The sequence below is a fragment of the Salvia miltiorrhiza genome, chromosome 5 (genome assembly GCF_028751815.1).
Source record: "Salvia miltiorrhiza cultivar Shanhuang (shh) chromosome 5, IMPLAD_Smil_shh, whole genome shotgun sequence".
Lineage (NCBI taxonomy): Eukaryota > Viridiplantae > Streptophyta > Magnoliopsida > Lamiales > Lamiaceae > Salvia > Salvia miltiorrhiza.
This window is the reverse complement of record NC_080391.1, coordinates 49,814,186-49,886,274: the sequence shown is the minus strand read 5'-3', so window position 1 is coordinate 49,886,274 and position 72,089 is coordinate 49,814,186. Positions and strand designations below refer to the sequence as shown.

At 40.4% G+C, this 72,089-nt stretch overlaps 3 protein-coding genes across 3 annotated transcripts; 2 read left to right on the top strand and 1 right to left on the bottom strand.

Annotated features, from left to right (window-relative positions):
- Nucleotides 1-20,360: 20,360 nt before the first annotated feature.
- On the bottom strand, nucleotides 20,361-27,646 carry LOC130987156 (cytochrome P450 85A1-like). The gene is made up of 11 exons (XM_057910797.1): nucleotides 26,342-27,646; nucleotides 23,949-24,026; nucleotides 22,818-23,087; nucleotides 22,117-22,438; nucleotides 21,880-22,029; nucleotides 21,579-21,821; nucleotides 21,403-21,489; nucleotides 21,240-21,318; nucleotides 21,052-21,158; nucleotides 20,821-20,945; nucleotides 20,361-20,618 (listed from the first exon to the last, which is right to left on the bottom strand). The coding sequence occupies exons 3-11, from the start codon at nucleotides 23,006-23,008 to the stop codon at nucleotides 20,531-20,533; spliced, it is 1,392 nt and encodes a 463-aa protein (XP_057766780.1). The 5' UTR covers nucleotides 23,009-23,087; nucleotides 23,949-24,026; nucleotides 26,342-27,646; the 3' UTR covers nucleotides 20,361-20,530.
- A 27,803-nt stretch (nucleotides 27,647-55,449) lies between these two features.
- Nucleotides 55,450-56,495, top strand: LOC131026078 (uncharacterized). Its single transcript, XM_057955853.1, has 3 exons — nucleotides 55,450-55,796; nucleotides 55,841-55,963; nucleotides 56,159-56,495. The coding sequence occupies exons 1-3, from the start codon at nucleotides 55,450-55,452 to the stop codon at nucleotides 56,493-56,495; spliced, it is 807 nt and encodes a 268-aa protein (XP_057811836.1).
- Nucleotides 56,496-57,123: 628 nt separating this feature from the next.
- On the top strand, nucleotides 57,124-57,774 carry LOC131026077 (uncharacterized). Its single transcript, XM_057955852.1, has one exon. It carries the CDS (start codon nucleotides 57,124-57,126, stop codon nucleotides 57,772-57,774), a length of 651 nt encoding a protein of 216 aa, XP_057811835.1.
- The last annotated feature ends 14,315 nt before the right edge of the window (nucleotides 57,775-72,089 follow it).

Here is a 72,089-nt window from a genome sequence, read left to right as displayed (position 1 = left end):
AATTGTGTAGTTTCCTTTGGGCTTGAACTCGACAGTTCCCATGAACTCCTCCATTAACTTCTGGTATGCTTTAGGGTTCCACTCCAATACCTTCTTCCAACCAATCCCTTCAAAATAACCCTCTACTTTCTCCTTGATTCCCAAATCCTCCAAGGCTTCAGTAACTAGAAAGTACCAAGGGGTAATTTCTCTGTTTTGTAGTACGGCATACCGCTGGCTGTCTTTCGGTATGACCGCTCCTGAAGCAGCGGTGCGTATCAGCCCTTTTTGCTTTGCAAGCTTCGGCCTTGCAGTAGTGGTTGTACTGGAGGTTGGTTTCTTTGGCGCCAAAACCTCCTCAGACCTGGAGCTATCCACGGTCTCAGTCCTCTCCGGATCTTCCTCAACTTGCTTGCTCTTTCCTTTCTCAGCAGGGGTTGCTCTCCTAGTCCTGCTCTGAACCTCCTTTCCCTTCGTCTTACTTCCGGCCGCCGCCGGTCTGGTCTTCGTGGGCAGAGGGGGCTTGGTGACGTCCAACTTCCTTTTTGCTCCAACCCTCGCCACCTTGCTCTGAGGTGTGGAGGCCTCCATCTCGATCTCTTGCGTGGCCTCCTCTCCTTCTTCTTCTCCCTCTTCGGATGCTGTTGCCGTCTTCCCTTCTTCGAGAGATGGCACTTGTGGTTCAGGGGGAATAGGAGTAGGTTCCCGCTCTTTGGCAGTTCGAGCGGGAGTTCCTTTCTTCAGAGCCTTCCTAGGCTTTTTCACCGGCGGGGTAGGTGCGACTTGTTCTTCCTCAATGGCCTTTTCTGGTTCCTCGACCACTTCCTCCGCCGCCTCTTTTTCTGCCTCGCGCTCCTCTTCCACAGGAACGTCTTCTGGCTCTATCTCCTCCGCCTGACTGATCGCAACCGGATCTTCTGGAGCTCTGGTGGATGTTTCCTCAGATACGGTCCGTCTGATGGTCCGTTTAGTCGGAGGTCGGGGCTTGGCAGCCTTTTTCTTTGCCGGAATTTGAGTGCTTCCGGAACCAGTCTCGCCTTTTGTTTTCGCCATTGCGGGTGCTTAGGATTTAGAAGGTGCTTGAGAGGTTAGGGTTTTGGGTAAGAAATTATGGAACTGGGTGGTTTTTAAATTGGTATGAGCAGTTACTGAAATTGAAGGCGGTGGGAAGTGGTGTAGATCGTGTGTAGCGGTTATGGAAATTTAGGGTTTTTGGGAGAAGTGGGGGTAGTGTTTAAGGGAAGTGGGGGTGACGGTTATGGCAGATTTTTGAATTAAGGAAAGAATAATCTCCCCAAAATTTGAAATTCAAATTTTCCTTCGGAAACCCAAACGTTTCCGTCACATCGTGTCAGACTGCTGCCTCCGCCTCTCTGACGTCATCCTCCCTCGGTTAGCCCCCTTCTACTTGCAAAACTCCAAATCCTCCACCTACACACTTTGCAACGCAAAGTGGGTTTGAAATCACCACTGGGCCTCCGCCTATGTGTTTTCTCCGGCCCATCTCTCCTGCAAGTTAGTGCATCCAAACAAACAAAACAACTTAAAAGAAAAGAAAAGAAAATTTGGTATAGACCATACCAAAGTAACCACGCTGGGTTGCCTCCCAGCAAGCGCTCTTGTTTCACGTCTTGAGCTCGACCTTCCTTCACTCTTCACTCGTACTCAGGGTCGAGAAGGTGGCATTCCTCCTTCTCTTTTCCCACTTCAGCAAGCTCATGATAGGGCTTTAAGCGATGCCCATTCACCACGAACGTATCAACTCCATTGTGATCATATACCTCAATGCTTCCATTTGAAAAGATTCCTTTGATCACGAATGGTCCTGACCACTTTGAACGAAGCTTCCCAGCCATCATCTTGAACCGTGAGTTGAAAAGTAGGACTTTTTGTCCCACCAAGAATTCCTTCTTCCTGATCTTGGCATCATGGATCCTTCTGGTTCGCTCTTTATAGAGCACCGCATTATCGTAAGCCTCCAACCGAAGTTCTTCCAACTCACTCAGCTGCAACTTTCTTGCTTCTCCAGCTAGGGTCATACTGAGATTGATTTGCTTGATTGCCCAGTACGCCTTATGTTCGATCTCCACAGGCAAATGACATCTTTTCCCATAGAGTAGACGGAACGGGGACATCCCAATCGGTGTCTTAAAAGCAGTTCTGTATGCCCATAACGCATCCCCCAAATGGTCACTCCAGTCCCTACGGTTGGGGTGCACCACCTTTTCCAGGATGCTCTTTATCTCCCTATTTGAAATCTCAGCTTGTCCATTTGCTTGGGGGTGATATGCAGTGGTGACCTTATGTGTCACCCCCATCTTCTTGGTTAGTGCTCTGATAATGGCATTACAGAAATGAGACCCTTGGTCACTGATCAGAATTTTGGGTATACCATATCTCCCGAACACTTGTTCCTTCAGGAAACTTGCCACGGTATGGGCATCATTGCTTGCGGTTGCCTTGGCTTCAACCCACTTTGATACGTAATCCACTGCCACCAGAATGTATTCGTAGTTCTTTGACTTTGGGAAGGGCCCCATAAAGTCGATCCCCCATACGTCGAAAATTTCGACCGGCATGATTGGTACTTGCGGCATTTCATCCTTCACGGTAATTCCTCCAGTCATCTGGCATTTCGGGCAGCTCTGTACCCATTTCCTTGCATCCGCAAATATAGTAGGCCAGTAGAGTCCACTCTCCAAAATTCTGTGGGCCGTGCGCTTTCCTCCAAAATGTCCGCTGTTTGCTGTTCCATGACACATATCCAAAATTTGGGCATGCTCATCCTCAGGTATGCATCTCCGTATGACTTGATCTGCTCCAGTCTTCCAGAGGTATGGGTCCTCCCAGTAATAGTATCGCGCTTGCGCCAGTAACTTCCATTGTTCGAACCTTGTCAACCCTGATGGCAACTCTTTGGTAATCAGATAGTTAGCTATATCCGCATACCAGGGCTCCTGTTTGGTTAGGGCGTACAGTTCTTCTTCCTCTTCTAGGATGCTCATGGAATATAGCTTCTCGTCCGAAAACGTATCGGTAATGGGCATACCGTCATCCTCTTCCAGTTGCAACCTGCTCAGATGATCTGCTACGAGGTTTGCAGCCCCTTTCTTGTCCCTTATCTCTATGTTGAACTCTTGCAATAGCAAGATCCACCTGATGAGTCGAGGTTTGGATTCCTTTATGGCCATCAAATACTTCAACGCGGCATGATCCGTGTAGACCACCGCCTTTGTTCCCAAAAGGTAGGAACGAAACTTTTCTATGGCAAACACCACCGCCAAAAGTTCTTTCTCAGTAATGGTATAGCTGGATTGTGCCGGATTCAGTGTTTTGGATGCGTAATAGATCACGCAACTCTCCTTGCCTTTCTTCTGTCCTAGTACTGCTCCAACTGCGTGGTTGCTGGCATCACACATGATCTCGAACGGTAAATCCCATACTGGAGGTTGAATAATGGGGGCCGACACCAGCTTGCTTCTCAGAATCGTGAAGGCCTCCTTACAATCATCATCAAACTCAAACGGCACGTCTTGTTGGAGAAGTCTGGTCATGGGCTGGGCAATCTTGGCGAAGTCCTTGATAAATCGCCGGTGGAAGCCTGCATGGCCGAGGAATGCCCGTATGTGTTTTACGGTTGTCGGGTAGGGTAATTTGGCGATGGAATCAACTTTCGCCTTGTCTACTTCAATTCCCCTTTTTGAAATCACGTGCCCGAGCACTATTCCTTCTCTCACCATAAAATGGCATTTTTCATAATTGAGGACCAAGCTCTTCTCCACACATCTTTTCAAGACGAGTTCTAGGTGTTTTAAACATGTGTCGAAAGAGCTACCATACACGGTGAAATCGTCCATGAAGACTTCAATGCAATTCTCCAATAGGTCGGAGAAGATGCTCATCATACACCGTTGAAAAGTTCCTGGTGCGTTGCAGAGTCCGAACGGCATTCTCCGGTATGCAAATGTCCCAAATACGCAGGTGAAAGTGGTTTTCTCCTGGTCCTCATGTGCCACAAAAATTTGCATGTATCCGGAGTATCCGTCTAGAAAACAGTAATAGGCATTACCGGCCAACCTTTCTAACATCTGGTCGATAAAGGGCAGTGGGAAGTGGTCCTTCCTGGTTGTATCATTCAGCTTCCTGTAGTCAATGCAAACTCTCCATCCAGTTTGCAAACGGGTGGGCACAAGCTCGCCTTGATCATTCTCTTCAACCTGTATCCCTGACTTCTTCGGTACGACATGGACTGGACTCACCCATTGGCTATCGGATATGGGGTAGATGATTCCCAACTCCAACAGCTTGAGAATTTCTTTCAGCACTACCTCTTTCATGACTGGGTTCATCTTCCTTTGAGAGTCCCGAACGGGTTTGGCTCCCTCCTCAAGGTAAATGTGATGCATGCACTCCGTAGGACTGATGCCTTTTATATCAGCTAAGGTCCAACCGATGGCTTCCTTGTTCTCTCGTAATACTCTGACCAACCGCTCTTGCTGCACGACAGTTAGATCAGAACTGATGATGACTGGGAGCGTCTCTTCTGGTCCCAGATAAGCATATTGTAAATGCTTAGGTAATTGCTTGAGCTCCAAAATGGGTGCTTTCTGGATGGAAGGTAGCAGCTTCTCGTTCTGCCCATACTGAGCCAACAACTCCGGTTTGCTTATCTCTGCTCCCCCAGCTAGATAGACTCCCTGGATTAATTCCTTGATCTTCTGGTCTACCTCCACCTCGGCTTCTAAGGTGCTTTCTCGGAGGGAGTAGAGCTCCATGATAGCTTCTTTCATTTCATCGTCCTCCATATGTTCAGCATCCCGATCAGTCAGACCATATTGAATCACCTTCTCTGTGGTATCCCTGGAACCGAAAGTAATTCCTTGTTCTTGCACCAAGGGTTCAAATACATCGACCATGTCCACCGTCTCCATTGCTTGTTTCCTCTTCATGGTCTCATAGATATTGAATTCCACTTGAACTCCGTCGAACTCACATGTCAAGATTCCGGTTTTCATATCAATCTTGGTTCCGGCGGTCATCATGAACGGCCTTCCCAATAGTATGGCATTCTCTCCAGTTTCAGGTCCGGTATCTAGAACATAGAAGTCTGCTGGGAAAATCAAATCTCCAACCTTGATCAGCACGTCTTCCACTACTCCTTCAGGGTAAGCGTTGGACCTGTCAGCCAACTGTATGACCACACGGGTGTTCCTCATCTCGCCAACATTCAATCTCTTGTACACAGCCAATGGCATTACATTAATGGAGGCCCCTAGATCCATCATTGCCTTATCCATGTTGGTTCCTCCTATGTTGCATGGAATGGTAAACATCCCTGGATCCTTTCGCTTAGTGGGAAGCTTCCGTTGGATTACTGCCGACACACTTTCTCCCATTACGTAGCGGACCTCTTCCTCCATTTTGACTTTTCTTGAACAAAGGTCTTTCAAGAATTTGGCATATTTGGGGATTTGCCTGATGGCATCGAGTAGAGGTATGCTCAACTCAACCTTTTGAAACATCTTCATCATTTCACTTGCTTCCTTCTCTCTAGCTTTCTGTTTCAGGCGTCCCGGGTAGGGTGCTTCGGTTGGATTGCTACCTCCAACTTGTTCGTCAGTTTCCCGTTCTTATTCCAGTCTCCTCGAAGCAATTCAGCCTCTGCTAGCAGTTCTTCCTCCTTTTCCTCTTCCTCTGGAAACTCGGTTAGCACCACTTGGGCATGCTCTCTGGGGTTGATTCCCATGGCTGGGAGTTTACCAGCGTTCTCCTCTAGTTTGGCCACTGCCTTAGTCAAATGACTGATTTGCTGGTTAGTTTGGTTCATGCCGGCACGAATTTCATTGCGAAACTTCTCGCTCTCCTTAGCCATGCTTTCAATTGCTTCTTCCCAAGGTGCTCTCCGATGTGGAGGTTGGTAGGGAGGTTGTTGCTGATTCTGGTTGTGGTGTTGAGGTGGTCCTAACTGGTACTGTTGTTGATGCTGGTTCTGATGATACGGAGGACGTTGCACTGGTGCGCCCATATTGTTTTGCTGTTGAGGTTGACCATCTTGCTTCCACCGAAAGTTGGGGTGATCTCTCCACCCAGGGTTGTAAGTATTTGCATAAGGATCGTACTTCCGTGGATTCCCATCATGTCCTCCAATAGCATTGACATCAACAATATCCTCGCCAAAATTTGGACAGTTTTCAGATTGATGTCCGGTGGCATCGCAAAGGCCACACTGGCGGATCTTCTTCGGTATAGTCAAGCCCGACAGAAGTTCCTTGAGTTCATTCATGCTCTTCTCCATCGTTTTCTCCAAATTAGACATCTCCCCTTTTTCTTCAGCTTTCCTTGGCTTGTCCAGATTCCTTTCATGCCCTTCATCACGCGATTCTTCTGCCATGGTGCCCAACAGTTGGAAGACTTCCAACGGGGTTTTGCTCATCAATGACCCATTACAGGCTGCTAGTACCAGACTGCGATCATTCCTCCGCATGCCTTTTACAAAACTCTCCACCTGATCTTTTGGAGAGATCTGGTGATGGGGGCAATTGCTTAACATTCTCTTGAATCTCGTCCAGTATTCGTAGAAGGATTCTAGCCCATCTTGCCTGATGCTGCGGATATCCCATCGCATCCGCTCCACTCGTGCTGCTGGGAAGAATTCTTCCAAGAAGGCTTGTTGCAGTTGTGCCCATGTAGTGACACTGCCCTCGGGTAGGTCATACAGCCATCTTCTTGCATTGTCCACCAGGGTAAAAGGGAAGAGTATCAACTCGACATACTCTTGCTGTTCGTCATTTGATTGGTGCATGATTGTCATCTCAAAATCTTGGAGATGAGTATGAGGGTCATCTCCTTGATATCCATTGAACTTCGGTAAGATTTGAAGCAATGATGGCTTCACGTCATACCGACGAGGTGCGAACGGATTGGCAGGTAAAGTGATTCCGTTCGGCCTCAAGTTGAGGTTAGTTGGATATGCCAACTGTCTGAGGGTCTGCTCCGGTACGGCTTCTGCATGCTCTGCTTCTTCTGCCATAGCTTCGCGTCTCGCTATCCGTGCTCCTGCGCGTAGTCGTCTTTCGGTGCGATCAATATCAGGGTCAAACACCAATGCTCTTACAGCTCTACGAGTTCCACGCATACACCAGTAGCGGAAGATGGAATGAGGAGAGAACAAAATTGCTGCACGTCACTCCCCGGCAACGGCGCCAATTTTGACACGCACCCGTCGTGCGGTGCGGATAAAATACTTGTGTATGCCCAGTACAGACAATACACGCTCCTACTTCTCACAACAAGAACTTAGTCTTAATGGCAAGCGTAGGGTCGAATCCCACAGGGAGTGAGGAACCACTTTGTTCTCTTACGACAAACTGAGGTGTCACAATTCTCAATCTGTATACGCTGCACAAGAAATAAACAAGATCAATAATAACAAGGGGTGAGGTTATTCGGTTAGGTCATAACTGTTGTTAACATTCATTTCGGTCATAGGCACACTGATGATCCGTCTATGATCCATACAATTCCAAGGCGTGGCCCAAAGACATTGGGGCGTTTCAAGCAGTTGTACTTCTCATATAGGATGGTTGATCTCATTATGGTCACTTGGTCCGAAGGTCACACAATCCCCGGTCACAAGGCAGTGCTTCACTCCTCCTTAGATAGTAGCCATACCCGTTACTCACCAAGTATGGCCCTCACCAACCTTCTCTCCCGAGGTCCCCAACTTTGCGCTTTTGGTGACACATGCCTCCTGGACTCAACTATTTCCGGCTTTGTCAGCCGACCAGTCATAGACATGCTACGGCGCCGATATTGCTTTCCTCGTTTGATAACCATGGCTTTATGCCTCGTCACAGTTGATGGATAGTCTCTAGAGAAGCCCAAGACTGAGGAGGGACAGTGTATCCCATCAATCCTCTCCCCACCTTCCGGATCTGCAACTCCTTTTGTTGACGCTGCTCAGCTACTCGGTCTTAGGCATACCGATTGTTGTATCTTGGTATACCCTGGCCATTGCTTGACATGGGCAGCGTTTTACCGAACGGAGATCACCCGTTAGGCCCCTACTGCTCATGGTTTCGAACAGATCCTTCCGGAACCACGAGATTCAACCGAAAGAAAAAAGTGCCTCACGAATGTTTACATGTTAACAACAATTACTTCCACCCCCTAAAACCTCACCAAGGGAATTACTCACACATAACACAATTCATAAATGCAAAATAAAATGAACACATGATAGAACGAAATGAAATGCTGAAATAGATAAAATAGTACCTAGGCTTCAAGCCTTCGAACTTGTCTAAAAGTAATAACACAACGGAAAAGGGAAAATACGAAATTGTAAAAATGTTTTGGATGCCACACACGGCGATCTTAAAATGATAACTAAAGTAACAAAAGTTTCAAGGGGTCCAAGAAGTTTTGCACGCTGCACACTGTTTTGCTTTTATACTGCCGGATGGTAAAGGCCTAACCCTAGCTGCGCCGGTTCCAAATCTTCGCTGGGATCTTCCCTCCTTAATTAACTCGATCTTTGATTGATCCTGATTGAAGATGGCGTCCAGCTGCAAGCTTAGTCAACCCTTCCCATTCTTTCGATCCTTCCAGTTTCTTCTTCAACCTTCTGCTTGTTCCATGAGATCTCCGAGATTGACCTTCCTTTTATGGCTCTGGCTGTCTGCTTCTTCTGGTAACGATCAGACTGACTGCTCTTATCGGTGTGGCTCATACCAGGTGGTTGCTCCAGGTTCCCATGCCCCAAGTTGAATTGGAGAGGTACTTGTTGGCCGAAGCTCTATGCTGGTAAACATGACTTAGCAATCTGGGCTCGGTAGTGCCCATTCTGATCGTATTTCTTCCGTTTCCGCTCTACTGACCTTCCTTCCTTCACAACTTCGTTTTTCCCCCGGACAGACCTGAACTGACACAAATAAAGGAAAAAAGAGGGCCAAATGGCCCAAAAGTCGAAGACGCATCACATACCAAGCCCAATGGGAAGCTGCATTAGATGAAATGAAAGTTGAGAATGCGGCAGCATATGAAGACTTCAAAAATAGAGAGTATGCAAGGTTTTGCAAGGTATATACGTTTGCTGAATTTCAAAGTGACATGATAGGCAACAATATATCCAAAATATTTAATGGATATATAGTTAAAGCTAGAAGCAAACACATTGTGAATATGCTAGAGGATATTAGGATTGCATTGATGGAGAGGCAAGTTAAAAAAATTCAAGTGATGGAGAAGTGTGAAGATAGGATATGTCCAGCCATTAAAAAGAAGATTGAGAAGTTGATGGTTGCTGCTAGGTTGTGTATTGCTCATCTAGGATTAGGTGAAAAATTTGAAGTGCAGAGGCTAGAGGATAAATTTGTGGTATCATTGGGTGATAGGTCATGCACATGTAGGGTATGGAATATAACTGGAATTCCTTGTGCACATGCCATTGCAGCCATAAACTACATGAAACATGACCCCCTAGATTATGTACATGAAGCTTATACAGTTGAGAAGTATTTGAAAGCCTATTCCTACGCACTTGAACCTATAAATGGTGAGAAATTGTGGCCCAAAGCCACTGGAAATCCAGTGTTGCCCCCCTTGGTTAGAGTCATGCCAGGAAGACCTAAGAAGAAAAGAAGAAGAGAGCATGATGAGGTAGATCCAAAGAGGTCCAGTCGATTGAGGAGGATTGTTGTTCGGATTACTTGTCAAAATTGCTTGCAAGTAGGGCATAATTCCAGGGGATGCAAAAATGAGAAGGTCACCAAGCTACAAAAGCAGCAGGTATATCCTTATTCATTATCAATCATCATTTTCAGTTTACTTTCAAATATAACCAATGTCATTATTGTGTAGGGCACGAGGGGGAGGCCTCGAAAGACAGGGGCTAGAACAAATGATGGGAATCAAGGTGTACTACCTGATGGTTTAAGGAAGAGAGCAAAGAGATGATCAAAGGGAGGAAGAAAAGATGCATGCCAACAATAAGGCACACAAGTTGGACAGGATGCAAGCAAAGAACCAAGCTCCCAAGGAGAAATTCTAACCCAACATAGTCAAGTGACTGAATGAAGCTTATGTTGGATTGTAATTTTGGTGGGAGTAGATAGGGGATTACTTCTACTTTTTTAGGAAACAAAAATGATATTGTGCAGGCAAACATTTGAAAGCCAAACACTTTTTTGCTTCTGTTTATTAATATCTCCTCCAACTTTGGTTATTTAGTGAATTTTTTGAAGGTCATTACAGTTTGCTATCATATAATGCATCTTATTAATTGAGCATGATCCATTGAGAATGATCTAAAGTGTTGGATTGAGCAAGAGGTGTATCAAAATAGGGCATTCATTTCATATCATGAACATCATAAGGCTTACAAAATGTTGGCAATTAACAAGAACTAACACTAGAACTAACAAGATTACTAACATTAGAACTAACAAGATTACAATAGCAATATCATGATCACAGTCATAAGGATTACAATCAACCAACGCATGCAAAATAGCTTCTTCCCCCAAGAAATCTTCATATCCTCCAAGTCCTCTATCTTCTTCTCCAATTCACCAAATTTCCCTTCAAGCTCTGTCACCTTAGTTAAACAATTCTCAGCAAATTCACCAAAATGAGAACTTGAAACTACATTCAATTGCTTCTGTGCCGTGTCCACCCAGATGAAGAAATTACACTGACAATGAAGCAAAATAAAAAATATTAGGGTTTCAAAATTTTTCAAATTAAAAAGGGGAAATTGAAAATTTCATGGGGAAATCAAATTTTTCATGTGGAAATCGAATTGAAGGGGATTCTTACGTTTCCATACTGACAGCAATAGAACTTTCGACCGAGATTTCTCGAAGTTCTAGACATCTCCACCTTCGCCGGTCTTTTGCACCGGCATGTGATCACTATTTTTATAGCAACAATAACTGCAACTAAACAGTGTAATTGTAGTACTAAAACAGTAAGCAGAGTATCGTATCCACAGAGACTGTAAAACAAAATCACTCTATATACTTCCTAAACAGACTCTCACAGTATGCAAGTGAAACGAAATTGAAGGTGAAATATGAACTAAGATTAACTAAATTAAAACTAAAGAGCATATAAATAACGATTACTTAACTCAAATATAAGGAAAACTCTGACCCTAGGGATGTACTTTCACTAATCAACTACATGCATTTAACCTATTGATTCAATTACCAATTTTAATCCAACCCTGATGAAAGATCACTATATTATTCACAAGCGTCTCTAACGACCACCTATGAACGTAGATTAATTAATCTCTTTTCGCATTCAAGACTCCAAGGAATAAATTAACTTCAAATAGCACATAAAGAATAGCTTCCTATAGCTTCACCTATCACATTCAAGACTCAAGGCTAACACTATATCATGCATTCCTGAATCGGCTGAACAATTATCGCATTCAAGACTCAAACTGAACAGCTAGACATGTAAATCATTGATCAGATAATTCACAAGAGAACAGGCACCAGGAATCATGAATCACAAGTTGGAAGGCAAATTGATATCAATAAATCAAAAACACATAATCAATCAGCTATGTACAAACCCTAGGTTCAGATTAAAAGACTAGCCAGACATAATAAAATCAAACATAAACATAATTAAATTGAACGCAATTGTAAAAACAAATTGTATAAAAACCGAATTAAAACGATTGTAGCGGCTTGAATCTTCAATCTTGATCCATGCCTTGAAAACTGGAAAGCTAAAAAGTTCTAAAGCTATAAAACTGAAATATGAAAGTTGGGAACTGAAAAACTAAAGCTGGGAACCCTAGATAGGTCAAAAGAGGACCTATTATAGTCTTAGGGTGAAAAACCAAGTTCTAAACCGAAAATAACTTGAAAAATCGTAAAAACGCGGAAAAAACAAAAACACGCCTAAAAACGGCGACCCGTTCGGCGGTCGCCGAACTGGTCGCCGAATTTGGCCTGAAAACAGCTAAAATTCGGCGATCTCCGTTTTTTCTCCACCAAGCCAATATCTGAACAGGGATTTCGGCGACCAACTCGGCGGTCGCCGTTTAGGTCGCCGAATTTCTTCTTTAAAATGCCAATTTTCGGCGGTCGCCGTTTAGGTCGCCGAATTTTGACTACTGCGCGCGATGTTTTTGTTTCGGCCATAACGTTCTCGTCCGAACTCCAATTTATGATCCGTTTGCGCTCACGAACTCGTATCGAGACGATCTACAACTTCTATTTCAGAACATTGTTCCAAATTCGAACTCAATAAATATGCAAATTCCTTCAAAGTTCGAGTAAGAATCATGTTTCACAAGATAAAGCAAATTAAGCACAAAACAATCATCCAACACTCAATTTCCTATAAAATTAACATCATATGAATATTAAAAACCATGGAAATATGAGTGTTATCAGCATGTAATCACAGCATCCTCTGAACCAGTTGTCCACGACGAAGAGGCTGGCATGATTATCCCACTCCAATTCTTCGATGCAAAGATTCAATCAAACGTGCTTGAAGATGAAGTTTCGCGGGGATCGCATTTGAAATTGGATGAGAAATTTTAATAAGTTTCAGAAAATTGGGGTTAAGTAACGAAGAGGGTCAAACGACGTCGTTTTATTTAACAAAAATCAGTGTCATTTTGTGTTTAGTTCGGGGAATGGAATGGCGTGTGCCGGCGAGACACGTAGGCGCCACATCAGATTTTAAATTGGGGGTAATGAAAATTGTGTTAAAATTGAACAACTTATTAAATTGGTGTATTAAAATGTAAAATCCTAAGTTTGCGTTAAATTTGAATTTTTGGCAAAGTTTGTGTATTTTGGTGCAATTTTCCATACTTTTAACTACATTTACATGTGTGGCTGAAAATCTAAATTCTTGTAGTGCGATTTATGGATGCATGCTAATCTGTATTAATTTATGAAAGTGATGGTTTTCGATGTGATTTTCGGGTTTGTGCCGATTGGTGGTTATTCTGGTTTTTCTTTTTATGCATGTCTCTTGTTGGTAGAACAAATTATGAGTTTTGTTGCAACACATTTGTAAGCAATTGAGACGTGATTTGTCCGGTAAATGCTAGAGAGAGTGTTGTCAGTGTGATTGCCTACGATCTTATCTTTATATGTGAAGTTGTATGAATTTTGAAATATTTAACAGCTCTGAGTCTCTGCTCCTCTAGTATTTCTATCAACATGGGAAACCACGTGAGAAGACTTTGGATTACCTTCAAAAGACTTTATCTCATGAATTGTGGCTTAACTGTTGAAAATAAAAGAATAACTTCTAAAGATAACAGAAGATTGTGAAAAGAAAACAGTGAAAACGTAAGATAATGATTATAAAGGCGATCACAATAGGGAATTCACTTCTAGCGGAGAATTGGGTCTGATCGAATCATTTGTATTATAATAGTGTTGCTTCTTTAAACTTTAAGTTACATACACCATTTGAGAGATATGTATTGAGTGAAAAACTTGAATTGGTTTGTGAATGTTTGGTTGGAATTGAACATTGTTGAACCATCTCTTTGTTTGATTCTTATAGATTTTGCTTGAGGACAAACAAAAGACTAAGTGGGGGGGGGGGTTGGTTAATCCTATTTTGTGATGGTTCTATGGGTGTTTATGTGCGTTATGGGTTTATATTTTTGGTTTAGTTCACCCAGTAGTTGATTGATTAGAGTGTTAAGGTTTATTTTCTATTATATGTGTGCAACACAAGAGAACACCCTGCTTAGCCTTCCTTGAGAGACGACTTGGGTTAGCTTACCCACTGCAATTGACCTCGTACGATTGTGAGTCAATTTAATAGTGTTTTGAGTATCCATTTAGGGTTTAGATTATCATTTAGGGTTTAGATTTCCCATTTACGGTGCTGCACGAATGGTACTTATGGCCATATTAATGTCATATACTCTCTCTCTTATTTAGTGTTGGTACTTATGACATTATTAGTGCCATTAGTGCCATATACTTGAATTTTTTTTCCCCGGTTGGCACATATGGCATAGTGCCTAACCCACTCGCAACCCCAAATTCGGTCTGCCCTAATTAAGGGCAAAACAGTCTTAACACATAATAAATGGGCATATTTTGTGTTTTTTCAATTAGTGGCCAAATATTGTGTTTCCTTCTTCAAAATGACTATTTCAAAAGTCCTCTCTTTTATTATTATGTCAAAGCAAATGATGTATAAAATGTTTGAATAAGTTAATAAACTTGATTTGTATAGATATTTTGTAAAGAATATTCTAGAATTAAAAGAAAAGAAAAGAAAAAAAGGAAAAAAATTGTAGAAAAGTTTAGACTAGTTGAGAATGAGTTAGAATGAAGTATAATTAATTAGTAAAATAACCTAGAAATAGAATTATGTACAAGGTGGCTAAATACTACTGCCTCCGTCCCATTACAAATGTCCCATTACTTTTGGGCACGGAGAATTAGAAATGTGTAATTAGTAGATAAAGTGAGTATGTTGCCAAAAAAGAAATGAGAGACATTTGTAATTGGACATATCTCATTATGGAAAGTGTGACATTTGTAATGGGACGGAGGGAATACTATATATATGTGTACCTTAGCTTGAGTTGTGTAAGTGATTTGAAAAATAAATTGTTGAGAAATATTAAATAGTTCTCCCATTTTTTTTCTCTGCACTAGACACATACACGTCATTTATACACTGTAACACCCGCATTTTTCCTCTTTATAAATATTTTGAGTTTTTTTTTTTAAGAGCACTTTGATATAAAAATAAGTTTATGATGGGATGAGATATCCCAATAGTTTGAGCTATTATATTTTCAATGATGGGACTAGAGAATGAAATACTCTGAGGAAAAAAGGATGTATGGAGATGTTGGTTGAACATTGATGAAGTTAAAATTTTCTTTTCTTTCGATAGTTTGTAGCAGCTCTGGCGTATCCGGGCTCTGCTCTGGCAGCAGAGCTGAAAACCGAGCTCTGCTCTGGAAGCAGAGCTGAAGTTGAGCTCTGCTCTCGAAAAAGTTGATGAGTTTTCGAGTTTGCTCTTGTCTGTACTGTTCTGCCTTGAGTCTTGCTCTACCTTGCCGAGTTGTGATTCCTCTGCTCTGGCGAGCATTCCTCTGCTCTGGCGAGAATTCCTCTGCTCTAGCGAGCATTCCTCTGCTCTGGCGAGTTTTCTTCTCTGCTCTGGATGCGAGCTCTGCTCTGCCAAGTGAGTTATGTTTTGAGCGGTCTTTGCTTTGGACAGAGCTGGCGCCGATTCCTCTGCTCTGACAGAGAAATCATTCCTCTGCTCTGACCCGAGAATTCATTCCTCTGCTCTGACAGAGAAATCATTCCTCTGCTCTGACCCGAGAATTCATTCCTCTGCTTTGACAGAGAATTCATTTCTCTGCTCTGGTTCCAGAGCGGAACCAAAGCCGAAGCAGCTCTGGCCACCAAGACTGTTTAGTGTGCAGAACTGACTTTAGAGAGAGAGGAGTCAAAGCAAGTGGATAAACATAGTTAACGGATAAGATATTTTATGCAAGTGGATAATTAAGCATGTGTTAATTATCCAATACTTGATGGCTAAGTAAATGGGGTTAAATAAAACAACTCATTTTTCTTTCATCCCTCATAACAGACGTCCCTTTCCTCTCTCTTCTCTCTCTCCTCTCTCGACTGTCTTCACCCAACACCATTGATGAGATAGTAAAAAGCTTCACAAGCTACTTTTATGCCATAACCACCGTTTAAATCAAGCTGAAAACACTCGTAAATCCATAGAACAAAAGCTGGGTTGAAGGTTCGAGCTAGGAATCAAGAAGGTGGAGTTATACTTTTCTCTACACAAATCATAAGAGTAAGCCTCTAAACACGTGAATCTACTCATAATTAAGCTGTATAAGCATGTATAAGCATGAAAACAACTCCTAATACAAGCTGATAATTTTCGAAAATTACTAGGGTGGGAAGTCTTCTAAAATTTTGTCATCTTCTAACTTTAAGTGGAGAGTATATACATGCTATTAAGATGTTATTTATTGGTCTTTGAATGAAAAGCATGAATTGATTTTGAGATATGGAATATTAAAGGTGTTAGGTTGTGTGATGTTGGAAAGTTGAAGTTCATGCAGAAAGTGAGAATTTGAGTATAAAAATGAGCCTATGAGGTTGTAGTTATGATAGTTGATGGATTAAAATGATGATTAGAGATGATTGATAACGATTATGATGAATTGGGTTGACAAGAAATAGAGTATTGCTTGGCTATATTGTTAGGGTGGACTAGTTGATGAGTTAATTGGCTAGCTTATCAAGCTACTGACTTGATTGATTTCGACGGGGTTTTTGATACCCAAAAATCTTGAAATTTTTATGGTAAGTATATATAAGTGTTAGAAATGTTCATGTAAATTTGAAGTCATTTGAACATCGTTTGATATCCTTTTAAATTATGAATCTCCAGCTGCTACTTTCTACCGAAAGTTTGGAAGAAACAGATACTAGAGTCGCCTTTCTAGTAGCTTTCCCTGAGTTTATGGTTTCCAATTTTTTATATGAACAAGATGAACATGTTAGCTAGCGACCCACAAAATTTCAAGTCATCTTGACAAGATCTACTATTTTTCAAAAATCAAAACTTCCAGTTACACAAAACTGTCGAATATGGTAGACTGTAGGAAAATGGTCATATCTCCTAAACCATGTAGAGTTTTGCAACCTACTTTTGATTTATTATAATTTCATGTGTTAAGGACAATAACTATACACCATATTATTCATAAAAATGCCAATGGGATATATATATATATATATATATATATATATATATATATGTTTATATATATATAGATATAACACTTTTTCCGAGTTTAATTTACTTAACCAGATTTGGTTCTCTTGAGATATTTAACCACATAATGATGTCATTAAGCATTATGTGAATTATCGAGAATATATTAAAGAATGTGATATAACATCATAACTTAGTATGTGATTGTTAGATGTTATCTGGGTTTGAGTATTTAGGAGTTGTTCCTTAATGAACAGATTAGACTTAAAATTTTGGTGATGGAAACGATGAATATTTAGGAAGTATTATTATAAGAGTGATTTGTTACAAGGAAACAATGAGAAAGGAAGACTAGTACTTAGATAAGAATAGTAAACCTAGTGAGGATTTGTCTGATCGACGTTTATTTTATTACATGAACCGTCTATGCCAATGATGATATCTAAAGACACGAGTCAAGGGCATAAGTAGGATTGTTCCGAAGTACGAGGACCGAAGCTAAGATTTCCGGGTGGGCATTATTTTGATATATTTATTATATGAGCTTTCAAAATAACGATGATGATATGACTTGATAAATGTTTTGAGATGATTTATGATTTCCACTTTTGACTTGCCAAATTATTTAAATGATGAGCTTGTTTGATACCCTCTACTGATGGGATGAATTCGGTCCCGCCTCAAGCGGGATTTGTGCACAGAGGTGACTGTGAGCCGTCTATCGGGTCGGCCAGTCACGGTACTCGAGAGGGAGGCCTACTTCTCGGTACCTTTGATGATGAATTGTAGATGTGGTACTTACATGTTGAGTATTTTGATTGCGCAATCGTTCATTTGATATTTATGATGCTTATGTTTGAAATTAAGCTTTCACAGGTTTATTCATACTAAAACCTCTGTGTTCTGCTTAAAACTGTGGCAAGTTCAATCTATAGCTCTAAGAGCGAGGCTGTTTGTTTTTCGGCTTATGTCCACTGAGTATTTTATACTCAGCCCTGCATGTATTTCTAAATGTGCAGGATGAGCAAGGAGAGAGATTGGAGGGCTGCTGGAGGGTTTGTTGTTTCATATGACTTTCGAGTACTGTATTCTGCTCGTATACGATAGTATGAGTAGTTGAAGACTATGTCCTTTGAACTTAATTAAGATCGTCACTCTCAGCTATATGTCTTCATACATATAGTCTGATCACGTTTTGCTGTGCTACCCTGAACAATAAGAATCCTTGTAAATTTTTAGCTATATCCCCTTTGTTTTTATTGACTAAAATCTTGATGCCTTTGGTTTTATAAAGCCGACAATATTTCTATTAAGGTTGATGATATTTTATTTGTTTTAGCATTAATTATTAGTAGCTTCCGCTTGATGAGTCATCTAGTTTCCCTTGTTTTACCCTATCATTTTATTAGTCGTATCGATACCCGATCTACGCTATCACTGGCTAGATGTCGGGCTGCGACAGAGTGGTATCAGAGCAGGTCGTCTGCTCTGAGTTTCCATCTTGATTGAGTTCAAACTCTTTAATTGAGTTCAAACTCCTCGATTGAGTCAAATGTTTAATTTCAACTATCCTTGAGTTGAGTAAATCTTTTTTATCTCATTTAATTATGAGACTGAGTCCTTCCTCGAGATTGAGTCTAGCCTACCTTGAATTCTTAGGCTAGAGTGAGAGTAAGATTGAGAGTAAGTCTGAAACAACACCTCAGCGCCCCATACTTTTAACTACATTTACATGTGTGGCTGAAAATCTAAATTCTTGTAGTGGATTCATGGATGCATGCTAATCTGTATTAATTTATGAAAGTGATGGTTTTCGATGTGATTTTCGGGTTTGTGCCGATTGGTGGTTATTCTGGTTTTTCTTTTTATGCATGTCTCTTGTTGGTATAACGAATTATGAGTTTTGTTGCAACACATTTGTAAGCAATTGAGACGTGATTTGTCCGGTAAATGCTAGAGGGAGTGTTGTCAGTGTGATTGCCTACGATCTTATCTTTATATGTGAAGTTGTATGAATTTTGAAATATTTAACAACTCTGAGTCTCTGCTCCTCTAGTATTTCTATCAGCATGGGAAACCACGTGAGAAGACTTTGGATTACCTTCAAAAGACTTTATCTCATGAATTGTGGCTTAACTGTTGAAAATAAAAGAATAACTTCTAAAGATAACAGAAGATTGTGAAAAGAAAACAGTGAAAATGTAAGATAATGATTATAAAGGCGATTACAATAGGGAATTCACTTCTAGCGGAGAATTGGGTCTGATCGAATCATTTGTATTATAATAGTGTTGCTTCTTTAAACTTTAAGTTACATACACCATTTGAGAGATATGTATTGAGTGAAAAACTTGAATTGGTTTGTGAATGTTTGGTTGGAATTGAACATTGTTGAACCATCTCTTTGTTTGATTCTTATAGATTTTGCTTGAGGACAAACAAAAGACTAAGTGTGGAGGGGGGGGGGGGTTGGTTAATCCTATTTTATGATGATTCTATGGGTGTTTATGTGCGTTATGGGTTTATATTTTTGGTTTAGTTCACCCAGTAGTTGATTGATTAGAGTGTTAAGGTTTATTTTCTATTATCTGTGTGCAACACAAGAGAACACCCTGCTTAGCCTTCCTTGAAAGACGACTTGGGCTAGCTTACCCACTGCAATTGACCTCGTACGATTGTGAGTCAATTTAATAGTGTTTTGAGTATCCATTTAGGGTTTAGATTATCATTTAGGGTTTAGATTCCCCATTTACGGTGCTGCACGAATGGTACTTATGGCCATATTAATGTCATATACTCTCTCTCTTATTTAGTGTTGGTACTTATGACATTATTAGTGCCATTAGTGCCATATACTTGAATTTTTTTCCCCGGTTGGCACATATGGCATAGTGCCTAACCCACTCGCAAACCCGAATTCGGTCTGCCCTAATTAAGGGCAAAACAGTCTTAACACATAATAAATGGGCATATTTTGTGTTTTTTCAATTAGTGGCCAAATATTGTGTTTCCTTCTTCAAAATGGCTATTTCAAAAGTCCTCTCTTTTATTATTATGTCAAAGCAAATGATGTATAAAATGTTTGGATAAGTTAATAAACTTGATTTGTATAGATATTTTGTAAAGAATATTCTAGAATTAAAAGAAAAGAAAAGAAAAAAAGGAAAAAAATTGTAGAAAAGTTTAGACTAGTTGAGAATGAGTTAGAATGAAGTATAATTAATTAGTAAAATAACCTAGAAATAGAATTATGTACAAGGTGGCTAACTACTACTGCCTCCGTCCCATTACAAATGTCCCATTACTTTTGGGCACAGAGAATTAGAAATGTGTAATTAGTAGATAAAGTGAGTATGTTGCCAAAAAAGAAATGAGAGACATTTGTAATTGGACATATCTCATTATGGAAAGTGTGACATTTGTAATGGGACGGAGGGAATACTATATATATGTGTACCTTAGCTTGAGTTGTGTAAGTGATTTGAAAAATAAATTGTTGAGAAATATTAAATAGTTCTCCCATTTTTTTTCTCTGCACTAGACACATACACGTCATTTATACACAAATTCACATATTTTCTTATATCCTCCAAATTAAGCTCTCCCACTAGTTATTTATTTCCAACATAAAATGGTAAATTGAGCTTATCAATTTCTTATACTTCAAAGCAAACATACCTATTAGGAAATTAGTAACTTTTTTCACCATCATTCCAACCATACATACATGATCAACATGAAGAAGAAGCTAGTTTAAAGCCCACAGTTGTGAGATGAATTAGAGCTTCACCAATCTTATGTGATAACCATTTGGTGCCTCAACTCTTGGGAATTCTACTATCCTCTCTCCTCCAATTTCTTCCCATCTGCAATCGTAATCAATATTAAAACCGCAAAATAGTCAACACCAAGCTTTTCTGTTACAATTACAAATAGCATCTCATCTTCCATTTATAGCACTAACATCACATGTGCATAGATAATACTAGTACATAAATTATTCATGTTGTAAATATAATTTAAAAAAAAATATTATTTATAATAGAGTATTTATCCAGTATTTGTTACCTATATGTAGTTACAAAGTAGTGAAGGAAAATTGAAACTGTTGCTATTCCAAGTTCCTTTCCAGGGCACAATCTTCCCCCTCCTCCAAACAAGAAGCAATAGTTGTGTGACTCTAAGCTCTTATCCTACAATATACCAATTTTTTTTTTCAAATTATAAAGAAAATGGTAATCATTAATCATTAATCCAGTAGAAAAATGACTAGTGTTGAATATAATGTAAATAACTAACCAGCCATCTCCATGGATTAAATTTTAGGGGTTCTGGGTAGAGGATTGGATCATAGTTGATCTCTCTTGTGAATGCATAAATTTTCCATCCTTTTGGAATGAGAAATCCTGCAGTAATCATAGCTTCAAATGGAACATAAATTGGGAAAAAAACATGGAAAATAGATTGAGATGGTAAAAAAATGATACCATTCAATGTCATGTCTTGTGTTGTCTTCCTCAATAGTCCATTAATCACAGTAGCTAGTCTAAGTGTTTCAAGAACAACCTATGAAAATCAAATCAAGACATGTAAGTGGCAACTATGAACTAACTAGCCAGTGACATTATTTTTACCAAGCAAGTTGCTTACAGCACGCGTGAACCTCATGGACTTGTAGTCGTCCCAATCCACTGCCTGCCCCGCTACCTTCCTCCTCTGGATCCCAAAATGCTCTTCCTGTTACAGCATTATTAATCCTCATTGTAATTTGTTTCACGAAAAAAAGGAAAAAGAAAACAAATGAAATGAGAAATCCTTGACTTCACCCTAAGTTGTTGCAGGGCTTGTTGATTGTCATGGAGATACTTGACAACCATCATTGAGGTTGTGGAGACTGTCTCATATCCTGAGTAAAGTATTGTGATGATCTGATCTATGATTTCCTCTTCATTCAATGCGTCAGTGTCTTCCAACAAATGTTGTAGCATGTCATCATAGGTTGTTTCTGGAGAAGCGGCCCTTCTTTTCTCTATCACTTGTCTCAATATCTTCACTATATTTTTCCTGCCCTGCACACACAAGATACAATAAAATAGAGCTACATACACTATAATTATATGATCATACCTTAAATCCTCGATAATAACTCGTGCCGGGCAGATTGATAGGAAGAGAAAGCGATCCAATCACCAACTTATCAAACTCAGCCTTAAATCCATCATAAATTGAACTCAACTCAGCTTCAGCAATTAGTGTGAAGCCTATCAAGAACGCCATCTGGGACGCGATAGTATAATTATATATTAGTCTTAGAGAAACATGTACCAAATTTGCATATAAGCAAATTCAAATTTGATAACTCACATCAGTAGATTTTTGTTGAACATCAATAAGCATATCATCCCAGTTTGAGAGATGAAGCCTAATGTACTTATCAAGGTTTGGCAGAAGGCGGTCTTTGATCAACGGAGCTCCAACTAGAGACATCAGATTCTTTCGTATAAACTTATGTTTTGATCCATACACAGCAGCTATGTTTCTTTGTCCTAGTATATCCAACATAGATTTTGGATATCCAGGAATAAGTCCCTTTGCTTCATTCAATAGAATGTATCTATTCAGCTCTGGATCCATTGAGACTATAGTGGGACTCCCTAGTATATGTGACTTGAAAACTCTTCCATACCTACATTAATTATTATTATTATTGATTTATTAAACAATGAACAATGTGAAATGTAATTAAGTGAGGAAAGTTCCCTTGCAATCTCTGCATGCACTTATTGCCTATCCTTTTGTGGTTCGTAAGCAACTTTTACATTAATAACCAAAAAAAATTGCTCGGAGAGCACTGTATGTTAGGTTTGCGATTATCAGACATCCATCCAACAACCCTTTTTTCAAGTCAAACTCTAATTGAAATAGGGCGACGTCGTAGGTGTGAAATCACTACAACAAGACACATACTCATCCCACGCGTACATGTTGTAAAAAATAAATTCTAAGAAACGATTGAAGATGTATATACACGCAAGAGAGAGAGAGAGAGGGATAATTAACCAGACCTGGCTCTTTGCCTTTTAATGAAGTCTGGGCCAAGCTTGAGGAATTCATTAGTCTCACCAAAAAATGGCCACCCCATTGTTCCAGGGGGCAACCCTTTTCTTTGGAATATAATTTCATTCCATTTTGACAGAAATAAGAAGAAAAATAGGCCCATCAACAACAAGGAGACCGCCATGAACGAGACCTCCATTGATGCCCCAAGAAAAGACCTCTGAAACCCAGTTATTAAGAGGAGAGTAATGAATTGAGCTGTGACCTATGCAAATGGCCTATAAATAAGAAAGCTATGTGAGTACATGCAGTATATACCTACACACACATACACACACATATAAATATAAATATATATATATATAGGGGTGGGCTATAATAAAAACACATCTTTTTGTAAAAACTAAAAACGGCTGAATTCTATGTAGAACACGTATGAATTAGCTGTGTAACTGTATGAATTAAGCCAATTCATACGTGTTCTACATAGAATTCAGGACCTTTCGCAATTCATACAGTTACACAGCCAATTCATACGTGTTCTACATAGAATTCAGCCGTTTTTAGTTTTTACAAAAAGATGTGTTTTTATTATAGCCCACCTCTATATATATATATATATATATATATATATGAGAAAGAGAGATAGAGAGAGAAATGTAAGGTTAAACCCACGCACTCCCCACATAGAAATAATAGGCTCTTTCTTTTAAGTCTGAGGAATAATTAATATGCCAAAATCCGCATTAACATTGTCCCCGAATGAAAATTCCTCAAATCATTAAATGTCACCTAACAAAGATTATTAACTAATAAATTATATTTTCCTTATATCTGATGAGATTTGATTAAAGTTGTGGTGTACAACTTTTGTGTGTGTGTGTGTGTATACAACTGTTGGACCTCTCGAAGAGAAATTAATCATGCGCCTTCAATTCATTTTCTCAATCTCCGTTTTAAGCTCTTTGATGTTATTAGTGTTGGACATATAATTATTTATAGACACACGATTAGCCAATGAAACGAAATGCAAATATAAATACAATAGAAATTATAAGCACATATACATAGCTAAATTTGAAGTTGCAAAAATTGCTCAAATATCTATTTTATTTTTTATAACTGAAAGTGATTGTTACCGGTTTGTATATGCCGATGGGATTCTCAGGCAATTTCTTTTATCTTTGGCATCGATCTACCAACCAGCAGTAAACGGCCTAGTTTGCACACAGATGATGAGACTGTGGTATACTTATGCTGATGAAATATATATACACATATTTTGTAATAAATCTATAGATAACGAAAATAGAGTGATTAAAACACAATTAACCATAATCTAGTGTTACAGATCTTGTCCTACCATTTAGGACACAAGACTTTATTATTTTTTCTATCAATATCAAACCGTTATCTTATTGCTATGACATGTTCTTATATGGTTTATCAATTAATTATATCCATTTTTCATTGTAACACCAAATCTTAAAGATGTGCGAAAAGTGATTTGCAATATATATGTGCAGATGTGCTCAATTAAGATTTGCTATTTACCAAATATTACTAGATCTAGCACATTGATTTAAGGTTAAATGTCTTTAAATTGCTGAAATTTCATTAATTTTTTATTTTTTATACTCCCTCCATCTCACAAAAACATGAACACTTTTCCATTTTGGTGTATCTCACAAAAACATGAACATTTCATTTTTTGTACATTACCCCCTTACTTTTTATCCCTCCTTTAATACTTATTCACAAAAAAACCATCATGGTCCACCACTACTTTTACTTAATTAATTCATTACTCTCACAACACTTTATAAAGTGGGACCTATTTTCCACTCACAGTAATTTTCAACTAACATTTTATAAGACCTGTGCCACTCCCAATTGTTCATGTTTTTATGAGACGGAGGGAGTATTAATTTATGTCACGATCGGACTTAATTAAGGATAATTAAATCGAAAAACCGTGACTAAGGGAGGGAGATTAGAAGCGGAGTTAGAAAGGAAGTGAATAATTAATGAAGGATCGAACTCAAATCATTTTTAATGAAGGGAAATTCGTAACTGTTGTTTAATCATAAGGACTCAAATAAATTGTAAGTTCAGAGATGAATCCGACTTAGTTTGAAAGACATAATACTCGAGCTGCAGAATAACATAATCTGATTACATGTATGAAGACATGTATCCAAAAGTTCATTCGTTTGATTTATGACAAAAGCTCCGCTCGTCACTTCATCTTCATCAGCCACTGCTCAACCACTACTAAAAAAATAATAAGGGTAACGATTAATAGATAACAGTTTTTTCCAAAAACCGTTATGTATGAGCGCATTTTTCATAATACATAACGGTTTTCAAAAAACTGTTATGTATATAGTGTTGTCCATATGTTTATATAACAGTATAAAGTTAAACGTTATGTATAACCGTTATCTATTAGTGATATATATAACAGTATTACTCAACCGTTAAGTTATACGTTATGTATGAGCGTCTGTTTTATAACGTTTGTTTTAACAATAAGAAAATCGTCATATATAAGCGTTATTTATAATAATAATAATAATAATTATTATTATTATTATTATTATTATTAAAAAGCAAAATTAAAAAAGAAAGAAAAAAAGAACAATTCTCACTCATCGTTCCCTTACTCTACCTTACGCTCAATTTTCACTCTCTTCTCTGGCCTTTGGCCGCCTCCTCCGATCTTCGTTGCCGCAACCCGCCGCGCCTCAGTGTGCGACTGCACGACCAGCCTTCTATGTTTGCTCACCTTCTATGATTTTCTGCTATGTTTATTTTGATGCATCTTGGCTTCGTAATCTAGGACTTGGTCATAATAAAGAGCATGTATTTGGCTTTCGAAATTGTTGTCATTACTATTTTTTATGGCTCTAATGAATATGGAAAGCTCGGTCAAAGATGCTTGAGTATGTGATTGTTGTTAAGATAATATTTGGTTGAGTATAGGCACAAAGTGAGCTAGAGGATAATTGCTAGTTGACTTGTTGGCACTATGTTGTATCACAAGCTAGTAAATCTGCTTTCTTATTAGCCTTGTGTCAATTAAAAGTCATTTAGCTAGAGAATATTTGGGGAGTGAGCCATCTATTCTGTGACAGCCTGAACTAACAAAAAAAAATGTAGAAACCAAGTGCTTCTTTAATTAAATACTTTAGATATTTTTTTCTCTAACATCATTAGTTTTTAAGATGAGGGGGTCATTTAAATAGTAGTAAAGGTGTCCAAAACAAATCTTGGATTCAGAACTCGTTGCTTTCCCCCAGAAAAGAAAAAAGGAAATAGTTCTGCATGGTCTGGATTTCCAAACAAAAAATAATTTGTCTGCTGCCCTACAGAAGCTTTTGATAAGATGGTAACTAACAACAACTATAAATCAAAGGGACTTGATATTTCAGTTCCAATAATGATGAGTGTTCCCCATATCTGTTGCTCAACATTGCATGATAATGGCCTGAAAAGAAGTTGGAGTAAAATATGGAAAAGATATGCGTACCTGACAAGTTTAAGCGATGCAACTTCTGGTTTCTTTCAGGTGTTCTGATATATTTACTCCTGAAGAACAAAAGGTCCTGAGGAAATATAGGGAGGAAAATTTTGCACCGAAGAAACTTTTTTGCAGTGAGACTTAGCCGCTGCTCTGAGGCTTTGTCCGGTCGCCGCCACCCTTCATTGAAGTTCGGCTACTCCTTGAGGTTAGTTTTATGTTATCAAGCAACCTGTTTCAAGCATTTGGTGGAAATATGTGAATCTTTTCTTTTCTTTTTTGCTGAAGATGTTTATGAATATTTTAAGTCCCGAAATAGAGTAATATTATGATGCCAAATTAATCTATGGGGGCATTAATTTTATGTTTATGAAAATGATTTAAGAATTGCAAGAGATTGGATTTTTGTGTCCTGTTACCTTTTACAACTTCCTACCTTACGATAACAGATTTGATTTTCAATTGAAAATCAAGCTGCAATGTTATCTTTTACATGCTGCAATGTCAAGAAAGGTAGAAGCCTTTGTCCTTTGCATCTTATCGCTTTATGAAAAATACATCCAACCAAACACAAATTAATCCAATTATTCCATTATTTACTAATTATTACACAAAAATGCTCATCGTTCTTTATTATTAGTGTTATCATGCAAACACATATAGTCATGATGACTATATATATACAGTCAATTCTGAAATGATGCAATATATGTCCCATGCACGTCAATCTCATCTATATATACAAATATAGCTGTTAATGCATTGGAAGTAGGCGTGAGAGAAGTGAATTGATAAAGAAATGATACAAGTATAGTTTATATTTTCATCAATCTGATGAAGAGGGCTAATCATAGCTAGAATTTCAAAAAAGGTTAAAATTAATTAAATCAATGAGTCTAATTAATTTCACATGTAATCTAACTATAACAATTAATTTGGTTCTTCGAGTTAAAAGTCAACCTATAATGTATAAAACTCTAAAATCATAAGGGAAGTCAGGAGTGGTGTTGTTTTCATCAGGTCACTTCGTGCAATTAATTAACTACTTGAACTTTCAAATAAGCTAATTAATTCATAAACATAGATATTTAGCTATCTAAAACTTATTCATGCAGTCACATTAGCTGCTTATAGTTTCAGGTCATTAACCTACACCTATTAACTTATTACTATCTAAAACTTATTCATGCAGGTCACTAGTCGAATTCTTAGTTCTCTTTTATTTGGCTTGCAAAGATATTGTACAACTTTTCAGAATTTTATACATCAATGAGCAAATTCCCATTTTTTTTTAGCTCTTCTCAGTTCTGGTTATGCATGGCATGAATTCTATCAGATTCTAGAGGAAGTTGTCGTAACAATATTTGCGTAGGGCATACCGACAAACTATATATGTTGTGGTTGACTTCAGTGAACAAATAGTAAGTTGTTATTTGTGCTTTCAAATTCCTCTCGAAACGATACAAGTTACAACTAACTTTTGCACAAGTACCATTGAAGTGCCCGGTGAAGAGGCATATCATTTTCAACCTAAGGTTGTTTGGAAAGGCAATTTATCAAACCTACACTCATTACTGAGTTCTGTTGCTTCCCCGGGATTAAAACTACAAAATTCGTTGTTTAAGGTACTTGTGGGAGTAGAAATCTTATTTGTGAGGAAACTCTCCTGTTATGGCGTTGGAGATAATTTGTTCTTCTAACTGCATCGTCTAGTTAGTCCTTATCATCGCTAACAGGTCAACAATTTATCAAATCTACACTTATATAACTTTTGTGATTGTCTTCTTACTTTGTTTTTGTATGTTTTGGTAGTGTGTGATGGGGCATATGGTTTGATTTATCTTAGTTGATGATTAAAGCTAACATGCTAAAATTTCTTCACCAAGTTAAGGCTACGGCGGAAAATGTCAATGAAGTTGTTAGGGAACTTCCTTATGCCAACTCGCTCTGGCCGTATCTAAGAAGGCATATTATTCTAAATAACTTATGGATGCTTACAATCATCTGACCCCGTTTCCTTGTAAGCTAAGTTTAAAGTAATTTTGAACTTAGAAGTCAGGATGATTCACACCGAATAAAAGAAAATGGATTTATTTAATTCCAACAAATGATTTGCAAAATAGTTTGCAAAATTTATCTATTTGAATTTATATGCATTGCATATTTATTTAATTAAACATTCAAGCATTTACACGAGGTAATTATTTAGCGAACACTGAACGATTTTTACAGTTTGAATAATTATATCCTGAGAAATTTTAATTGTCCAATCAATATCTCATCTCACACCACATCCTATGTCTCCTACCAGCCACCCTACCACCATGCTTGTACCCTCAAAGCAGTCCCAAAAGTCAAATTTTAGCCATGCCTTTGCAGGAAATCCAATCCCTCCTATACCAGTCCAATTATACTATAGCCATCTCTCATTTCACTCACTCCCTCTCGTCAGAGTTCAAGTGTAGAGCCACCAAGCAACCAAGCAAATTCAGCAGCCAACCATTTCAAAATTTGAGTGAACTTCTAAAGGTTCAAACTTTAACTCCCTTATTGCTTTATTTCATATTTCAATTGAGCAACCGAAATTCATGTCATGTAAAGATTTCCAGCCATTTAATTGAATCACACACTACGCATTTCTAGCAACCAACTTCCCCACATAGCAAATCCAGATTTTTGTATTCTAAGGTTTTGAAACAAATGACATTACAAAATCATGTGCATACCACCTATTAATATATACTCCCTCTATCCCGGTCAAAGTGATGCACTTCTTTTGGGCACGAAATTTAAGGAGAATAAGATTGTAGTGTAAAGGTGTGTAAATATGTGTGAGATCACATTGTTTGTAGTTTAAAATTATTACCAAAAAAGGAAATGCACCAGTTTCGGTGGACAGCCCAAAAAGGTATACGCACCTCTTTCGGTGGGACGGAGGGAGTATTTTACATGAATTTCTGTTTTCAAAGAAAAGAAGAAACAAAAAAGATTTAATCTTGAAGCTCTGTTTTTAATCTTCAACCTTGAATGAACCGAGTCGAGGTGGACAGAGGCAGGGCGCGGCGGCTCTACCGCTGCTGCCCGGCCACGGTGAGAGAGAGGGGAAGGAGAGGGCGGCGGTGGCTATCATGGCTGCTCGCCAGAAGTTTCAGAAGGGAGTGGTGTGCTGACGGTGGTGGCGTGGAGCCACTGACCGCGCTGCCGGATCTTTGAACAGGGGAAGTTCGAGAAAGGCGATGGAGGCCACGGCGGCCGCCGTTGTCAAGGAGGATGGCGGTGCTGCGGCACCGTCTGAAGTGAGCCGAGTGGGCAGAGAGAGAGATGGATTGAAAGGGGAGAGAGTGCGTGAAGGAGTCGAGGGGGAACGGTCGACCGGCGGTAGCTTCTAATCGCCGCTCCGTCGTTTGTGTGTGCGCCCTAAGTTTGAGAGAGAGCAGCAGTCTGCGACCCTTCACGGAGGAAGGCGCGGCGGTTGCGTGCTGTCGCCATTTGTTCGTCTGTGTGTCTGTCGTGTCCAGAGGGGAGAGTAGAGGGTGGTGGCGGCTTGTCGCCGTTGCTCCGGCGAGCTTCGGCGGCGGCAGATTTCCGGGGAGGGGGAGGGGCGGATTTTGGTGAGGAACGAGAGAGAAGGAGCAGATTCTGTGAGTTGGGAGAAAGAAGAGGGTAATAGGAGTTTGGGTGTTGGGCCATTTAGTTTAATCATTTGGGCTGCGTTTTAAATTATGTCTGGGCTGCCCTTTTATTTAAATTTGGGCCACTGAATTATTTTCAAAGCATGAATTGCCTATTTTATATGGGCTGCGATTTTTATATAAATAAAAGAGGGCCTCTTACTATTTTAAATTGGGCTGCCTTAATTATTAATTAGACTTGTTATTAGTTTGATTAATTATTTTAAAGAATGATTGCATAATATTATTATGTGCATATATTAAGTGTAATTACTTATTATATGATTAAGCATGAAATGAATTTGTATATGCATTTTTGCAAATAAAAGTACTCATGATTTAAATTGGTTTCCATTAAATCCAATTATCAAAGAAAATCGAGTAAGGATATTGTTGGTGTCCTTAGCTTAACAATTAGTTTTCAATTATTTATTTATTAAATTTTGAAAACCCGACGTGATGAATCATAGAATGTTAAGCACCTTCACCATGACTTAAGATTAGTTTCACGTGACCTATTAAGAATAGATTTCTTGTAGGCTTTGTAGATCAGGAGGATTAACACTGCTATTCCGATTCAGAGTTAAAGTTAAACGATAGGCGTTTCATAATCAGGTGGGCTTACTTTCCAAATGTATAAAGTATGATTGAGTTATTAAGCTCTAAATATTTAATGAAATACAAACTTTGAAATGCAAACTGTTTATCCAATAAAATGTTTATGTGCACTCTTCTCTGTTTAAGACTCGCAAAGTTAATCAATTGAGGTTCTCTTATGACCTAACACGTTGTTTGAGAATTGTGTACACTTGTTAGCTGACTCGGTGGGTTGATCTCCATCGGGCACTAACCAGAGGCGTTATAAGGGTGCTCGGCTGGATGTGTTCCGGAGCATGAGAAATATGAGGCTTGCCTGGGTAGCGTCCCGAGGTCAAAGTAAACTTGTATGGGTTACGCCCTCAGTTCAAGTAAGCAGGAGTGTCGCAGCTTGGCTCTAACGCCAATGATAGCGTAGACCGAGTATCGATACGACTAAATAAAAGAAGTGGTAAAAATAAGAAGAATAGGTTGAACATCAAGCGGAAGCTCACATGAAAACATGCTAAGGCAATCATCAGAAAACCATCTCGAAGTATAAACGTCATCATCATCATAACTCCAAAAATATCAGGATTTTCAAGAACAAAAACAAAGCGATTATAGATAATTATTTACAGGGAAACATGTTATTCAGAGTATCGCAGCAAAAGGTGAACCGATTACATGTATGAAGACACATAATCGAGAGTAAATTGCTTGATTCAAAAACAAAATGACTCCACATCAAGACTCTATCAACAAGATGGAAATGCGGTAAAGAAAACACATCGACCGAAATAGTTTCCCACCAACACCAGACCAATCTCGCTCCTTGCTTATCCTGCACGTTTAGAAATACATGCAGGGAGTGAGTACATAATACTCAGTGGGCATACACCGAAAAACAATAAAAGCTGCTCGTAGAGCTATAGATTGAACTTGTTCATTTCTCAGCAACACACAGGAGTTAAGTGTAAAGGAGCCTGTGTAAGCAATTAAAACATAATCGTAATAAATAAACGATCGAACGACAACTGTCAAAACTCAGCAAGTATGTACCACATCTACAACTTATCATCATCTTATCAAAGGTACTGAGAAATAGACCTCCTTCTCAAGCACCGTGACCGGCCGACCTGAAAGACGGCTCGCGGTCATCGATGTGTACACAAAGCCCGCTTTTCGTAGGATCCGAATTCGTTTCATCTCAATAGTAGAGGGTAGTTATACAAGCTCAACATTATCATAAAACTTGGCAAGTCAATATTAGTTCTCAATAACATTTGTCTCAAAACATCAAAATAACTCAAAAACATCATCATCAAAACAGTTTAGAAAGCTCGTATAATATGTATACTCAAAATAATGCCCACATAATAGTGGTAGTGAAAGTAATGCCCACCTGAAGGCTTTAGCTCAAGCTCTCGTCAAAGTGGAGACAACTTACTTCTTTCATCTACTCGTGTCTTCAGATATCATCATCCGCAAAGAAGGTTCATGAGATAAAATAAACCTCGGTTAGAAACTCGCTTACTAAAAACTCCGCTCTTATCTCAATGCTATCCCATCACTCATCTTCTATATACTTCACTCATCTCAATATTCCTAAGTATATACATATCCTAAGAAATCACAAATACTACTCTCGAATTAACACTCAAATAGGGCTAGATTAATAGCAATCAAGCACATAGAAACACGTAGACACATAAGGTACATAGAAACACATATATAAGTTATCACATACAAACGTCATTCTGCACTGTCTCAAACTAAAATCTTAATCCGTTTCACCTCGGACGTCTACTGGGTTTGAGACTCATATTAATGGAAATCTCTTTGAGTCTAGTTTCATTTTTAAAAAAGTAGGTTGAAAAACTGCAAGTGGTTTAAGAGATGTGGCTGTTCTCCTACAGTCTACCATATCCAGCAGTTTTGCGCAACTAAAAGTTTTGATTTTTGAAAAATTGTAAACATTGTCGAAATGGCTTCAAAATTTGCTGGGTAGCTAGCTAACACAATAATCTCTTTACCATGAAAACTTGGAAAGTAAAACTTTACGGAAAGCTATTGAAAAGGGTGGCTCTAGGGTCTGTTCTTCGAAATTGGAGTTTTATATTTTAGAAAAATAGTGAATGAAGTTTAAATGACTTGAAATTTTATGAGTGTATCCAAGACTCTCGTATATACTCACCATAAAATTTTCAAGACTTTTGGTTAACAAAAACCCGTCGAAAACTGTAGGTCAGTGGCCTTTAAAAAGGTCTCAAATTAACTCCAAACTTGAACATAAAAGCAAATACCTCAACTCCAAACTTCTTCGATGAAAAATTATCAAGAAATTAACCTCTTATAACACCCAAGAACATAAATACAAGGTCAAACGATTCAAGAAAAATCAAACTCAACTTCCCTTTTTCAACATCATACTCGATTCTCAATCAAAAATCTAAGAAATGACCCATTTCATCTCTTATCACATATACATGCTCAAATACTTCTCAAATAGCCATATATAATCACATCTTTCTCATAACTTAACACATTGGGAAAGACTCCTCTTATTAACTAACAACTACTGAAATAAAATACTAAAAATTAAACTAACGAATTGAAAATACTGAGCATTAAATCTACTGATCTAGAATGACATAAATAAATCAAAATATTGAAAAGTGAGAGAAACTTCAATCAAAGTCAAATAAAAGGAAAGAACTAAATACCAATAAATGTTTGAAAAGATGGAATCACACGTCACTGCTTACAACTCCAAGGAATAGAAATTCAATGTTGAATTAAATTCTAACTAGAACAAAATACTTGAAAAACTCAAAGAACTCAAACCCTAAAAAAAGTAAAGTTTTTGGTGCAGACGTGGGTGGAAGTGATAGGTCAAAAAGAGTACTCAACCTCTTTAAATAGTCTCATTTTCATAAAACATGTTTCTTCATTCTCTTAATTTGAGCGCGACACTTGAAGAAAGGAAGGCCCAGCGCCGCTCGAGCGCGGAGGAACAACACTCAACCGCTAGAAAGAGAGAGCTCGGACGATGGGCTAGGGAGGAGCTCGATCGCTGGCTTAAGCCAGCGGGCGCGGAAGCGAATGAAGGCCTCGGCCGCTGCAACTTCGGCCACGGACGATGGGCTAGGGAGGACTCGGACGCTGGATATGCCAGCGGGCGATGAGCAATGAAGCACCCCTCGACCGCTGGGGAAAGAGCTCGACTGCGGAAGCGAATGAGACTCAACCGTAGGCTTCTTAGCCTCGGTCGAGGGGTGGAACAGGTCCTCGGCCGCTGGGATTTAAACTCGGGCGAAGGGAGGAACGGAGCCTCGGGTGATGGCTTCTTGGCCTTGATTGCGGCGTGGATAGGAGGCCTCGACCGCTGGCTTCTTGGCAGTTGGGCGATGGGATTTAGGCTCGGGCGATGGGATTTAGGAACTTAAGGAGGCCCTTGACCGATTGGATTTAGGCTCGGGTGATGGGGTTGAGGAGCACCCCTCGACCGCTGAAAATGAGAGCTCGACCGCTGGATAGGCCAGCGGGCACGGAAGCAATGGGAAAGGACTCGACTGCTGGCTTTTGAGCCTCGGTCGCGGGAGTTTGAGCGCGTGTCCTTTTTTTTCCTTAATTTCTCAACTTTTTGCGAAGTATTCAAATTTTCTCCATTTTAAACTCTTCTGCAAAAAGTAAAACACTCTTCATCAAATTCACCAACATCAATAACTAAGAGTTCAAATTATCATCAAATAGTCCCTCAAAATATGAACAATTAGGCATAAATCAATGCCTATGGTCCTTATCTTGCCTATGGAAGTGTTCAACATATGGGGCATGGACTTTATGGGTCCTTTGCCCAATTCAAAAGGGAATTTATATATACTTCTGGCAATGGACTATGTGTCCAAATGGGTGGAGGCAAAGACAACCAAAACCAATGATTCAAGGGTGGTGTCCAGCTTCTTGAGATCCCACAAATTCAGCCGCTACGGTGTGCCAGAGCAATCATCAGCGACCAGGGCACACATTTCTGCAATGCCACAGTCGAAACATTATTTAAAAACTATGGAGTTCAACACAGAGTGTCCACAACCTATCACCCACAAGCCAATGGTTTGGCCGAGTTGACAAACATAATCATCTAATTCAATCTGAGGAAGGTTGTGGGACCAACTGAAAATGATGGAGTACTAGGCTAGATGATGCCCTGTGGGCATATCGAACAGCGTACAAAACCCCATTTGGGATATCCCCATATCGGATGATTTTTGGCAAAATGTGCCATCTATGGATTGGGATGAAGCTGGGAAGAATAGGAAGCTCAGCATTCAAGAGCTTGAGGAGATCTGACTAGAAGCCTATGAGAGTGCCTCATTCTACAAGGAAAAATTAAAGCTTGCCCACGAAAAACTCATCAAAGCAAAGAGCTTCGACACTGGGCAAATGGTACTCCTATACCAAACTCGATTCAAGCTGGCCGCATGGAAGCTCAAAACAAAGTGGATTGGGCCATATGAAGTCTGTGCCCAATATCCAAATGGAGCTGTGGAGATTACAGAGCCAAAGACCAGGAAAAGCTTTTAAGGTCAATGGCCACAGACTCAAGGCGTACTATGGGCAGAGCTTGAAGATCCCAAGTCCCAGCCTAAGGGACCTTGATGACGATTTAAACTGAGAAACAACTACGTCGTGCCCACGTTGTAAACCAAGGCGCTAACTAGGAAGCAACCCAGTGTCTGGTTCGTTTTAGTTTATTTTCTTTCCTTTTTATGTTTTGTTTTTCCTTTTTGTTCGGTTTGACTGCCCTCTACGAGGCTCGTTGCTTGTGGGGGCATGTTTCTCTTATCTTGTTTGTGTGCAGGTTGTGAGATGCCTCAGAGGGCACAGGAGGTGGAAGGTCTCAAATGCAGAAGGGCACAAGTAGCGGCCTGGGGAGGGAAAGGTCTACAATTCAAACCTCTAACACCTTTTTTGCCCCACGTTAGCCTAACCCTAGCCTACATACACCTTCCTCTCTTTTCTTTCCTCCTAAACGAAAAATAACCTCCTCTTCCCACCTCCCCACTATCTCATCACCCCGAAAATCCAATCGCCGGCCACAATCATTACAACCTCCTTACCTCCGAACAAAACCCTCATTCCACTCGAAAAGATGGCCAAAACCAGAAATGCCACAACTTCAAATACTCAAGCCGCCACCACCACCACCAAACCCAAACCTACGAAAACTAAGAAGCCAAAAACCTCTGAAACCAAAACAATGTCTGCCTCTGACCGGATCTCTTCTCCGGTAGATACCGGCCCCCTCGAGTAATTGGGGTCGGACGTCGAAGCCCCCAACCTTTTAAGGGAGACTGCGAACCCTCTACCGATCGTCGAAGCAGTAAACACGGAGGAGCAGGTGGAGACGATGGATGTGACAGCCGAGGCCCTGACGCAATTGGTGGGACAAAAGAGGGCTTCTGCTTATGTGGAGCCCTCTCCTGTGAAGAGGAGCAAGCGCGAACCATCCGATGCGGGGTCTTCACCCTCGTCGGAGAAAGAAAAAGTGGTAGCGATCCTTTCCACCGCCCAGTCACAGGAGGACTAGTAGGATTCCGGCAATGGGGAGGAGGACGACGAGTTGACGATTCTAAGGAGCACCCCAGGCACTCGACGACCCCTTACACGAAACCAAAAAGAGAAGTCTCCCATGGTGCATACGTTGAAGCATGTGAAAGAGGAGATTCGGGGGAAGACCGTGGTCATGCCCAAGACAATGGACATGGGAGCTTTGGAGGCGCTCGGGCTTAAGGAGGAGGTGATAGCCAAGTTTGATGCAATTGGATGGAGGCCCTTTCTTAGAGTGGAAGGGCATTGTGTACGAGGATTTGGTGAAGGAGTTCTACTCCACTCTGAAAATTGAAGTGAGCAACCATGAGGGGCCGGTGAACGTGGGGTTCACCGTTCTGGAGGAGAGTTTCACGGCGAACATGGGCAACATCAATCGCATCATGGGATTGGTGGATGAGAGGCAGCTGATGTCCTCTGAGTATAGGTCCGCGCTGAAGGTTGTGCACACAGAATATAATGATCAAGTGGCATGGGCACAACTGGGCATAGAAGGGAGGTTTGTGGCCCAAACTTGCAAGAGAACACAACTCAGGTCACATGCCCTCCAAGTATGTCACAGGATCCTGGCCTTCAACATCTTCGGGAAGAAGGACAACAGCAATACCCTAGGACAGTTGGAGCTTTTCATCCCGTGGGCAATAGGAGAACAAGAGGCGCCTCAACTTCGCCTCCATCATGTTCACCCACATGAGGAACGTCTTAGCAAACAAGAAGCAGCGCTTGTCTGTGGGGCATTTTCCCACCAAGTTCGTGGATATGATGAAGCTGGCTGAGGGTGGACTTACTATGCCTAAAATGCCAGAGGAGTTCTTAGATATGCCCTCTTACCAGAAGATGTTCAACCTCCAAGCAGATGAAGAAGGGAGGCTGCGCATACATGACCCACCTGAGACGAAGCTACCTATGCCCCCTACCCATCAGAGGGCTCTACAGCACAGTGGAGTAAGCAGCCACATGAGTGCCACACCAGAACCTCGCGACCCTGACAATGCAAGGTTCCGAGAGCTTGTGTTGGAGGTGTTGTTCGAGATGCGGGACATGATGCGCGCCAGGTACCTTGGCGTACCCTAAAGTTTTGCCCTTCCTTTGTTTTTGTTTTGTGTTTTGTGTGTTTGCATGTGAGTCGGTTGTTCCCCTTCTCTTCTTTGGCTCGCCACTTTGCCTAGGCAAAGTGTGTGAGTGGGAAGGGGGATTGTCCTTTGTTGATTTTCTGTTTTATATATTTTTTTTTCTGTTGTGTCTGTGCCTTCCTCTTCACACCCTTTGTCCAAAGCAAAGTGTGTGAGTGGGAAGGCACCCTTCTGTAAAATGGGATGTCCATGGTTTGGGACACCCATACTCAGGCACTTGGCTTTGACCAAAGTGTGTGAGTGTGGGGGCCTCTACGCTATCCCATTTTTGGTTCGTTTGTTTTTGTTTTTCGAGTCGGACCAAGCATGATTTGTACTTGTAATTATGGGCATGATGATGATGTGCTATTTATGTGAGTTTTGACATGCATATGCCTAGTGATAGCAAGTATGATGGATTAATTGTGTTGGGCACATACCCTGTGAGGATTTGAGCTTTCATGCTATATATGTTCATCCAAGCATGCTTTTCTTTTCTGTGTGATTTTTGGTTCTCTGCACTTGAGTGAAGCTAGAAGTTGCTTGTCTTCTCGCCGAGGTCTCATTGAGTCGGTTTTAGGGTCTTAGATGACTTAGGCGTTTCTTTCACTTATCCCTATGCCCAAAATGAAAAATCTATAAACTTTCCCTAGTCAGCCCCTTTGAGCCTGATCGTTTCTTTGAAATATCACTTTAATTGCCCATATAAATTGTCAAATGAATTAGGGCAGATAAGAAGTCAAAGGAATGAAAAGTAGTAGAAATATGATGTGGAAGGGGGATGTGCCTATGGTCACAGATTTCATAAGTGCCCCTATGAGTGAAAAGAAAAGAAAAATAATGGACTGAAAAATGAAAAGAAAAATAAAAAAATATATATATAAAGTCCAACAGTTGTATGTGCTTAGGCTCGTAAGAAGTAGGCATAGTTAGATGCAAAAAGGGGAAGGATAGACGTGCCCTAAACTGAATTCATTTGACTGAGCCCAGAGTCAAATACTTCCTACCTATGCCTAAAAGCCACATTACTACCTAATAAAGACATAAGGATAAAAGCCTATTACCGATATTTTTGAGAGGTGGAGGTTTGAAAAGACAAGCCAGCCTATGGTGAACGCTTAGGGCAGAAGAACATGAGCGATACACTGAGCTATATACATAGAATGATGAGCGGATTGGTGAGGAACCCCTCTGTGCCCAAACATGTTTCCCGACTTGCTTGAGGGCAGAATCTGTCTTTATCTCACATGCATGCGTGTTTGATTCTTTACGCAGTTTGCTTGTGCTTTGATTGCTTTGGTCCCTTTGGTGTCATTCTTTCTCTTGTTTTGGGTAAGTCACATTCACACGCTTGAGGACAATGCATGCTTAAAGTGTGTGAGTGTGACGAGCCCATTTTTCGTGCTCTTTTTGTGTCTGTTTTTAGGTTTAGATCGAGTCTTTTTGCATGTTTTTGTGTATGCTTGTGCTTGGGATGGTATGTTTTCGGAAGGAGGAAACTGGCTCCATTCCGCGAAAGAGGCAAGTACCCGACTGCAAACAAGGGCACAGACCATACTGTGCCCACATCGAGTACCGCGTGGGATCGGGTCGTGTTTGGGCAGAAGGCCCAGATTAAGCCACATGAGCAGAAACAAGGGATTGAAGGCAAAGGAAAGGAGGCCAAGATAGAAGTTGAAGTTGGGCACAACTGGAGTGAATAGGCACAGGCGGGAAAATCTGCCCCTCGAGTCCAGAAAAGGAAGGAAATCCACTTACCTTCAACAGCCGAGATTCTTGCCATACCGGAGGCTCTGCAGATCCTAGGGCACACCATGGAAGGAAAGAACCAACCATGCAAACCCTAGCCCAGCCGCCGCTTGTTCTGGGCCAAGCCCTAGTCCAAAGCCTTCTCTATAAATATGGATGCACCTGCCCAGAAGAAGGAGTTCGGGAAGTTAGGCAACATCAAGCTTCTTGGAGAGCTCCGACGGTGTACTATTCCAGTCCGACCCCCTACACGGCCATTTTGCTTTAATAGCTTTCCTTAGTTTATGTTCATGTGTTGAGTGACTGACTCAACCAAAAACACCTAACGGATGGACTCGAATTTATACGAGGTCGTCCTAGGGCGGTAAGGTGACTCAAGTCGTCTCTCAAGGAAAGCTTAGCAGGGCTTCAATCGTGCTACTCACAAGAAACAGAAATAAAACCTAAACACTCTAATCGGGTAGATTGGGTCTGACACTCTCTCTTTAATTCTAGGCGAAATTAAATAAAGCTTGTAAATTATCTAATGCAGAATCAACAGGAAGCATATAAATCTATCTAGGCGAAAGATGGGAAGCGGATTAAGAACGCAGGAAAGCCAAAAATCTAGGGTTTTAACTAGCAATCTAGAAAGCAATAGTAAATCAACAACCATAAACACTAATTATCTAGGCGATGAAAACATCAAAAGCATAAATCAAATATCATTATCTAAGGGCTCGATTATCTAGGCAATGCAATAACAAGAAAGCTTGTAAAGATTAACTAATCAAAATGAAGAACTTACAATCGATTCAATGAAAACAACGATCTAGCGGAATCCACAAGTATCTAGAATGTTTCTATCTAACTAAACTAAGGGAAAAAGCATAAAATCGCAGGTGGAGGCTGCTAGGGTCGAAAAGATGTCAATGAAACCCTCAAAATCGGATTTTATAGCAATTTTCGTAACTGCCGGAATTGCACAGGGGCGGCGGCCGCCGTGAGACGGCGGCGCCGTGGACGGCGGCGTCGTCCCCCCCTTTCGGCCTTTTCTTGAATTTGTGGGACTTGGGCTGTTTTATGGCTGGCGGCGCCCGCCGTGACACGGCGGCGCTGTGGACGGCGGCCGCTGTGGGGCGGCACCGCCGTGGGAGCCTTTCGCTGCTCTTCTCCAAGTAAAGCACGGCCCGCGCCGTGGGGCCGCGGCCGCCGTCTCGACGAGGTCGTGAGCCCTGACTCCAAAAATTGCTCGAAATGATGCCAAACCGCTCATCAACTCCCGAATCCTGCACACGATAGTAGTACACCCAAAAAGTCATCGAGCACGTGCAAAATAAATCACAAAGGTACGAAACGAGCTCGAATGCGCAGCAGGAAAACTCACAAAATCATCACAAAATAGGGCTAAACAACCCCCCACACTTAATTCCTTGCTTGTCCTCAAGCAACAATCACAACATTGACAGAAAATCCTCCAGCGATTCTTCTCACCAGGCAAACACAACCAATCCAAGTCTTTCAAAATATCGAAGTCCCCAATCGGGTGTTCAAAGTTAAGGTTTAAAATGCAACAACAAGATGATACAACTCAATCCGATCAGACCCAGTTCTCCGCTAGGGGTGAATTTCCTAATGCAATTTCCTTTATAATCATATCTCATCCTTTTTCACATTCTTACATTTTTTTTTCACATTTCACTTTCTCTTTTTTTTTGGGGTCAAGTTATTTTCGCTCTCAATAGACGGGCCATAATTCACGAGATTGAACTTTTGGAGGTGATCCAAAATATTCTCGTGTGGTTTCCCATGCTCATAATGAAGCCATTAGAGGAGCAGAGACCCAGATCTATCAAAAACTCAACAATCAACCAAACAATTCAACACAGAGAATGATATTAGGAATTTGCACTGAAAACACTCCCCCTAGCTTCTACCGGACAAATCACGTCAAAAATTTCTCATCAGGGTGTTGCACCAAAACCTTAAACTAATTACACTTCATTGGGAACAAATCAATCAAGAAAAACGAGGACAACAAACAACACAACCAAAATCCAGAATCGCCAATGGACCACTATCAACATGCGATGCACTTAAAGACAAGCAAGAAAACAAGGCAAGGGGACCATTCGCCCCAACACAAGAAAGCCCAAGGACACAACAAGAAGACACCCACATCATTTACAAATACCAACAAACGCCCCCCCACACTTAAAATCTGGCACTGTCCTCAGTGCAAACAAAAAGAGGGGTGAAAGAGGAAACTTCCCAAAATATCGATCCAGTGGTGAGTCTGTAGTGTCCCACAATGTCTGCCTCTCTCTCGTCCAAAGAACAAGCAGTCTCCAACACAACAACCTGCACCAAACAACAAAAGCAATAAAACAAGACACAAACAAAACGAAAGAAAAACGAAACAAGAAGAAGCAAGAAAACATGGGTTGCCTCCCATGCAGCGCTAGTTTTTAAGTCGCCAGCCCGACTAAGAGAACCCCTTAACCAAAATCCGATTGAAGCTCCAGCTGCCTTAGCGCCCTTGTAAACACATCTTCTTGAATTGCAGCTGCGGGTCCTCCAAATGAGCGTTCCATGCTCATATCAGGAGATGGTCCTCTTTCCACCCATCCAAGGAGATCGAGTGACACCACCTCATCGAACTTCTCTTCCAGTAGCAAGGCAGTTAGAAAGCCTTGCTCTATATCACCTTCCTCGTGCAGCTTATCCAGAGATTCCTGCTCAATGTCAGCCTCATCCTGCAAGGTAGCAAGGAATTTCTCCACGATCTCGTCCTCCTCCTGCAGCTTATTCAATAGTTCCTGCACAATACAGTTCTCCTCCAAAGCATCAATAGTTTCAACATAAGAGCAGCTTTGAATTAAGGAAGTGGATGGAGTAGGTTTTTCATCAAAAGTTGAGAATGTTACCGCTCTACCTGCCCCTGACATACTCACAGTTCCCGTACTCACATCAATGCGAGTCTGGGTGGTGGCCATAAAGGGTCGGCCAAGCAGCACGAGATGCCCATTCTCGCCTCTAATCCCTTTTCCCACATCAAGGACAACAAAATCAACCAAGACACTAATCCCCCTCACAACAACCTCAACATCCTCAACAAGGCCCCGTGGACTACTAATAGAGCCGTCAGATAGCTCTATCTTCAAATTCGTGCCTTTCAGCCTTTTATTACCCAATTTTTCAAAAATATCAAACGGCATCAAATTGACTGCCGTGCCCAAATCAAGCATTCCAAACACCTTTTCAACCCCACCTAAGCTAATATCCAAAATAAAGCTACCTGGATCTCCTTGCTTGGGTGGTGGTCGGTCTAGTGCATCAGTGACAGGTGACAGTGGCTCACTGGGGCATTGGGTGGCCTTGATTGCCTCCACGGTTTTGCTTTTCCATTTCCCCGTGGTTATTGGGGTAGTTTCCTTGATTACCGCCACGGCATGAGCTTGACGCGACTGTTTGTCCTGGTTTAGGAACTTCCCAGTTGGCTGTTCTTGCTGCAGCTGATTTAGGGCTCCTGTAAGTTGCCCAACTGTAGTCTCGAGGCGCTTGATGGTAGCACTCTGAGACTCCATGTTCTGTTTGGTCATCTCCATAAAGGACTGCATGGTGTCCTCGAGAGACGGCTTCTGTGGTTGAGCTTGCTTCTGACACTGTTGGGGGGCATTCTGGTATTGCTGCTGCTGCTGAAAATTCCCTTATTGCATAGGGAACTGTTGATACTGCTGAGGCTGCTGCTGCTGATAAGCTTGAGTGTAGTTCTGCTGCTGAGCTCTCCAACCCGAATTAGAGCTTTGTTGCCCTTGATTAAAGCTGGGCCTCTGTTCAAATTGAGGCCTCCCCGGATAGCCCTGAGCAGCATAGACTTCTGCTTGTCCTTCAGGTGGGAATTCGCCCATTCGATGGCATGCGTTAATTCCATGGCCAAATTCGCCACATATTCCACATCCTTCTGCTGGTGGCGCGTGAACTGGTGGGGCTTCTGCCTGGTTCATCTTGAGGTGCTGAACTTGCCTCATCAATTCTGCTACTTGCTTCTGAAGCTCATTGTTGGGAGCTACTGCATTGGCTTCAACCCTCCTTCCTCTAACTGATTTCTGTTGAGAACTCGCTGCAAGTGTGTTGAAAATCTCCTTGAGCTCATCAGCTGTCTTCCGGGCAATGTTGCCCCCTGCTGTACTGTCCACCATAAACTGTGCCGTCTGAATCAATCCGTCATAGAAAAACTGCATCAACATGACGGGTGCTAACTGGTGTTGTGGGCACTGGCAGGAGGAGCTCTTGGAATCTCTCCCAAGCCTCGTGGAAAGGCTCGTCAGCTCCTTGCATGAAGTTCATTATTTGGCTCCTAATCTCTTGAGTCTTGTGATTAGGGTAGTACTTCAGCATGAACTTCTCACTCGCCTCTCCCCATGTGGTGATGGAGTTCGGCGGCAGGGACAGTAACCACGTTCTCGCCCGGTCCTTGAGTGCGTAGGGTAAGCACTTGAGTCTCAACTGATCCTCGGTGAGTTCCAGCAGTGGGAAGGTCTGCACTTGGGTGCAGAAATCACGGATGAACTGCAAGGCGTCCTCACTGGGCATCCCATAAAAGAGCGGCAACAGGTTTGAATCATTGGGCTTCAGATTATAATTCCGGACCGCCGTGGGAAGCACTATCGCAGAAGTGCTAGTGGTCCCAATAACTGGCCTGGAAAAATCTCCCATGTACTGGACATTCTGCTCCGCCATTGCTTCTTGGTCAAGATTGGGCCGAGCTTCTTCTTCTTCTTCTTCTTCTTCAGAGTGCTCTGAAAGCGTCTCCTCAACGGCTTCCAGGATGGGATTGGTAGCAATTCTCTCTTCACGGTCTCCCTCTCGAGACTGTGATTCCACAAGGGTTCTCGAACTGGACTCAGACTCCTCCTCCAGGCTTAAAGGGACCTCACGAGGTCGGTGAATATTGTCGTAGTAAGGTGCAAGCTTCCTCTTCAAGCTTCTACGTCCTTGCATACACAACACGAACAAACAAATCAAACGCACCGGAGGGAGAAAATAACCGAGTCAAAAGAATTAAACAAAAGAAAACACGGAAAACAATGCAACACAATCAAATGCCTTAAGCCTTCCCCGGCAACGGCGCCAAAATTTGACTCAACCAAAAACACCTAACGGATGGACTCGAATTTATACGAGGTCGTCCTAGGGCGGTTAGGTGACTCAAGTCGTCTCTCAAGGAAAGCTTAGCAGGGCTTCGATCGTGCTACTCACAAGAAACAGAAATAAAACCTAAACACTCTAATCGGGTAGATTGGGTCTGACACTCTCTCTTTAATTCTAGGCGAAATTAAATAAAGCTTGTAAATTATCTAATGCAGAATCAACAGGAAGCATATAAATCTATCTAGGCGGAAGATGGGAAGCGGATTAAGAACGCAGGAAAGCCAAAAATCTAGGGTTTTAACTAGCAATCTAGAAAGCAATAGTAAATCAACAACCATAAACACTAATTATCTAGGCGATGAAAACATCAAAAGCATAAATCAAATATCATTATCTAAGGGCTCGATTATCTAGGCAATGCAATAACAAGAAAGCTTGTAAAGATTAACTAATCAAAATGAAGAACTTACAATCGATTCAATGAAAACAACGATCTAGCGGAATCCACAAGTATCTAGAATGTTTCTATCTAACTAAACTAAGGGAAAAAGCATAAAATCGCAGGTGGAGGCTGCTAGGGTCGAAAAGATGTCAATGAAACCCTCAAAATCAGATTTTATAGCAATTTTCGTAACTGCCGGAATTGCACAGGGGCGGCGGCCGCCGTGGGACGGCGGCGCCGTCCCCCCCTTTCGGCCTTTTCTTGAATTTGTGGGACTTGGGCTGTTTTATGGCTGGCGGCGCCCGCCGTGACACGGCGGCGCTGTGGACGGCGGCCACCGTGGGGCGGCGCCGCCGTGGGAGCCTTTCACTGCTCTTCTCCAAGTAAAGCACGGCCCGCGCCGTGGGGCCGCGGCCGCCGTCTCGACGAGGCCGTGAGCCTGACTCCAAAAATTGCTTGAAATGATGCCAAACCGCTCATCAACTCCCGAATCCTGCACACGACAGTAGTACACCCAAAAAGTCATCGAGCACGTGCAAAATAAATCACAAAGGTACGAAACGAGCTCGAATGCGCAGCAGGAAACTCACAAAATCATCACAAAATAGGGCTAAACAGTGACTGTGAGGCAGATACATGGCCATAGGCCACTTTACTTTTCTATTTTATGTTTTGTTTGTCTATGACCGGAGTTGGTGCCGGCAAGTACTTTGTTTAATTTCTGCCTAGACAATTTTCAATCCAAGTATGTTTTTCTTTGCTTACTTTGCCTTTATTTTTACGTTTATGAGTAGCTAAGTCCTTAGCCCAGTACGGGCTAGTGGACGTTAATATGAGATAATTATAATTCGTGAGGTCAAAACGGGCATAAGAGTTGTGCAGTCATATTCCCAAAGCATTTGGCTTGATGCCAATACAACTTGGGCAAACTCGGAACTTCATGCGGCCGATGGTGTTCTGGGCACAACCAAGTTACAAGCAACAAGTGGAACCATTAATGGAGAAATTCAGCTCCACATAGTGCGGCAAATGTGGGAAAGGTGATCGTATGTCCTCGGACATGCTGATGGGTCATTTGGGTTCGTCTGCCACATGAAAGACGCGGATGAGCATGGGGTAGGCTGTGTACGTGACGAGTAAAAAAAGGGGGCCCAGCCTATTGACTACTGTCCATAACCAAATATGTGACCGTACAATGAAAATCCTTGAACCTATGACCGAAAGAATTATGCCCAGACCGGGTTCTTTTTATTATTGATCTTTCTCTTGTGTTTTCTCTTTCAGCTTTTACATTCTGCCCATAGATAGATTTCAATTCTGTTTGGCCACAGATTGGCGAGTGACACCTTTGCCCAGAGACGGGCAACCAAATATAAAGCTTGTGACACGAGTACTGTGATACACCGATTCTCAGTGGGTTCGACCTTATTTCTTGCCATTAATACTAACCTTAATTGTCGGGCATAGAAAAATACAAATATCATTTGCCCGAAGTCTCATGACAGGCTTCAGCACACTCCATTGAGAAATGCACACTTCACATCCATCTGGTGTACTTTGAATCTCTTATATGCTGCGTAGGCTAGGAATAACCTAACTATTTCCAGTCTGGCAATAGGGGCGAAGGTTTCATCAAAATCAAAATACCTTCTTCTTGGCTGTACCCCTTCGTGACTAGTCTCGCCTTATTCTTGACTACATTGCCTTTCTCGTCTTTCTTGTTCTAGAAAATTCATTTCAGTCCATTAAGTTCCTCTTGCATTGCTATAACCCATTGGGTAGATGTTAAGGCTTCTTCAATATCTTTGGCTTTAGTTTGCGATAAGAAGCAACTAAAATTTTCGTCTTCGTTGATGCAGTTCTGGTTGATGTTGTAGACGGGGTTGCACATTGATCTTCGAATCTTCACACCATCTAATGGTTCTCCAATGATATTATCATTTGAATGCAGCTCGAACCACTTTCTGTACTTCTTGATTTCTTCTGGTGAAGGTGGAGGTTCTTCAGTGGGGATAGATTGCGGTCCTTCATTTGTTGACTGAAGTTCGGTAGTCGCTTCATTTGTTGACTGAAGCTTGAGCAGGGGACTGCTGAACTGTTGGGAATTGAGCTCCACGTGTACTTCTGTTTCAGCTTCTTTGGGTTCTTCAGTAGGTGGAGTTTCCCCTTGACTAATGCCTTCTGTATTGGGTTCAGTTGGTCCTTCAGTTACTTGACTGATCTTCTGATACTGAAGCTTTTCAGTATCTTCATCTCTTTATGGTCCCCATACCATCACCTTCTTTGGTTCCGTGCTTTTCTTTCAGTACTAAAAACTCCATTGTTCTTAGCATTCTCTTCAGTTTCCTATTTCCTGAAATCATCAAGAGACTAAAAAAAAATAACATGAGGTGTTTCTTCTACAACCATCTTTTGAGAGTTAAACACTCGATAGACTTTGCTGGATTCTTCAGTTCCAGAATATTCAAGGAAAATTCCTGGATCAGCCTTACTATAAAAAGTGTTTGACTTTATTTTATCGTTGTTATGAATGAAACACCTAGAACCGAGGCATGAAAATAAAAAATGGTTGGCTTCCTGTTCTTCTATAGCTCGTATGGAGTTTTTCGGTGTCTTTGAGTAAGGAATGAGCGATTTTGAGTATAACATGTGTTCTTGATGGATTCGGCCCAAAACATCAGTGGAAGTTTTAATTCAGCGAGCATCGTCCTTGCTGCTTCCTTCAAAGATCTGTTTCTCCTTTCAGCTACTCCATTTTGCTGAGGAGTTCTTGCTGAAGAGGTCTGGTGACTGATTCCTCGTTGTTCGCAGTAGTCTCTAATTACTGAATTAAGGAATTCAGTCCCTCTATCTGATCTGATGCTGATGATGTCCATTTGCTTTTCAATGCCCAGTTTCTTCATCAGCTTTGGGAGTTCCTTCAGTGTCTCACTTTTTCTATATAGAAAAATAACCCAAGTATATCGTGAGTAATCATCTACGACTACTAGGGTATATTTTCTACCGTTATAGCTTCTGGGAGACACTAGACCAAATAGATCCATGTGAAGCAGTTGGAGTATTCGCTCTGAGGAGTGTCCTATTTTTTACTTGAATAAAGCTCTGGTCTGCTTTCCTCGTTGGCATGCTTCACATTCTTGCCTCTTATGGAAAACAATAGAAGGTAATCCTTCTACCAGTTGATGTTTGGCAAGCTTATTGATTGTTTTGAAGTTGAGGTGGTTGAGTCGTCAATGCTATAGCCAGTTGAGTTCTGTATTGCTCTTGCTGATGAGGCATGTTTCAGGTGGACTATCTTCCCATGATATAACGTAGAGATTTCCTTGCTTGATTCCTCTCAGCACCACCTTCTTCTTGTTGTTCTTTACAGTGAATTCATCCTTCTTGATCTTCACTGAGAATCCGTTGTCACAAAATTGACTCACATACAATAAATTATGTTTTAGTCCAGAAACATAGCTAACATTACTGATATTGACGTTACCCATATTGAGCACACCACAGCCTTTAGTTTCTCCCAAAGAGTTATTTCTGAATGCAACTTTTGATCCAACTTTCTCTACATATTGAGTTAGATATTTCTTGTAGCCAGTCATGTGCTTCGAACAGCCACTATCCAGGTACAAGGTTTTTCTTGGAGCTTTCACTTATTCCTTCTTTTTTATTCCTTCTTTTTTGGTTTCCTGGATTCGTCATGTAAGGAAGAAGTATTTTAGGCACCCAATCAATGTTTGGGTCCTTGAGCGTTAGTTAGTGTTCCCTTAGGAACCCAGATCTGTTTCAGCACATGACCTGCCATTGCTACTTTGTTGTTGATTGGTCGTCTGACTGAAGTTGAAGCTTCTTCAGTCGGCACATGGGCTCTTCTTGGTTGATCAACATTCTTTTTTGGAACCTCCTTCTTTTTGTAGTTAGGTATTGTATAGACAGGAGGTCTCCTCTGATTAGTATTGTATCTCCTCTGAGATACTGAAGTAGCTCTTGACTGATGACGTCTTGATTGAAATTGGGGAGCTTCAAACTGATTTTGTCTGAACTGATACTGGTGGGTTCCAGATATATGATGTCTTGGTTGATTTTGGGTTCGTCTGGACTAATCATTGTATTGTCTCCATGGTTGTTGCTCCCTCATGAACTGAATTGGTTTCAGTTGTTGATGATTCTTGTTCTTCCCCCTGGACCGATGAGAAAGATTATGGTTCTTTGCTCCATTAAACTGAGGTTGTTTCAGTCCAGAAGTTCCTTCGCCATTCCTTGACTGAATTTGGCTCGTCAGTCTCTCATGGTGGTTAGGTTGGTTGAACGCCCCTTTTAGTCTTCAGTAGTTTTGGGGAGAAGGAACATTCTTGTGCACCATCATGTTTCTCTTTTGATATTCTTCTTTGTCATAATCCTTGGATTTGTCTGGCGTATCATCGTCCGAAGTTTCAGTTACGTCCTGGATCATGATTCATTTTTCTTTTTCAGCAGTAGTCAATTTTCCTCCTATGCTTTCCACCAAAGCTGTTGAAGGGAAGTTGTCCATCAGTGGAAACTCTTTCAAGTAGTTCTTGACCAACTGCTCCATTTTGTAGCTGAGTCTCTCGGCTTCGTATGTGGCTTTCTCACATTCCACCGTTGATTTCTTGAGTTCAGTTTTAGTCTCGTTCAGTTGAGACTGGAGCTTGCTCTTTTCTGACTGAAGGGTGTTGACACTTGTCTTCCGTTGGTTGTTCTCCATGATCAGTTCGTCTAGATAAGTCTCATCTAGATAGTAGAGCTTGACTGTCTCTTTCTTGGACTGATCTTTACAGATTTCCTTCTCCAATTTCTGATTCTGTTGCAGGAGATTCTCGAACATTGACCTTAGAAGTCGATGATCAGTCATGAGCTGATCATACTCGTCAACTTCATCAATTTATGTGCCTTTAGACTCTGAGTTTTCTCCTGTAAACAAAAAGGAGTTATCAGTATTATAAGAGTGCTAGAGTGAGAGTTTACCTCAGGCCATTCATTTTGTTGTCGTAGCTGTTGCAGGAGTTGTCAGCCACGCTTTCAGCATCTTTAGCCATGAGGGCCTGGCTCTCATCGTCTGAACTGGTGGAATTGCTAGGATGTTGATTCAGTTGAAGATCCATAGTCTTCAGCATCTCCAGCCACCATTGCCTTCTTCTTTCCATACTTGCGATCTCTTTTAGCACGAAGTTCTTTCCGCTCTGAGTGTGACAATTCAGGGCAATCAGTTATGTAATGCCCTTTCTTTCCGTATCCAAAGCATTCCACATCTTTGAGCTCTGGAGTGGGTGATTTATTCTCTTCACTCTTGTTGTTGGAGAGTGTCTTAGCTTGTACTCCTTCTCTTTTCCTTTGTAGTTTCTCTTGTGGAACTTCTTGTACTTTCAAAACTTTGATTCCATCTTGTTGAAGCTTTTAGTCAGTAGTGCATATTGACTAAAAATTTCTTCTAGCTTCGACTCCTTCGACTGCTTCTTAGTTTCCTTCAATGAAGCTTTCGGTGCAGCTTCCTTCGAACCTGATGGAACATCTTCATCTGAGATATCGACCTTCTTTGTCTCTAGATTTCTTCGGATGTCAAATTCGTTGGCTTTTAGATCTGAGAACAGTTTATCAGTTGCCAGCGTATTGAATTTGGGCTTGCTCTGATGAGCGACTGAAGAGATCTGTCAATCGCCTCGTGGAAGAGCACGAAGAATCTTCAGGTTGATTTCTCGTTGAGTATGTTCGTCCTGTGAGATGGACTAAACCTCATTCAGTATTTAATTGAACTTGTACTCCATCTCTTTGACTGACTCATTTTTTAGCATCAGAAATGAATCAAACTTTTGACAAGCTATAGATAGCTTGTTCTCCTTTGATCTCCTCTGATCCGGTACACTAATTTTTCGAGGATATCCCACATCTCCTTGGTAGTGCTGCAGTCCATGATCTTGGTGACGTGCTTGTCGGGGACAGTGCCGAAGATGATGTTTTTGGCAAGATTATCCAGCTCATCTTGCTCTCTTTCTTCAGTGGTGAAGTCGGCCTTGTTATTGATCTGTACTTCGTCGTAGGGATCCTTGGTGGTGTCAAGGGGAGTCCTCTTAACTGTTTCTTTAATGATGATTAGGCCGTTGGTGATAACTTTCCACATTCGACAGTGTTGAGCTGTGAGGTAGCTCTTGATCCGGAACTTTCATATGTCATAGTTTACAATACTAAACGCCGGCAGCGATGCTAAAGTTAGTTTCCATGTTAGAGGTAGAAGAAAAAGACAGATAAGAAACGCACTTAGCACGTAGGAGACGAAATGATTAAAAATCCTCTTCAGAAAAAGGATCTAGTTCAGTAGAACCGGGGTCAAAGCAGTTTGTTCTTGCGAACAATCAGCTCTGATGCCAATTGTTGGGTCCCGGAGGGTCATTGAACTATTGTATGGGGGAGGGAGAATACACCAATGGGCTATTTTTCGAAAACCTTTTGTAAAACTAAAGCGAGTATCAATTCATACTGAAAGGTGTGGACTGAAGTTAATAGTCAAAGATGTTTCAGTTTAGAAATGGGTTTAGACTGATACTGAATCAGTTTCAGTATTTTGATTTCAGTTAGGCACTAAGCTTTAACTGAAGATCCACGTAAGGTTTCAGTCTAGATTTTGAAATCGAATGGGTGTTACAAATCTTACTGACTATACAAGGATTTGTCAGTTAGACTAACACTAGCAGCGGAAATAAAACTTAGGAAATAGCCTTTGTGATTAACTACTTAGTCAAATTTTATGTTTCTATTTTCAGTTTATCAGTTTCAGTTAAATGAAAAAGTTTGTGCACAAGTAAGAAATAGTAAATACTGAAAGCGATAAACAACACGAGATTTTTACGTGGTTCAGAAATAAGTTCCTACGTCCACGGCCAGTTGATCAAACTGACAATCACTCTGGGCTTGTGCTTACGGGTGTATAACAAACCTTAAACTGAAACTAGGTTTCAGTGCCAATACTCTGGATTGGACTTCTCGTCTCCTTCTCAGCTTGCAGTTGCAATTACTACACTCACCTTGCTTGCAGGGGCTAAGAACTCTTGAGTTCAGACAACAGTCTAGAACTCACACACTCTCAAACTCTCTTTTCGTTCTTTTGAAAAAGGGTTCGAAATATCAACTGGATTACAGAGAATAAGCTCTCCGCAATCAAGAACTTAGGCAAGGGATTTACAATGAAATTGCCTAAGGGTGTAAGAGAATTTTGGTAATTAGTAAACTGATTTGGACTTAGGATATTCTCTTCTTCGATTCAAACTTTGGATAGCAGTGAATAGGCTGAGTCGCAATTTTGGCACAGGTTCAGCTTGAGCGTTTGCATCGGTGAAGAATGAAGATGATCCTAGAGCTCTATTTATAGGCGAAGTCTTGAATAGATCCGTTGGTGAGATAGTCTTCAAGAATTTGGCCGTTGTGAGATAGATTTGAATTTTCAGTTGAGGTTTCAATCTTCGAGGCTCATGATTTGAAGAGGAATGGCGTTTCTAGATGTAGGAGCATGGTGCTTCTGAAAAGTTAGCACGGAAAAAAGAAAGCTCTGCACATGAGAGGACAATCTTCATATCTTTGCATTTAATGTGGTTGTACTTGACATATACGTGGCTTCTTTTGAACTTAAGACTTCAATCCAATAAAGAATGTTCACTGATACTTGACTTATGTATCAGTCCGCTATTTCCACGTGGCCAGCATTAGTTATTCAGTCATAACTGAATCTTCAGTGAAGTCTTCGTCCTTTAAATACTTCAGTATTTGTCTTCAGTCATTTCAGTTACGATCTTCAGTCAAGCGGTCTTCAGCTCTTCGATCTTCAGTCCGCCGGTCTTCAGTCTTCAAACCTTTAGTCTAGCTAGTTAACTGAACTCTAACACTTGGGTTCAAAAAGATATAGTCAACTGAAAAGAAAACCTAAGGGTTTTGGTATTATCAAAACTAGGACAAGGATATTTCATTAAATTATCGACAATCCCTCCTTGAAGTGAAAAGAAGTAATAAAAAATGGTGAACTTCTCTTTTGTAGAAAATGAGGAAAAAGAAAGAATGCTTTTAAGGGCATAAATGTTATCTCTCCTCTTCCCATGATAAATTTATCCAACGTTTATAAACTCTATAAAATAAGCTTAGTTAAATCCAAGTATAGTGAAGTTTAACCTCAAACTCTTTTTTCACAATTAGGATGCATTTTCTTTGATTGAAAAATTTATCATGAAAAAAATGAGGAATAATAATAATAATAATAATAATAATAATAATAATAATAATAATAATAATAATAATAATAATAATAATAATAATAATAATAAAAGAATAAGAAATTGTGAAATTTTCTTTAAGGGTGTGTTCTCTTTTATAGATAAATTTATCGTGGAAAAAGAATTTATGCCTTCAAATGTCTTCTTTTTTTTCCTCATTTTCTTCAAAAGATAAATTTATCATTTTTCATTTCTTCATTTCGCTTCAAGAATAGATAATATTATCACACCAAAATAGTGTGATAATATTATCCGTCCTTAAAGTGAAAAAATGAATGAAAAATTGTGAACTTCTCTTTTGTAGAAAATAAGGGAAAAGAAATGAGACATTTAAAGACATAAATTGTTATTATCTCTCATTTTTTCATAATAAATTTATTCATCAAAGAAAACACACTCTTATTTAGTGAAAAGAAAGGAGCATTTAAAATGATTTTTTTTTTCTCACAATAAATTTATTAAAAAAAACACTATGTAAATAAAATAAATTTATCGAAACTCGGTGCTTGTATATGTGGCTGACTTTTCAGGAGTCGAACTGCCCATAACGAAACTTATTAAATTTAAAACAGTTGAATTTAATAAGTTCGAAGCTGCATTTTGTTCCTTAGGCGGCTAGGGTTTTGTTCTCTAGTTTCTTCTAGGGTTTGAGTCCTCTTCTGAGTCTCCGTTTTGGGTCTTTTCCTACGTCCGGTCGGCGGTTTGATCCGCTTTTTCACAGTGTCTCCTCTCCTTTCTCCCTCGTTTTGTTTTCTTCTTCTTTGTTTTCTTTCCATGTATCTGTTTTCGCCGCTTTGGCACTCTTATTCCTTTGGAATTTGGGGTCGGCGGTTTTCGACTTGTTTGTTTTTCTGTGCTGTGCAGATCTCAATGGAGTACGATGGGACTTCGAAGGGTTATGGTTCTGCCTCTGGCCCTCAAGAGCGAACTGATAGAGAAGCCGATGTGGTGGAAATTGATGGTATTTCTGAAAATGATGGGAAGGCGGATTACTGCCTCGTGGGAAGGTTATTATGCATGAAGCCACCTAATGGTTTCCACCTCATGGAAATCATGAAAAAGGCGTGGAAAAAAATCAGAACTTTACTACACGAGAATGGAGGAAAAACCTTTTCTTGTTCACCTTCCAGTCAGAAACGGATCGAGAATGGGTCATTCATAGGCAACCTCGGCATTTTGATGGGCAACTCTTCGCAATTGCACGGCTGGATGGCTCAGCCCAACCATCCAGCATCCAGATTAATAATGGAAGCTTTTGGGTGCGTGCTTATGACTTACCCATGAAATGTTTGGCTCCTTCAATACTCAGAAATATTGCTTCGAGAGTTGGTGTGGTTGAAGAGATGGATTCTGATGCAAATTTTGCTGGATGTTTTGCAAGATTTAAGGTTAATCTGGAATATCACGATCCCTCTTTTAAAGGGTATCACAATTGCGTTTGAAGGGAATCAGCTTTGGATACCACTCAAATATGAAAGCCTCCCTATTTTTTGCTACAAGTGTGGAATTATGGGGCATCATACTCCTGCGTGTGATCTGGAATCTGAAGAAGATGATAATGGAAGGCAGTTTGAAGATCTTTTATATGGGCCGAATCTCAAAGCTTCCCCTCTAAAGCGACTGAAACATTCCAGTTCACAAGAGAACCTTTCCCAGAAACTCAAACCCACAAAACCAAAATTCACCCAGCCCTTTTATCAAACACATGATGTGCCTACCGAAAAAACTCCCTCCCACTCTTATGAGCACCTGTCGCCTTTTGAAAAATCCAACAGACCCCGCCCCCCACCTCTTTCTTTCAATCCAAACCAAGCCTTCGGTCCAAATTTTCAGCCCGACTCTCCTGATGAAGAAGATGAGAAACCTACTTCTATCAATCGTCTAAAAATCTCCCACATAAATACCATGAACTTGAGAGATGTCCCGATTTCTACTTCCACCCTCAAACACCAGTTCACTAACAAAAACAACACCCTACCTATCGACCATACCTCAGATATACCCCCACAAAACCAAACATCCCTGTCTTTTCTCAAAATATCCAAACTAAGCCTTAATACTGATGAACCTAATAACAATGCCCAGCCCAATAATCCCATGGCTCTTAACACATCTACAGCAGCTCCCTTCACTCCAACTTCTGAGCTTCTCCAAATTCTCCAAATTCAGCCTACCACCCTCCAACAAAAAATGGCATCGCCAAGCCCGAAAATCTAAACTAAAAACCACTCCCAACCCTTCTACCAAACCAAAAACCATTCCCAACCCTTCTACCAGTCCAACAAGTTCGCAGATGTATTCTAGGAAGCGACACTCGCGCACGGAGGAGAGTTTTGTGGATACTGAGAATAATGGTGTGAATGAGCTTGATCATGAAACGGCTCAAGAATACCGTTATTGACGATGAACCTCCCAAATCTGCATCAACAGCGAAGATTGCTTCGGAGCAATCCCGCCGAGCACAATGAATTGCTTGCTTTGGAATTGTCGGGGGCTTGGGAACCCTTCGACAATTCGACATCCGGCTTGGCTCACCAAGCAAAAGCGCCCGGATATGGTATTTCTTATGGAGACCAAGTTGCTTACGGAAGAGTGGCTGCCGATTTTAGGGCAGTGTGGTTTTAATAACTTTGTTGATGTGGATTGTGATGTTACGTCTGGTGGTCGTCGTGGTGGACTATGTTTGTTGTGGGCTGATGATGTTCTCATTTTGGTTAACTCTTCTTCGCTTCATCATATTCATGCTACGGTTTCTGTCTCTACGCATAATTCTTGGGATTTTTGTGGGATTTATGGTTGGAGTAATACGGAGGAACATGTTCTTACGTGGGAGTTATTGAAAGATCTGCATTCTCGAATAATGGGTAAATGGATGTGTGGAGGGGATTTCAATGAGACCATGTATCATTATGAGAAAGTTGGTGGTCAGTTAAATCTGATTCCAGACTCAGCGCCTTCAGGGACGTGATTCATGAATGCGGACTTGAAGATCTTGGCTTCTCGGGTATTCCTTATACTTGGACCAACAATCAGAAGGGTGAAGACAATATCATGGAGAGACTTGACAGGTGTTTTGCTAATGCAGAATGGTCTTTGGAATTCCCGGGCTTTGAAGTTTCACATTTGACCAGGAAATCGAGTGATCATTTCCCACTCTTATTAATGTTGAACAAACCTGATGCTGATTTCCAACACAGACCTCGGCCTTTTCGTTTTGAAGCGATGTAGTTGAAAGAAGATATATGCAAAGATCTCTGTGCTAGGCTGTGGGACTTGGGGGCAGCTGTCTCTACGGTGGAAGATTTACATCAGAAAATTCAAGCCATGGGTCCAGAGTTAAAAATTTGGGAAAAAAGAGAGTTTGGTCACATAAAAAAAAGATGTGGTGCTATAAGGGAGCAATTGGCTGATCTTCAGCAACCCCATAGGGAGCCTCATACAAAGACGGAACAACGTGCCCTTGAGAATGAACTTGATGATCTTTTACAGAAAGAAGAAATTATGTGGAGACAAAGGTCTCGTGCTGTATGGATGGCTGAGGGGGATAGGAACTTTGGTTTTTTTCATAAAGTGGCAGAAGGTCGTAAGAAGAGGAATTAAATTAAGGAGATAAAAAGGGAGGATGGTTCTGTTACAAAAAATTAGGAGGAGATGGATGGTATTTTCAGGCTTCACTTTCAAACACTCTTCACGGCTGGTGCGACCCATAACCCTTCGGATGTGCTCCGTTTCATTGAACCAGTGGTTACAGAAGAAATGAATAGGTCTTTAACTGCTCCCTATTCCCAGGAAGAGATTGTTGAATCTCTTAAACAGATGCACCCCCTTAAAGCCCCTGGACCGGATGGTATGCCTGCTATTTTTTACTCTTCTTGCTGGTCCTCTGCTAAAGTTGACATTGTTCCTATGCTCTTAAATGTTCTTAATCATGGGGCTTGTCCTCGAGCCATTAATTCCACTTTTCTCTGTCTCATTCCAAAGAAAAAGCATTGTTCTCTTCCCGTTGATTTTAGGCCTATTAGTTTATGTAACGTGGTTTACAAATTGATCTCAAAAGTTATCACAAATCGCCTTAAATCCATTCTCCCGTCCATTATCCATGAGTGTCAGTCTGCCTTTGTCCCGGGCCGCCACATTACTGATAATGCTCTTTTAGCTTTTGAAGTATTCAATATGATGAAACTCAATAAAGCCAAACTATAAGGGTGTTTTTGCTTTCAAGTTAGATATGGCAAAGGCTTATGATAGAGTCGAGTGGAGTTTCCTTGAATCCATGTTATGTCAGCTTGGTTTCCATGTTTCGGTTGTCAACTTGATCATGCGCTGTGTTTCTTCGGTTTCTTTCCGCGCGTTCTTGTTAACGGTTTCCCCGGTGAGGTTTTCGAACCAAGCAGGGGACTCCGCCAGGGTGACCCTTTATCGCCTTTTCTTTTCTTGTTTTGTGCAGAAGCTCTCTCTGGCCTTCTTCGCCAAGCTGAAAATCAAAGACTTATTCAGGGAGCTCGGATTTGCAGCTCTGCAGCCTAGAATAAGTCATTTGCTCTTTGCCGACGATTGCATTATTTTTGGGAGAGTTAATGAGAAGGAAGTGGGTGTTATTGGTGCTATTCTAAAGAAATATGAAGATGTCTCTGGGCAGCAAGTTAACTTGAGCAAATTTTCTATTTCTTTTAGTAGTGGTGTTTTGGAGGAAACGAGGAACATGTTGGCTGCCAAGCTTGGGGTTTCTTGTCAAGGTCAGAATGGAGTGTATCTTGGTATTCCAAGTGTTGTGGGAAGATCAAAGGTGGAGATTTTCCAAATGCTTGTGGATCGCACAAGGAAAAAGGCAAAAGATTGGAAACGGAAGTTCTTGTCGGAGCGGGAAAAACAGTTCTAATAAAGACGGTGCTACAGTCCATTCCCTCATATTTACTGAGCTGTTTCGCCCTCCCTAACCAAATATGTCAACGTCTGAATAGTGCAGCGGCAAGTTTCTTTTGGGGTCAAAAGCACGAGGAAAGAAGGATCCATTGGAAAAGCTGGAAGAAACTATGCATGAACAAGAAAGATGGAGGGCTGGGTTTTAGGGATCTCGGACGTTTCAATCAAGCACTTTTAGCTAAACAAGTTTGGCGTATCTTTCAGAACGATTCCTCGGTGTTATCTCGCTCCCTCAAAGCTAGATACTTCCCAAGATCGGACATTTTACTCGCTGGTAAAGCCCATAATCCTTCGTTTGCATGGACTAGCTTACTAGTGGGGAGAGATCTGTTGATCGAGGGGATTGCATGGCGTTTGGGAGATGGAGGAAGAATACATATCGGGGTGGACGCATGGATACCCGATGGCCGTGGTAACTTTAAGTCGGCTCAGGTACCAGCTGGAAAAGAACAAATGCAGGTGTGTGATTTTCTTGATGAGGAGACAATGCATTGGGATATGGTGAAGGTGAACGAAGTGTTCCAGGAGAGGGAGGCTTGGAAAATCTCGACCCAAATGTCTTTTGATTATACGACGAAGGATAGGATTTTCTGGCCGCATGATAAAAGTAATATGTATACGGTTAAATCTGGTTACGCTCTGGCGGAGGAGATTCATAGGAGAAATGAAGCTACTTCTTCTTGTAATGACAACAGCAGGTGGAAATGGATTTGGGCTCTGGAGACAATCCCCAAAGTTAATCTTTTTATGTGGAAATGTGCTGTCAATGCCCTTCCGACAACGGAGGCTCTTCGTCATCGCTCAATCGATGTTGATCCGATCTGTCGCCGCTGTGGAGAAGCTAACGAAACTCTTGAACATGCACTGCGGGATTGCAAATGGGTAGCTTTTTTATGGGAAGTTTCAGCGCTTACGCTTAGACCGAGAGAGGAAGATGAAAATCTACCTTTAGCGCTTTGGTTTGATGAAGTTCGAACACAAGTCCCGCGTGATTTGCATAAGTGTTTTGCTACTCTAGCCTGGGCTATCTGGTATTCACGCAATATGCTGCTCTTTCGTGGAGTGGAGATTTCTCATGTGGGTTGCTTGGAGATTGCACAGCGAGCTGCTTGCACCAAGAAGACTGATATATCCCCGGCGTCTCTGAAGCCGACGAGTGTCCTATGCAGCCGTCCCGACCAGGTGAAAATTTGGTGTGATGCGGCTCTTCAAGAAAATGTTGGCATGGGTTTTGGTGTTATTATCAGAGATAGGAATGACAACCTTCTTGGCAGCAGATTTGGTTTCTTTCCTGGGTCCTATACAGCGATTGAGGCGGAGGCCAAAGGGGTTCTTGAGGGGATGACTCTATGCAAGGATCGTAACTTCGTGGATGCTATTATCGAGACGGATTGCCAGGCGCTGTTTTGGAAACTAAGGAAAAATGATACCGACCTCTCTTATCTGGGTAAAACCTTGCACACTATCAGATCAGTCGGCAGCCTCTTTCCACCACCATACGTTCAGCTGGACTCCCCGTGAAGGAAATGAACTTGCCGATAATTTAGCTAAGTTTGCTCTTTGTAATCGTTTGCAACTCCAGTCTGATGAGGGATGCCCGATTGTTTTAAACTCTTTGCTCTGACTAGTAATGAAGTTCCTTTGTTTGCTCAAAAAAAAAAAAAAAAAAATTAAAACAGTTGACCAAATCGAAATCAGCGTGAGACAATCTAGATCATCACATCATCAAGAAATAATTAAGACTTTAATATAATTATATAAAACAAAGTAACTGATTACGGATATATGACTGAACTGAATTAGATACTTTATCTGATGCAAGGAATGACGCATAAAAAATTTGAACGTGTTTTTATATATATCTCGAGCTATTTTAAAAGGAATCGTTGTTTAAGTATTTGGATAATATATATATTTTTTTAATTAAAGACATGTATCAGTATAATGACTTTGTAATTTTAATTATTAGATTAATGGTGTTTTTATAAGTAAAATATTTGTTTTATCTGAAAAAATAAGTGAGGTTCTCCTACGTCAAATCTTATTTTTAGAATAAAGAAAAAAGAATCATACCAAAATAAAATTAGCAAGTACGTTCTTTTTTTTTTTTTGAGAAAATTAGCAAGTACGCTCTTAATCAAATACTATATACTATATCTTATGAGATACTTCAAAGATACTCCAGTCTTTTAATTTCATATATATGCTATATTACAAACATAATATTATAGTTTATATCCTAAATTATTGGCCATTTAACATAAAATATTAATAAAAGACTATTTGCCCATTAGACGGAAGGAGTCATTTACCCAACGTTCTGAACAATAAAGGGTAAAATTGTACAAAATATAACGTAAGGGAGATAATTGATTTTTATTGTATACATTATGAATGATTTTGCTACTTAATCTTTGATAACTGCAGTAAAATACACAAAGTATCGAATAACTAACGAAGATATTACGTTGTTCAATTTCCGACAAGTTATTCCAAACTGCCCAAAAACTCAACGCCTCGTTCATTTCTAATAAATAGAATTAAACAATCGGATATTACTTTACCTTCTTTACCTTAGTCTACTAATAAGATAATCCTTGAGCGTTTGATAATCATTTTGTGCTTCAATTATTTTATCTTGTGAAATATGATAGTTGTTCGTAATTTGATGAATTTTACAGAAATATGTAGTTTGAATTTTGTCACACCCCAATTCTTGAATGAATAAATACAATCGATGTGCAACTAATTCATAGAAATAAACAAGGAAAAACCTTGTTAAAACCCGAATAAAATAATAAGTCGGGCTAGTCCCCTTTGGATCACAAGTTCTGTTTCATGCTTCTGACAACCGACATTCATTAGCATAAATCTAGGAGTTAAGAGTCTAAACTCGATCAGGGATATCATTTAATATTGAACATGAAGGTCTTAAGTTAATAAAACAAAAGACAGTTGAAAGCTTGCATTGCAGCGGAAGTCTTAATAGAATATTGAATCCTAGCCTCAGCTCCGTCCCGTCAACACCGACCAGCCAACCTGAAAAACATTTGAAAGTATTTTTGGGCTAAGTACTAAAGTACTCAGTGGGCATGCATTTTCATAAATATTTCATAATTTCGTAAAGACAATTTATCCAATCATACTTGACATGACTTAGAAGGTTTTAAATAACTTCTAAACATGTTAAAATAATTTTCATTTGTGCGCACATGTCACACTCCCTTTCTGTTACTCGCTGTGATCCCGGACCTTTTAGCCACCGACGGATCCATTTAACCCATTGCACTTGCCCTGAGGACGTAACTCAGACAAGTTGAACTGACCTCGGGACGCTACCCAGGCAGGCCTTACATGATACATGCTCCGGAACACATCCAGCCAAGCACCCTTATAACGCCTCTTACATGAATTAGTGCCCGATGGAGATCAACCCACCGAAACAACTAACAAGTGTACACAATTCTCCGATAGCGTGTTAGGCCATAAGAGAACCTCGATCGATCCATGAATTGCGAGCCTTAAACAGAGCAGAGTGCACAAAATATTTTATCGGATAAACAGTTTGCATTTTCATTGAATAAATAATTTGCATTTCGTTGAAACATTTAGAGCTTAATAACTCAATCATACTTTATACATTTTGGAAAGTAAGCCCACCTGATTAGGCAATGTCTGTCGTTAAATCTTAACTCTGAATCCGAATAGCAGTGCTAATCCTCCTGACGTTCAAAGCCTATAAGAAATCTATTCTTAATAGGTCTTTTAAATCTAAACTCAAGTCATGGTAAAGTGCTTACATTCTATGATTCACTTAGCTGGGTTTTTCAAAATTTAATGAATAAATAATTGAAAACAATTCTCTTGAGTCAAGAACACCAACAATATTCTTACTCGTCTTTCCTTTGTAATTGGAATTATAAATAAAACCAATTAAAACGTGATGCAATGCATGACTCATTTCATAATTAAGCATAAAGAGTATTTACTAAAAAGTGCACAAGAGTTCTACATCCGTTCTGCTCGGTTACGTTAATCAGCTCTGGTCTCTACCAGCTCTGGCTATCCCAGCTCTGCCCTACAGCTCGGGCGTTCCAGCTCTGCGAAGTCGTCTCTGGCCGAGCAGAGGGATCGAGTCTCCCGAGCAGAGAAATCACTTCCCCGCTGAACAACGAAATCGCTTCCCCACTGAACAGAGAAATCGCTTCCCCGCTGAACAGAGAAATCGCTTCCCCACTGACCTTCGACTCCGCTGGCTTCGACTCCGCTGGCCTTCGACTCCGCAGGCTTCGACTCCGCTGGCCTTCGACTCCGCTGGCTTCGACTCCGCTGGCCTTCGATTCCGCTGGCCTTGCTCTCATGCTCTGCCCTCATCTCTCTGCCCTCATCTCTCTGCGCTGCTCTTCCAATCCTCTGAACACCTCACCGATCATCTCCTTGGCAACGGCGAAGCGCCTGTACCTCCCTCTGTTTCCAGGCGACCGCAGCAACCACGGCCTTCCCCTCCTAACTCTTATCTACTCTCGACTCTCATCCAAAACTCCAATTTAGCCACCATTCAACCCACACAACCAACTCCATAAAAACCATGCTCAAGACTCGAAACTAAAGCAACACAGTTCATGACTCTACCTTTCCTTATTCATTTAACAGTTATGAAGCTAAAACACATATAAACACACAAATACATGAACCTGCATTTTGAATTATTGGACGAAAAGTGAAGTAAAGAAGCAGGGGAGTTTAAAGGTGAAACCTTGGCTTGGATTTGCTGGGTGAATCGTTGGTTGCTGTTCTTTGAGTTCATTGTTCGAAGCTCAGTCCGGGAGAAAACGAGAGAGAAGTGAGTGAATGAGAAGAGAAAGATCGGAGTGCAGGGAAGGAGATATATATATTGAAGAGAGAGAGAACAGTGAGGCGGTGGTGGTGGTCGAAAATATCAAGGAAAGAGGTGGGTTGGGCCTTGATGGAAGATGATGGGTTGGGCTTTCATTTATGCACTTAAATGTGAATAAAACATAAGGCCCAACATGAAATAAATCTCAACACACCTAAAATGCTTGAATGTTTAATTAAATAAATATGCAAAGCATATAAATTTAATTACTAAATTTACAAATGCTTTTGTAAATCATTTTAGTTGGAATTAAAATAATTTCTTTTTCTCAATCCGGCGTGAATCATCTTAAATCTAAGTTCAAAAATTATTCTAAACTTAATATAAATGGGCGGGGTGTTACATCCCTCCCTCCTTATAAAAATTCCGTCCTCGGAATTACATATCTGGTATTCTAACTTGCGATACTAGTCGTTCGTTTCATTCATCTCTTTTGTGGCCTTTTTCATCCTGTGATGGTTCCACTTCTTGACGAGAACAATATTATTATCTCGTAAAACTTGAACCTTGCAATCAAGTATCTGGACTGATTTCTCTTCATAACTTAGGTCCTGGCTAGGACTATCTCATCCTGCTTCTTTGATTCTTTACTAGATGTGATCGACTTTCTCGACCAGCCTTGATACTAGTTTCGGATCCATCACTGGTGCAGTAGTCAACCTAGTCTTGAGTTCCTTAAACTTGGTTTACAAGCTTCGGACCAAACATGCTTAGTCCCTTTTCTCAAAAGCTGAGTCATTGGCCTAGCCAATTTCGAGAATCCTTCGATGTAACTGCTGTAATAACCTGCTAGACTGAGGAAACTTTTGATCTCATTGACGTTTGATGGTGCCTTCCATTCCTTGACTGCTTCAATCTTGGTGGGGTCTACTTTGATTCCTTTAGTCAACACTATGTGACCGAGAAACATAACTTCCTTTAACCCAAATTCACACTTGTTGAATTTGGTAAACCATTTCTCATTGGGCAGGGTTTTGGGTACGATGCGTAAGTGCTCTTCATGTTTTCTTCGGTTTTAGAGTATATGAGGATGTCGTCAATAAACACTAAGACAAAACTATCAAGATACTAGTGGAAAACTCTGTTCATTAGGTCCATGAAAACGGCTGGGGCATTCATTAATCCAAAAGGCATCACGGTGAACTCGTAAAATCCGTAACGCGTTCGAAACTCTATCTTTGAGATGTCTTCTCTTTTCATCCTGAGTTGGTGGTAACCAGATCTTAGGGCAATCCTGGAAAACACGCCGGCTCCTCTCAACTGATCAAACAGGTCGTCTATCCTCAGAAGAGGATATCTATTCTTATGAGCTTGCTTCAACTTCTTATAATCAATACACATCCTCAGTGTATCATTTTTTCTTTTGACATCTTGAATTAGTGCTTCCCATAGTGACATACTATGTTGCATGAAACTAGGTCTGGTGAAAATTTGGTAATTCCTTAGGAAAAATATCTTTGTACTCTCAAATCAGTTGAACTTCTTTAATTGTTTCCTTCGTCCTAAGTCTCCTTCTTAGATTGACTAAGGAATTCTAACATCAAACTTTTCTCATCATCTTGGTAACTTTCACTTCAAAGCTTAATGGCATTCCTTCTGCCATGTAAACTCATTTTCTCATTATTGTCCACCATGTGGACCACATATTGACAGCTGGTTGAAAAACTTCATCATACTTACTATCTGCTCCAGTTCTTCGCTTGGGATTCCAAAAATCGCTTTGATTACCAAATCTATTGTAACAACTATATAGTGCGAGTCTATATATTGGGATGATGCTCTTCCTCGAGATCAAAAATCTTAATTGACAATCACCGAGATCTTAGTCATGTGGGCTGGCCAGACCCAACAAAACGAATCACTCAGTCAAATGGGATCTTTGCCCCCAATCATGTCAACTTCTTATTCATGTAAGGCTCTGGTCAAACTTCTAACTTAACATACTTACTAATAAGTACTTCATCATAAGTCACTGATACCATGAAGGTCCATTCTATGCCGTTCTAGCAAAGCTATCACGACTAACATTCTCAAGGCGTTCTTTGGTGGTACTCAAACGGTTTGTAAGAGGACTCATCATTCTAATCGTATAGGCAGCTAGCCTAAAATGACAACATAAAGCTTTCTCATTCATTCATACATACATACATACATACATACATACATACATACATACATACATACTTCTGTTTCTTTTGAAACCTTAACATATATGGACATTAAAGTCCCTTCATGAAAACTTTCCTTGTGCCGGAAAGATTCAAGGAATCTAACTCGACCATACATACATTGATTCGTTAAGGGCTCGGGTAGTCCCAAACATGAAACTATCGTTAAGGGTTCGGGTAGTCCCTAACACGACATACATACATACATTGGTTATATGAGTCAAAGGCTCAAAATAACAATATGAAAGCGATGAGCAATTCATATAACATCATTCATTGAAAGCGCACACCTTTTCTTGGAAATATTCATAACATCTGAAATACATATACGTATATTTTTGAAAATATTATCGTACCTTGGTTGCGGCAGTCTGACGGCGAGCTGAGGGCTACTAACATTACTAGAAGTCTAGAGATACTATTCTAGACTCGACATCAAAAAGCTTATGGTTATCAGAGACATGAAAGAAAACTTATGCTCTGATACCACTCTGTCACACCCCAATTCTTGAATGAATAAATACAATCGAGGTGAAACTAATTCATAGAAATAAACAAGGAAAAACCTTGTTAAAACCCGAATAAAATAATAAGTCGGGCTAGTCCCCTTTGGATCACAAGTTCTGTTTCATGCTTCTGACAACCGATATTCATTAGCATAAATCTAGGAGTTAAGAGTCTAAACTCGATCAGGGATATCATTTAATATTGAACATGAAGGTCTTAAGTTAATAAAACAAAAGACAGTTGAAAGCTTGCATTGCAGCGGAAGTCTTAATAGAATATTGAATCCTAGCCTCAGCTCCGTCCCGTCAACACCGACCAGCCAACCTGAAAAATATTTGAAAGTATTTTTGGGCTAAGTACTAAAGTACTCAGTGGGCATGCATTTTCATAAACATTTCATAATTTCATAAAGACAGTTTATCCAATCATACTTGACATGACTTAGAAGGTTTTAAATAACTTCTAAACATGTTGAAATAATTTTCATTTGTGCACACATGTCACACTCCATTTCTGTTACTCGTTGTGATCCCGGACCTTTTAGCCACCGACGGATCCATTTAACCCATTGCACTTGCTCTGAGGACGTAACTCAGACAAGTTGAATTGACCTCGGGACGCTACCCAGGCAGGACTTACATGATACATGCTCCGGAACACATCCAGCCAAGCACCCTTTTAACGCCTCTTACATGAATTAGTGCCCGATGGAGATCAACCCACCGAAACAACTAACAAGTGTACACAATTCTCCGATAGCGTGTTAGGCCATAAGAGAACCTCGATCGATCCATGAATTGCGAGCCTTAAACAGAGCAGAGTGCACAAAATATTTTATCGGATAAACAGTTTGCATTTTCATTGAATAAATAATTTGCATTTCGTTGAAACATTTAGAGCCTAATAACTCAATCATACTTTATACATTTTGGAAAGTAAGCCCACCTGATTAGGCAATGCCTGTCGTTAAATCTTAACTCTGAATCGGAATAGCAGTGCTAATCCTCTTGACGTTCAAAGCCTACAAGAAATCTATTCTTAATAGGTCTTTTAAATCTAAACTCAAGTCATGGTAAAGTGTTTACATTCTATGATTCACTTAGCCGGGTTTTTCAAAATTTAATGAATAAATAATTGAAAACAATTCTCTTGAGTCAAGAACACCAACAATATTCTTACTCGTCTTTCCTTTGTAATTGGAATCATAAATAAAACCAATTAAAACGTGATGCAATGCATGACTCATTTCATAATTAAGCATAAAGAGTATTTACTAAAAAGTGCACAAGAGTTCTACATCCGTTCTGCTCGGTTACGTTAATCAGCTCTGGTCTCTACCAGCTCTGGCTATCCCAGCTCTGCCCTACAGCTCGGGCGTTCCAGCTCTGCGAAGTCGTCTCTGGCCGAGCAGAGGGATCGAGTCTCCCGAGCAGAGAAATCACTTCCCCGCTGAACAGCGAAATCGCTTCCCCGCTGAACAGAGAAATCGCTTCCCCACTGACCTTCGACTCCGCTGGCTTCGACTCCGCTGGCCTTCGATTCCGCTGGCCTTGCTCTCATGCTCTGCCCTCATCTCTCTGCCCTTATCTCTGCTCTGCTCTTCCAATCCTCTGAACACCTCACCGATCATCTCCTTGGCAACGGCGAAGCGCCTGTACCTCGCTCTGTTTCCGGCGACCGCAGCAACCACGGCCTTCCCCCCCTCAACTCTCATCTACTCTCGACTCTCATCCAAAACTCCAATTTAGCCACCATTCAACCCACACAACCAACTCCATAAAAACCATGCTCAAGACTCGAAACTAAAGCAGCACAGTTCATGACTCTACCTTTCCTTATTCATTTAACAGTTATGAAGCTAAAACACATATAAACACACAAATACATGAACATGCATTTTGAATTATTGGACGAAAATGGAAGTAAAGAAGCAGGGGAGTTTAAAGGTGAAACCTTGGCTTGGATTTGCTGGGTGAATCGTTGGTTGCTGTTCTTGGAGTTCAGTGTTCGAAGCTCAGTCCGGGAGAAAACGAGAGAGAAGTGAGTGAATGAGAAGAGAAAGATCGGAGTGCAGGGAAGGAGATATATATATTGAAGAGAGAGAGAATAGTGAGGTGGTGGTGGTGGTCGAAAATATCAAGGAAAGAGGTGGGTTGGGCCTTGATGGAAGATGATGGGTTGGGCTTTCATTTATGCACTCAAATGTGAATAAAACATAAGGCCCAACATGAAATAAATCTCAACACACCTAAAATGCTTGAATGTTTAATTAAATAAATATGCAAAGCATATAAATTTAATTACTAAATTTACAAATGCTTTTGTAAATCATTTTAGTTGGAATTAAAATAATTTCTTTTTCTCAATCCGGCGTGAATCATCTTAAATCTAAGTTCAAAAATTATTCTAAACTTAATATAAATGGGCGGGGTGTTACAAATTTTGACCCATGATCTGAATTAAAATTGTAGTTCGTCTCGATACGAGTTCGTAGGCACAAACGGTTCGCAAATCCGAGTTCAGACGAGAATGATATGGTCAAAACAAGAAAGTCGTGCGCAGTAGTGAATAGTGCCCGATGGAAATTTCCGAATTTTCGGGATTTTGAGGGATTTTTAGATTTTATTAATATTTTCGAGTTCTACAATATATTTATCTCATGTGCATATATATAGGTCATTTTCCTGACCTATTAGGCACATTTCTTTACCTCTTTTCATCCATCTTCTTCCTCTTTTCATATTTTTCAGTTTTAAATTAGAATTTTATAGCTTTCATAGATTAGATTTCTTTTCCTGCAAGATTGAAGAATTCAACATTCAAGCTGTTGTTCAGATTTCTTTCCGGGCTTTATAAAGTTTATTTATTTTTATTGCTTTCTTATTTATTATGCTTTTTGATTTATTTTATGATGTCTGGCTAGGTTTTTAATCTGATTCTAGGGTTTGTAAATAGTTAACTGAATTCATGTGCTTAATTTGTTAATATATTTTTGCTTTCCAGTTTACGATTCATTATTCCTGTTGCTTGAATTCTTGTGAATTATCTGATCAATAGTTTGCATGTTTAGCTATTAGGTTTGAGACCCAACGGAAATAATTGTTTAGAGGATTCAGGAATGTGTGATATGATTTTAACATTCAGACCTGATGGAGATAGGTGGATCATAGGGATAATTTACTAATCTACGATCGTTGTTGCTTTAGCGAGAGTAATTGATTAATTGTGTAATCTCTCATCATAGCTGAATTAAAGTGGTAATTAGGATTAATAGGTTGATTATGTGAATTTGATTAACGAATTTACAACCCTGGGATCAGTCGTTTATCATCTGAATTTTATATTTGATTTTTATTTGTTTTGTTTTTATCTTTAATCGTTCCTTATTATTCTGGTTGTCTGTCTACTGTGATAGTTTAATTTGAAAGCACTTAGAGTTATTTCAGTTATCAGTCCCTATGGAGTCGATACTCTACTTGCTATTTATTATTATAATTGCGCTGTGTAAGTTGCAGTTTTCATTGTTAATAAAATAGTTATTAATATGGCAAAAGTTTTTTCTTTTATTAATTTTTTCACGTTTTCACCTATCACACTTAACACACTAAGTGCTCGTTTGGTTCAAATAGAGGAATGCAAAGGGAATGAAATCAAATAAATGAGTGGAATGATAACAATAACCATTACTTTTATTGAGTCTTTGGTTTAACAATGGAAATGAATCAATAGTAAGGGATTCATTTTCTTTTGTTTCCCCTCTATTTTGAAGGGTAACAAATTGGGTGATTTGATTATCCTCAAGTAAGGGTAATGGTTAACTCAGGGTAATGATTAACTCATTACCCAAACCAAACAACAAGTGATGGATTCAATTAATTGAATTAATTTCCAACCTCTAAAAACATCCAACCAAACGTGGGCTAAATATTACTTTTTTTTTAAAATTCCGTGCCCAAAAGAATTGACTCATGTTTCTCGTACCCTACTTTAATTTTTATACTACAACCACTCACTTTTTATATGACCACCCACTTAATTCAACCATATATTACCACTCATTTTTAAATTATCGGACCTTTTGCCTACTAAAAACATATCTATCATCTATTTTATTTAAATTGTCTATTTTATTAAAATTCGTGTCAAACCCAAAATAGTATATTTTAAGTGGATGGAGGTAGTATCGGTTTTCAAATAATATGTGTGTTTTATGGTAATCATCAATAATTTAGGGTATATTTGTTAATTTTCAATAATTATTTATTTGAATTATTAATAGTTCATATACTATTTTTGTTAAATAACCAATAGTTAATGATATAAACTACTCTCACCGTCCTCATAAAATGTATTCAATTTTTTCATTTTCGTCCGTTCATATAAAATGTATCCAATATATTTTTGATAAATTTTTCATTCACAATAAAATGAGACACTTACTCCACTCACAATACATTTAATTATTTTATTAAAATATGTATTATATATAAAGGGATACTTTTTAGAGTGGATTTTTAAAATGGTCACTTTCATATTGCAAAGATAAAAAATGTCCACTAAAATAAAAAACTTAAAAAATGTCCACTGTTACCAAAATACCCTTCACATTAAAAATTAAAAAAATGTCCACTTTACATCACCCCTTTAAAAAATCCCGCAATTCACAACCAGTGTGAATTCACAACCAAAAGTTTTTGGTTGTGAATTCATACTGGTTGTGAATTGTGAATTCACAACCAATCGAATTCACAACCAGAATTTTTGTTTGTGAATTCACAACCAGTCGAATTCACAATCAGATTTTTTTGGTTGTGAATTCACAACCAGTCGAATTCACAACCAAATTTTAATTCACAATAAGAATTTTTTAATTGTGAATTTACAACCAGTCGAATTCACAATCAAAATAAATTATTGTTGTGAATTAAATTTTGGTTGTGAATTCGACGGGGTGTGAATTCACAACCAAAATTTAATTCACAATCAGAATTTTTTGGTTGTGAATTCACAATCAGTCGAATTCACAACCAAAATTTAATTCACAACAATAATTTATTTTGATTGTGAATTCACAACCAGTCGAATTCACAATCAAATTTTAATTCACAGCCAGAATTTTTTTATTGTGAATTCATAAATTTGATCGTGAATTCATAAACATTAAAATGTGAATTCATAAATTTAATTGTGAATTAATGTGAATTCAAGAACATTAGAAAATCCCTAAGGATTCGCAGATCAAATAAAAAAGAATTCACATCTTGCTTAATAATTTACTTTTTTAGATTCATTGCTTAATGATATGTGAATCCCTAAAAAAGTAAATCATTAATCCCTACCTAGGTAGCAAGAATTAATATGAATTCGTTAATAGAGTGGGGTGTTTTCTGCGAATTGAGGGAGAAGACGGAGATGTTGTAAGGTAGGGTTTTGATTGGGGAGAGGAGCTAGGGTGACGTTGGACGCTGGGGGAGTAAAAGGTGACGGTGCTAGAAGAGAGGTCGAAGATGATGTTGACGCTGCCGGAGTTGGCGGCGTCGCAGCCGGTGGTCTGGAAGAGAGTGGTGACGAACTTGCCGGAGGGCGGGATGCGGCGGAGGTCGGAGAGGGAGATGAACTCGAGGAGGATGTGGTAGCGAAGGACGTCGGCGAGGTTGGTGGAGGAGGGGCGGAAGTCGGCGGTGGGGAGACGAAATTGAGAGAGAGAGTGACGTAAAGAGAGAGAGAAAAAAAGAGTGTAGAGAGAGAAGAGAATGAGAGAGGAGAAAGATGCGTACCTGGAGAGAGAGAGAGAGTACATATATTTAAAGGATGGTACTTTTGTCTTTTCAATCAAAAAGTGGATAGTTTTATTATTTTTATCTTAGTGGACAATTTTTATCTTTACAATATGAAAGTGGATAATTTTATATATTAACTCTACTGTTTATAAGGTGGCGGACAGTGAAAACAAAAAAATCTCTATAGTTTACTTCTCAACCCGCTCGAATTATACTACTCCCTCCTCCATGAAAAAAAGCACAAGCTTTTTGTCCCCCACGCCAAACTTTGGCAGCACGCCGATCCAGGTCCGGCCTTCGCTTCACGCCTCCAGGCCCTCCGGCGACCGGTGACCAGCGACCTGCACAGCGCGGCTGAGAGCACGCCGCGACTCCAGGTCTGCCGCTTGCCGATCCAGACAAGAGAGAAATATATGGGATTTGGAACGAGAGCAAGAGAGTGAAGAAAAGCTGGCAGCACGCAGCGACTTTGGCAGCACGCCGAGTTGGACGGCTCCACTGTTTCTCCAGCTCCCCACCGCTTCTCCGGCCGGCCGCGCTCCAGGACGGTCTCTCATCTGCTCGGATTCTCGATCCGGTGGGCGGCGCTGATAGCACGACGGGCCTGCCGATCCAGAGGGCTCTCACCGCGAGGGCTCTTCTCCGATCCAGACTCCAGACTCTCCTCCGTCGAGGGCTCTTCACTGATCCAGACTCCAGACTCTCCCACCGCGAGGGCTCTTCTCCGGCCGGCCGCGAATCCAGACTCTCCACCGGCGCTCCTGCCGGTGATGGATTCGAGTTCGCCGGAAGTCCATCGTGACAAGGGGGGCCTCAATCTTCCCCTGGTCTCTTCTAATTTTGACTGGTCTCGATCTAATTCCCCTGCCAATGTTCCGTCTCAGCACCCGCCTCTCGTAAAGCCGGGTTATTCTTCCGG

Bases quoted from the DNA above. Each gene is read 5' to 3' on its own strand.
- LOC130987156 (XM_057910797.1), bottom strand. From the start codon at position 23,008: ATGGAGGTCTCGTTCATGGCGGTCTCCTTGTTGTTGATGGGCCTATTT. The intron at 22,030-22,116 runs GTGAGTTATCAA...ATCGCGTCCCAG, and splicing joins TTCAACAAAAATCTACTGAT to ATGGCGTTCTTGATAGGCTT. The intron at 21,159-21,239 runs GTATCATTTTTT...TGATTACTGCAG, and splicing joins ACAAGACATGACATTGAATG to GATTTCTCATTCCAAAAGGA.
- LOC131026078 (XM_057955853.1), top strand. From the start codon at position 55,450: ATGGTATTTCTTATGGAGACCAAGTTGCTTACGGAAGAGTGGCTGCCG. The intron at 55,797-55,840 runs GTATCATTATGA...ATCTGATTCCAG, and splicing joins GGGGATTTCAATGAGACCAT to ACTCAGCGCCTTCAGGGACG. The intron at 55,964-56,158 runs GTGTTTTGCTAA...TCTCTGTGCTAG, and splicing joins ATCATGGAGAGACTTGACAG to GCTGTGGGACTTGGGGGCAG.
- LOC131026077 (XM_057955852.1), top strand. From the start codon at position 57,124: ATGGCAAAGGCTTATGATAGAGTCGAGTGGAGTTTCCTTGAATCCATG.